This window comes from Argiope bruennichi, chromosome 4 (assembly GCF_947563725.1).
Source record: "Argiope bruennichi chromosome 4, qqArgBrue1.1, whole genome shotgun sequence".
Taxonomy (NCBI): Eukaryota; Metazoa; Arthropoda; class Arachnida; order Araneae; family Araneidae; genus Argiope; species Argiope bruennichi.
In genome coordinates this window covers 109,260,315-109,321,262 of record NC_079154.1, presented here as the reverse complement: position 1 = coordinate 109,321,262, position 60,948 = coordinate 109,260,315, and the positions used below count along the sequence as shown (strand labels likewise).

General features: G+C 29.5%; 1 protein-coding gene across 3 annotated transcripts; it reads left to right on the top strand.

Annotated features, from left to right (window-relative positions):
* Nucleotides 1-21,865: 21,865 nt before the first annotated feature.
* On the top strand, nt 21,866-38,477 carry LOC129966500 (zinc finger protein 114-like). Of its 3 annotated transcripts, none has more exons than XM_056080931.1 (2): nt 21,866-21,993; nt 37,435-38,477. In XM_056080931.1, the coding sequence occupies exon 2, from the start codon at nt 37,461-37,463 to the stop codon at nt 38,304-38,306; it is 846 nt and encodes a 281-aa protein (XP_055936906.1). In that variant the 5' UTR covers nt 21,866-21,993; nt 37,435-37,460; the 3' UTR covers nt 38,307-38,477. The 3 variants fall into 3 exon arrangements, with proteins under 3 accessions (XP_055936906.1, XP_055936904.1, XP_055936905.1); XM_056080929.1 differs by lacking the exon at nt 37,435-38,477 and adding an exon at nt 25,859-26,973 and having other exon boundaries at nt 21,884-21,993; XM_056080930.1 differs by lacking the exon at nt 21,866-21,993 and adding an exon at nt 33,210-33,312.
* The last annotated feature ends 22,471 nt before the right edge of the window (nt 38,478-60,948 follow it).

Here is a 60,948-nt window from a genome sequence, read left to right as displayed (position 1 = left end):
CAGCAACACTGGCTGGAACTGTGGTTGAGTCCTAAGGGCCATCACCGGCCACGGTACAACCCTCCCCGAAGGAAGTACGTCCCGTCATCGATGGGAGGAGTCATATCCCTCACCTATTTGTGTACCCTCCAGGGTACAGAGTGGCGAGATCCAACCACCATGCCGGAAGCCTCTCATCCTCATTTCGAGTTGCCCCCGGGGGGTTATGACTTGGTGGGGTAGGATAACATATTTCCTGAAAGCATGAAATTTCGTGAATAAATGCAACTTAGAGTACAAGTGTAATATCGATTTTATTTTCCTTTTCAATGTAATAGAATTCTTTTACCAAACTTTATAAAGCAGAATTAGTGACATTAAATCTATTATTCTCAAATATCTTTTGTTAATGAGAAGAGTTTTAAGCATAGTTTATATAAGCCCAAATTGGACACTTGCAATTGCATCAGAATGACTGAAGCTACAGCAGCTCTACCGAATAGGGATATAAAGGGCGGTAGAAGGTGTGTAGTGCATACGGGGTTCAACAGTGAAAACTGTTCATATTAAAGAGAACTGGTTGAAAGTAAAGTCGTGTTGTATATGAATGCTTCCAGATCGGAACGGCGCGGGGTAGCACGGTTTTTGATTCATCGATTGCCGTAGATCACTCTTGTCTGATTTCCTGCCCCAAGGAAACAATATAAATTCAACACAATAATGCTATTCTCTGACGAAATTATTGAAAGTAATCAAAAGCAGACAGGCCAGGACTTCTCACACAAGTGATCCTACTCAATGGCAATGTCCATCCACAGGTCCACCGTGTAACCAAGACATCCTTAAAAAAATGCCGGGAAGTGTTGGAACACCCGACGTACAGTCCAAACTTGCCACCCTGTGATTTCCACATCTTTGGGCCACTTAAGAGAGTATGACAGAGGACACGTTTCTATTCGGACTCCGAAATGAAGGAAGTTGTGCAAGACTTCCTCAAGAATCAATCACCATCTTTCTACATCAAAGGCATAGACTTATTACCCAAACGATGGGACCTATGTTAGAAAACCCATGGCAATTTCTTTTGATTTCCAATAAAAATATTCTTTTCATTCAACTTGTCCACTTTTCATTTAGGCAACCCTTATAGATTTAAAGCATTGACTTTTAGTGCTAACAAAATTTTTCAAAATTGCAGCGGAAATATTTAGCTGTTCATTATTGGATTCGGAGATCCTCTGTTCTTTTGCGCATTCGTCGGGAGGCGTTCATTTCTTCAGAAAAGGGGTGAAAGGAAAGATGAAACGAGGAGATGTTTACATTTGGCAATAGGGTGAATTCAGATTATTCTCTGAATTAGGATACATAGTAACATCTACATAGGATGCATAGTAACAGTTCTATTAGGATACATAGGATATTAGGATAGGATTAGGATATTAGGATAGGATTAGGATATTAGGGATAGGATTAGGATATTAGGGATGGGATTAGGATATTAGGGATGGGATTAGGATATTAGGATAGGATTAGGATATTAGGATACATAGTAACAGTTCATCTTTCTGCGTATCATTCCTATAAAGAAGTAGAATCGTCGAAAAGCGGTAGTCTCGGGATCCTTAAAGGAACAGTAGCTTCTGTAAAATACAGTAGTGTTCAGTGGCTTTGTATCAACAGATTTTTTTTTATACAAGAGGTTGAAACAATATCAAAAAAGCTGACAACCCACTTATGTGTTTTAATATAAATAAATAAATTTAACTACTTTTAAACAGTATTATTTGCTTGATTCAAACTTATTATGGCATATTAATCAAAAATATTTAGGACATATTTTTTGTGACCGCTACTGAATCAAAAAACATGAAAGACTTTCTACAAAAATATTCTAAAATTAAATTTGCTTTATTTTCATTTCTACTCATTCAGATTTTTTACTGGAGGAAATAAGAACACTGAATTTCATTGACAGAAATTGAAGTCTTCTTCTGTCAGTGTGTTCAGCGACTTTCCCTTAAAAGAATCCGGATCTGCGCACTTTCCGAAAAATACCTTAGACGATTCTTTCCCCGATGTTGTAATCCATTTTATGTCGCAATTGCAGTAAATAGGATTGTCTGAAAAAGAAATTCACAGACATATAGTAATGAAATAAATAAAATTTATGTGTTGAATTCTAAAACAGGATTTCAATTTATCTATTAAAGAGCTGTTTACTTGGCTACGGAGATGTGTTGTAGAATCCCGGTTTCGAAATCGGGAAATTCGAGACAAGTTTAGATAGGTGACATTGTCACATTTTCATGTTGATGTGACTTATGACACTTTACAATCCCGCTGACAGTTATTTGTCAGCAATTTAAGCCGTGAGCGTCTCTTGTTATTTCAGAGGCGCCAATTAGGGCCAAGAGTACGACTTAGCTACTTCATGCGTCAACCAACCCTTTTTTACCAGGGGGTACATTCACACACTTCACAGATAAAACACAGAAGAAGAACAACCATGCCCGAAAAGGGACGTCCAGATCACGGGAAAGACGCGCTATCCCTATGAAAGGACGCCGGCAGATTTTTTATACTTTCATGGTAACATAAACAACATTCTAGAAGTGTTATTTTAACCTGGCTTAGAGAAGAATATTTTCATTTATTTGTCGAGAAAATTCTGTGATAAAAAACAACAACGCATGCATATTGCATTTTTTGTGTTCGCCTCACCAGAACGTTCTTTTATCATTGCTGGTTGAGATTCTCTTGTAGAATCCTGATTTAAAAGAAAGATTAAATATGTAATATATATATTATATGTATTAAGTAGATCTGTTGTATATAATATGTTTTCTGTTTTGATTTTTTGTGTTTTCATTTGATGGAGATGCGCTGAAGAATTTGTCTAATGTTCTGTTTTGATTACAACAATAAGCGAACCAAAAGTGTGCAGAAATAAAACTTTATGTTAGTTAAACGCATTTCTATTTGAATAATATTGTTACGAACCTATAATATTGCTACCCGGCACGAATAGAGTCATCGCAAGAAAGACCGTTGTACGATCGGTCCTGTACGTGCTGAGATCAATGAACTTAGAGCTTGGCAACAGACTTGGCGAGCATTTGGCGGCTTGGCGATAAATTTGGCGAGTTTGGCGACTAAAGGGATAATACCGGAAAGTTCGAGAACTTTCACGATCCATCTAGTAAGACCCGAGGTACAGCCAGATGCGCCCTGATTGGTCAGAAGATTCTAGCCCCGCCTCCCGCAACTATAAAAGACCTGCAATCTGAAGCTGCGAGGAAGTTGTTGTGTGGATCGTCCGAGTTGTCGTGTATATCGTCAGAAGAAGTGTGTGTATCGGCGGAAGTTGTGTGGGAGAGAGCCGGAGTCGCCGACACGTAGAGGTCTTGGAGGATTAGACAGCAAGAAAGCTGCTGAACTAATGATTAATTAATGGTGCTGCGTCATTACGATTGATCGACGATATTTTGCTGTGTAGAAAAATTTTGTAACAATATTCTTGTTAACAAAGATAATCCACAGAGCGATTATTATACATAAATAAACTTTTTCAGTTTCCCTAAATAATATTTTAAATTTTTCTTCATATTGTTGTTAATAAGGAAATTATAGCCTACTCCCATGGCTTATGACTTACTTCGTAATGTTATAGAATAATAAAAAGGATAATGAGCGAATTTGTGGAAATAAACTTCTTTCCTTTCAGTGATTTAGCCCAACTCTTAAGACATCTTTATACTTTTTTTGTTTGATTGATTTGTTTGATTAATATAATTTCAAGGAAATTATTGAGTTTTTGATCCATCATTTTTACGTGCATATTGACAAAAATAAATATTAAAAAATTCTCGAATTTAAAAAAGTATTAAATTTTCGAAATTTGTTAAAATTTCGATGACAAAATTCTTTTATGCATGCTTCGTAGGGAGATGGTAAAAATAATTTGAAAGAAATTTGAATGCACGAAGAATCGAAATATCTAAATGAAGATTAGACTCGGAGAAAACAAGACAATCTTACCATGTAAGAAGTAGCTTGCTCCACTCTTTGTAAAAATATCCACATCAATTGTCGTTAAATGATTTTTCATTATAGAAAACATGGTAAGTTCCGGAAGATCTTCAAAAAGATCTTTTGGTAATGAAGTGAATTTCTGTCGGCTGCAAATAAAAATAAATGAACGAAAAGATATATTAATAATCTATAGAAAACTTTCATCATATTTTCCATTCACAAACGGCTATCGTAAGAAATGTTTTACACCTAACAGTAAATGAACGAATTCTTAAATCAGCTAGAAAAGTATGATGAATGGCTTGGATATATAAATAAAGAACAGAATTATGTAAAGATAAAACTTTGGCATAGCTCATTGTCAGTGGCAATTTTAGTCTACCAATTTGGAATGAAGGAAGAATTTTGAGTTCATATTCCTGTTATTTATGTTTATTCAAGATTTTTAAGAAATTCTATCCCTTAGTGAGACATTTTTACTGCAGTGAATTTAATTCATAGTTTACCAGCGACGGACAAAACAACTAACACTTAATGTATACTAGTTTTCAGAATTCAACATTTTCTGTTCTTTGTCCTTTGGGACTTTTTTAAAGCGTGCCTCGGCGGAAAATATGAAACAGCACTATTTTTCGGGGTTGTTGTTGTTGGTGGTGGTGGATAATGTGAAAAAACGAGTTTAAGTCAAGCAGTTTCGATTATAAATCGAAATAATTGAATATAAGAAATTAGAGCAAATGATGAATTATTTATCAGTAGATCCAGTTGGATTAAACGAAATAGGAGTATAAAGCGTTTTTGTGAACAACGTTTGAACGTTGGGAGATTATGACAGAGTTCCATTCTTTTTGCGTGGCATCTTTTGGGGGAAAAGAAGTAAATTCCATTTTTAAACACACACACACACACACACACACACACACACACACACACACACACACACACACACACACACACACACACACACACACACGCACGCACGCACACACACACACACACACACACACACACACACACACACACACACACACCTGATGTCAGAAACTTTCATTTTTAGAAACTGACGATTTAGATTACAGCAATTAAAGAAAAATTCAAAATTTTAGTCAATTTATATAGTTTGAAAGCAAGCGAGCGGAACGATATGTGATCAGAAGTGACCCAAAAGAATCACAACTTTATTTTTGGATGTTGGTGAGTGGAGTGAGAAGGGGTGTAATCGCCCCCCCCCTAGTATTACTGAACGTAAAAAAAAAAATCAAAATTCTTTATAAAGTGTATTTTATTGTACCCTTAAACTACAGAATCTTGCCAATTTTTAGGGTTTTTATGGAATTTTCGGATTATAGGGTTGAGTTTTGGAACAAAAAAAAATCTGAACATTTTTACATATCCTTTCATACATTGAACAAATCGCATCTTTGAAATGTTTATTTATGTTTTTCAGAATACGTTTCTATTTAGAAGCATATAAATAATTATTTTTTCGCAATTTTTTTCAATTTTTTTAAAAATATCATTATAAATAGTATGTTTGCTTTATTTATTTTTAAATTCTTTTATTTATGTTGATTTTTTATGATTCATTTCTCACTTACTGATATCTTAGAGAATTAAAATTTTATATTCACCAAAAACTGATTTTAAAAAAATCTATTTCATAAATTTTTAATTAGATAATGCAAAGTTTCATTTATTAGAATAGTTTATTTTTATTTAAAAATTTATGAAATATATGCGAAAAGTAAAGATATTATGGCATGCTTTATTAAATATAATATTCATGATATTGCTATCTTCTCTCAGGGATTTTAAATTCGAGTAAATTCTTATTGAATTAAATGTTTAAAATGTGTACCAGTTTTTTAAAATTCAAAACACTCTGGATTTTTATATCTACGTAGAGAAAGGGATAGAAATGATAAGATCTATACAAAAGCTCCCGTACACACGAAACAATGAAATTGTGATTTTATATTTAATGAAATTGTTAAATATTAATAAATCTAAAAAAAGATGAGAGAGATAAAAGAATTTATAATATTAAGAGAGATGATAATTTATGTAAACAAAATGATTATGAAAATAATTAGAAGATAATTTTTCTTTTTTTGAAATCAAACAAAAAAGAATTATTTTTACTGTATTCTGCAGGCAAAAAAATGTCTAATCAGTTGTAGGTAAATGAGGTATATACCTTAATAGTATAAAAACATTTATAATACTAAGATATATGGTAATTTATGTAAACAAAATGATTGGAAAAATAATTAGAAGTTAGTTTTTTGAAATCAAACAGAAATAATTATTTTTACTGTATTCTTCAGTCAGACAAAAAAAATTGTCTAATCTGTAGTAGATATGTGAGTAATCGTTAGATATTAATAAATCTAAATAAAGATGAAAGGGATAAAAACACTAATAATATAAAGTGAGATGATAATTTATGTAAACAAAATTATTGAAAAATGATTACAAGCTAGTTTTTTTAAAAAATTAAACAGAAACAATTATTTTTACAATATTCTGTAGTCAAGCAAAAAATGTCATACCTGTAGTAAGTATATGAGTGTCATGGAGTAGTATACGGTAATATAAAAAAATTTACTTGTAAAGTATAAACAAGAAAGAAATTCGAGATATTTTTCTTAAGTCCTTTTTGTTAAATCAGACTCACAGAGACAATCTTTCAGATCAAAACTATTTTTATTATTTTTTCTTTCAAGGATTTAGTAAGTCATGTCTATGTACATATATGAAACGCACAATAAAAATGAGAATCTTTTACCTCAAGTTCAAGAACTTTATATTCCAGGGCCTAGGAAACATATCTCGGGAGATGTGCTTCAACGAACCTCCAGTAAGAGTCAATATTTCCAAATTAATCATTCGTTGAAACGCTTGGTGGGTGATACGAACCGTTTTTGAGTCCTCAAACCACAAGTGCTTCACTACTTCTGGCATATATTCCTTGAAATCTTTCCCGAAGTGTCTGATGTCAACATTAAAAGTGCCGAGTCCCGATATAGAAGAATTCGCGAGAAGCTCCCATTCAATACCTCTTGAAAACTTCACGTCATATAGGTAAATAGTAATTTTAGGAGTTTTAGTTGGAGGTTCATCAAACAGAGAAGACAAAGTGCTGGACGAAACGTTTAATTTCTCGATATTACCATAGTTTACAATGGCTGATGGTATGTAATCCAGGATACACCGATCGAAATGAACGGCATGAATGTTCCAATTTGAATGCTTCGAGAACACATTGATTATGGCACTTTCATCATGAATTCCTGTACAAAGTGCACTTACCTCCCCTGAATCAGAACATGTACAAGGTTTCACTTCTTCTGGTGGCGGGCAATGTGCTTTATCACTTGAGTTCGAAAAACCTATGGAGGTTGTTATAATTGTAGAAAAGGATAAAAGAATTAAAGAAAACCACATGGTGGCTGTCGTTTCAGTTCAAGTGAAATGCCTTTCTTTTGGATTAGTAGCCAGTCTGAGATGTTTCTCTTACAGGAGCTTATTATCAAATTTCTCGCTGCTGTTCGCGGTTTTTAATATATAATATCAAGCGATATTTAAGCAGATAATCAAAATTCTGACTCGCTGTCTATACTAGACGCTTTGTCATCAGAAAGCCTTTGACTATCTTGATTTTAAGAAATATCTCGGTTTTAAGATAATTCTTTGTATAAATAAGTATGCCATCGGAATTGTCTGGGATGCAATTTTTGAAAATAATTAATGTATACGAAGTGAATTAGATTTAAAACTTGCATGAAGATTAGTAAATAAATGAAAATTTAAGATATGTGAAAAAAAATTCTTTATTACTAATATCGCCGGAAAGTTCATTTTAAGAAAAATAAATGACATCGTGATCCATGGAATATTCTTATAATTTTCAATTTAAAATAAAAAATGCTGCAATATTGTGAGTTATTGCTTTTTTGTTTTCCCTTATATATGATAGTACACATTTTTATTTAACAAATACAATATTTTTATTTTAATTTTTATAATGTATTTTTGATAATTTTTTAATAAAATATGTCTTTGTTTTCAAGAACTGAAAGTTCTTCAGTTAAAGCTCTTAATTTTTGTTTGTAACATATAAATAAAAAAAAGTAACCTTAAAAATCCATTATTACTTTGGAGAATTATTTAACAGCCTAATTGGAATATTGATTATTGCGACTACTAGAATGTAAATGGTAGACAAATAGGTAAGGATAGGCAGATTTTTTTTTCACGGGTGCCGAGCCTGTAATCCCAAAGCCTGGCCACAAACTTGGTGACGAATTTGTCGATTTTGGCAACAAAATAGATAATGCTGGAAACATTGAGAATTTTAACGATTCATCCAATAGGAACTGAGATACGCCTGATTGGGCTAGAAGGTTCTCAGCCCGCCTCCCGAGAACTATAAAAGGCCGGCAGTCTCAAGCTGCAAGGAATCGCAGTTGGAGTCGTTGTCAAGTATTGAGCCGTCGAGAGAGTAGCGAAGCAATGGTAGAGTACCAGCGTTGTGTGGAGCCCAAGCTATTTCTGAACTGACCTGTGTGCCGAGTCCTATTGTTTATTGTGGAAGTAGCATCGAGTTCTGTGAGGAGTAGCCAGTCGTATAGTAGTGAGTCGGCAGTTGGATATAGCTAAAGCGAGAAGACAATGGGGAATTTCAGCAGTTTGGAGAGACCGTAGAGCGAAGTTTCGGGGATCCCCTCTCCTGCTGAATTCTGTCTGGCCGCTTTGTTTGCTGTGGTCGTTGTTATGACTGAATTAATACTTGTGAGCTACTGTCTGTTGTAGTGTGCTGCTGTGTTCGTCTCGGCTGTCATATTTGTCATCTTTGTATTCGTCGTCTGTGTCTTTGTGTATAATAAAAGTCGTCGTTCGTTATTGAGGCCTGCTGACTATTTTCACACCGTACACCCACTAGAAACGAACCCGGCAATATTAAGGACTAGTAGTAGTGGAATCGGTTACAATATTGAAGCATTAAGATTAAAAAATAATAAATACGAAATTTTTTCATAATAAACTAATTTTAATAATAATTGTGAAAGATCGTGACAAAAATAGCAAAAATAAAGACGATGTAAACTATAGTAGAAGGATATAATAAAACCTGTAAAAAGTTCTAAAGCTACTATAGTAAGGAAAGTTGGAAAGATTGTTGGCGGATTGACAGATTTGACGGTTTTGGAGGTATTTTCCCTCTTTGGGTGAAAATTACATCTAAAATATTTCTGATGAAGTTTCAGAACGAACTTAAATATAACGAGTTGGTGTTTATTTTTCATATGTACACATTGGATGACTGGGATAAAAGGATAAGAGAAATCTGTTATAAGAACTTTCAAACAGCTTATTTACGTAAAGCTATAATGATTCTGTTTCTTCAGTTACAAAACCAATCAAATATGAACCGAAAATAATCAACTATTCAGACTATCTTTATATTGAAAATCTAGATAAAATGAAAATTGAATCTTCAGAGTTTTTCTTTACTTCAAATATTATATTTTATCATGGACGAAAAATTACTCAATATTCAAATTATAATCAGAGTATTAGCAGAAGCTGTGTGGATATCTGATCTCCATCTTCTCTTTCCCCTACAATAAGCCTGGTGCCAAATGTAAAGCTAATAAGCTAGATTCATGTGATGATGAGAAAGGGTGTATATATTGCTTGTTACAAGAGCAGGCTACCTGAATATCCTACGAGAGCAGAGTTAAGTGGAAACCCTGTTTATTATTATTTATTAGGCAAAAATTTACTGTAGATGTCAGAGACTCGGGCTTCAGATTAAAACTTGAACTTTTGTTAATAAAACTAAATTTTACATGTTTAAAAATAGAAAAGATATTATGCATTTCCCTAGTCTTTTATTTAAAGGTCATAAAATTTCATACTCAAAACATTTAAAATATTTATTCATCGCTTTTGATCCTAACACATAATTTATTCTTCATTTAAATAATATTAAATATAAAATTAATAAAACAAGTGCTTAGGATTTCAAAAGCAACTCGTGGATTTGGTTCGAAAGTTTTCAAATTTTTATCGAGAAATAACTGCTTTTTGAGAAAGAGTTTGGATAAGGACGTGATAAAAATTTATAACAAATTATTACATATACAAAGGCTGCTTATATTAACAATAAAGAAATTATACAACATAGTTTTAAACGAAGATATACAGATAATGGATGCATTCCAATAGACGAAAAGATTGAGGGGGAAATGCAAATAACAAAATTAATATAGAAAAACCAAAGATAGCAGGTTTCTAATGATTTAACAAATTTTGATTATGAGGAATATATCAAACCATGGAATATATAAATAATTAAATGGAATTTTCTTAAATTAAAATATTTAAAACATTATTAATACAGATGGTACTAAAAATAATAGAGTTGGACTTTTACCAAAACAACTGATCATAAAATATGTAGATAAGGTGATTATTGCAGTGTCTTCCAAACGGAAACAGTTGCAATCAGAAAGGCTGCTGAATACATTATAAATAATCAGAAAAAAGATATTAAAAGTTTTCCAGAACCTGCATTAGTTGTAATGTCAATCACTTGCTTCTCCTTTTAATGTATATTAATGATGCCAAATTAATGACTGAAAGACCTCTTCATAAAATTATACTTTTCTGGATAAAAGCACTTATAGGGTTTGATGCAAATGAAAAGGTAAGTCCTCTAACAAAAGATAATACAAGAAAGAATTGAATTGACATTAATTTTAAAAAATGCATATTCAAATTAAAACTCAAGGCACATTGAAAGTGAATTCAGGTCAAATATATGGCAGTAATCCACAAAAGACATATAAAACACTTTTTTAATAACCTAAGCTGGTCACGGATACGGGGGTATGAGACGGCGTTCTGTTTTTAGTTAATATGCCAATTTGGTATTTTCCTATCCCTGTTTCATGGCAGCCCATCTTTTCCCCTTGGCTTCGGCTTGCATGGGCTCCGGTTTTGTATTATCCAATTAGATAACTCGCTCTGTATTATAGTTGAAATAAGAAAGGTTGATCATTTAATTATTTAAATGATCCGGATATTAAGTATAAGTCGTGATAGCGAATATGCTATCCAACAAATGCTATCAATAAAGCGTTATAAGTGTTTAAATGGCTTTTGTGTAATAAAGCTGCTTTAAAGATCAATCAAACTCTTATTTTTTTTTATTGTGTGAATCGACAGATTACAGCTAACTTGTTAGTTTCCGTGTAACCTAAGGTAGGCCAATATCTATTACTTAAACAGTTGTTTAACAGATTTATTGTAAGATGGCTTAATAGCAACTGAGCGATTATCAAAGAAATAAGCTTTCACATATACCTGATATTTGGACTTTCTGCTTCCCCATCTATTTTTTTTTGGAATGGAATAATAATTTTGCAGATTTATTTGTTGGAGTTCTTCTGAAAGTAAACTGACTACCTATTCTTGTATGAACTCTTTTAATATTTCAAGGATATCTCTGTGTACCTACACTATTTTTCTCCGGGTGTAATTCAGATCTGGAAATCTGAAGCTTCTAATGCGATGGTTACAAAATGTTGGGTCCTGGTGGATACAAAAATATTGTGGGATCGACTATTCCTTATCGAGGACAGGACGTTGCTCCTATAGGAGGGGGTTATACTTCTGCCGCTGATGGTCCCTTAGGATTCAACCATTCGCTTGTGCTGTCGAGGATTTCTGACTATTCAGATTTATCGTGTGCCTTCTAGCGAGGCCGTGCGCGAAAAAGACAAGAGCGCTACCTAGAGGAGGCCATTAACATGAGAAATTTAGCTGCTGTGACGTCACAGCGTAAAGCCTTCGTTTGAGTGCTTGCGATTGGAATACGCGCGTGATTTAAAGAAATACATATCGAAATTCCGGTGTATTCTTGGATTAACTCATTCTAAAGTAAGTTTTTTAAATTTATGTTAGTTCCATACAAAAATATAATCTAGTTATATTTTAGAGTTAACTTTGATTGCAATATTTTTAGATATAAAGTTGTTCTAGTATTTACTCACGTGGTGACAAGTCTAATTTGATGCTTTAATTGTTGATTATATTACCTCTACATTATCGTTTATTTAATTATGTAATTTAAGCATTTCTTAGGTTTTTCTAAAGCTTAGAAATTTCAATAGTTTCTTTTAAATGTAAGCATTTCATAATGGTTAGAAATTAATGTTACTCTCCGAGATCGGCTAAGCCTAAAGTACGGAAAAAATCAACTCGCTTGTGCAGGCCGAGCAAAACGAAATTGTTCGGCTGAAAATTAACGGACTTTTTCTCTTTATGTAAAGTATACATAATTTTTTGAATTCAATTGTGGACAAAAGAAAATAATAGGTTTTTGGAGGAAATCGCTAGAAAATTATTCAGAAACGCAGTTATTTTTTAAACATACAGAATGACGAATTTTAATTTGAAATAGTTTAATGAAATATTTCCTATATAATTTTTATTACAGGTAATAATTTAAATTTGTCGAGATCCTTGAACTCAATGCTAATTTAGTTTTTTTAATTTTAGTTAGCTTAAATCTTACATTTTTTGTAGAACCTGTGCCCCATTATTAAGAATGACCAGCTTAGAGCTAAAAATTTGAAAAGAAAACTGTCAACTTTTTCTTAGTAGGATAAACTTTAGGATATTAATCTTTTAGCAAACGAAGGAAATAGACCTACTGGGGAACCCACCTTCGCTTAATATTTCTGAAAAGGGGCAGTGCATCTAGAAACAGTACCCCCAGGGTGATGTGGAAAGCTGTTTCTAACAATTTAATTAGAAATTTATGTAAATAAAATTAAATAATTTATCGTTTTGTATATTTTTTCTCAAAACACTGGATTATCCAACATCAGAATTTCCTGCTTTGAATTAATCTTTTTAAAATTGATTTTTTAATGAAATATCAGTTTTTTGCATATGCTATTTTATGAATATGAAAAAAAATGCTTTTTGGTTTCTGGTACTTTTTCTCTAAACAATGGGTGATCCTCTATCAAAATTCATTTCTTGCAATTGAAATTTGTGTCAAAGCCTCTTTAAAAGTTTTTTATTTTACTTGTACTATTTTTTTCAAATATTTATTTTAATTAATCGTCGATGTTAAAAATTCATTCAGTAATAAGTAAATGCCAAAAACTTTGTACTTCTGTTGTGTTTCTGTAAATGCGATTTGATTTGAAAGGAAACTTATGGATTTAAAAATACAAATCCCCTATTCATTTCAAAGGTCTTAATCCGCAAGAAAATAAATGTTTAATTAAAGAGGTTTTATGAATTCTTAGTTTGTATTTGCTATTCATTCCGAGGTTAGTTTGAATCCGTAAAAAAAGATAGAAAAATTACTATCGAAAGACGAAATAGTTAGTTTCTGCATAGGAATAGCGTTTCCTACATCACCAACAGAGCTAAGCAGAGGCTTTCGACTGTGACGTCACGAATTCAACCTTTCGGCCTCCTGCATAGCTACTTCTGTTTATCTTTTTCGCGCACGGCCTCGCTTCTAGAGGGTTGGAGTAGCCAATTTTGGTTGATTACCTACACTTTTTGAACGATTTTTTCAATTTGAGATGTCTTTATGTGAAAGGTTTGATCGTGGACTGTCATTCACTTTCTGAGCATTCATATTACATTAACGCGAGAACTTATGAATTACATTTTTATTTAAATTCACCAAATCTACATAAGCAGCAAACCTACAAAATTGACTGTATCAGAATCCGATAGCCTTTATTTATTAAATCATTTCGAAAATAAAAGCAAATATATTAATGTATAACAGGTGTATAATACTGTAGAGCTATACTACTTTTACTTCGCATGAAACTTTCAGTTTAGTATTTGTTTAGTCTGAATAACTTCCTGGATGGAATTTACACCAAGTCTGTTTCGGAGTGAAACCCTGTGAGTATTTGTTTAAAGGAATCAACATACGCAATAATAAGTTTTGTTATAAAAATAAATTTAACTCTTTGCATTTGGAAAAGTAATGCGATGCATAACTATTCACATAATATAAGGATTTGTTTATGGCTCCAAAAATAACTATATATAATTATTTTAAGTTGAATTTCCTGGAAAAATTAATGTGCATCTTTTTACTACTCTGTTGGTATTTTTAACAATCAAAATTAAAACAAACAAATAAAACGTCAGAATGGTGCTAGCGAGAAGTCATCTGAATTCAAAAGATTAATATATTAAATATTTCAATTCAAACCCATTCTTAAACGTAACTAATATGTCAAATTTTGGAAAATAGGCTAGTTTGTTTCAAAAAAAGAAATCACGCTCAAATTTTACTTGAAATTTTCTTTGTACTTTCTTGTTAGAAAATAAAAATATCCAAGTTCAGACCATAAGATCAAGATTCAGATAATTTTACTTTTTTGCTTCTATCTACATTTAACCCGTTTAAGACGGCGCATTTTTTGAAGCCATCCCTCAAAGCCGAAATTCAATAACATGGTAAACATGGTGCTATATGCCTTTTTGTCTCAGAAATTCTTTGTACAGACGGTATGCCATCCATCTCGAAAAGCAAAGTGAGCTGTCATATATTAAAACATAGAAATTATAAGGCTGAAAAGTTTTAAAGTAAAAGGAGAAATATTTTCCAATGACTTGAAATGCCTGATTTTTTTCATACAAAATCATATTATTGTTATTTCAATTTGTGATTAAATCAAATTAATAATTAATTTGATGGAAACAATTATTTGAACAAATATTTGCACTCAGATATCATTTACATTCTTAAAATTATTGAAAAATTTCTATACTCACAAAATAGCATGAATCTTCTAATCACTAAATTAAATAAATACATTATGTCAAGAGCTGGATTTTATTTTTAAATGTTAAAATCTAGTGGTGTTTTAAGAATATATAAGGTTTTTTTTATTGGATTTAGCCATTTGGTGCATTTAACAAAGAATGTTTTACATTATGCAGTTTGGATCTAATTATACATAAGTTAATTTATGAGAAAGGAAAGATAGTTTTAGTCATAATAAAATGTTTAAAGAAAAGGTCGAAGTTTTGAAAGAGGAGGTATCATTACAGAGCATGTGCATAAGCTTTGAAATATTTCATCATTTATTTGACATTTGTAATATAATTACTGCCAGTATCAGTAGGGCTAAATTGCACTCAAACCTCAAGTTGAAACTTCTTCATCATTACATGGCAATGTAACTTCCTTAAATGTCTAAATAATATGTGTGTTGTAAAACTATAGTGAAAAAGGTTCGAACTCAGAAAATCCTCTGAGTGTTTAATCTTTTAAACGCATTTGAAGTCAAGGTAAGCTGAACGTTCCAATTTTAATTAAACTTTTTATTAGAACGAGATTTAATCGGAGAAAACACATATTTATGATTTGGATTATCCCATATAAACAATTATTTGTAAGTGCAAAACTGTTTCTTGAGATTTAAAGTTTTGACCGTTTGTTTTGTTCTTCTGAGTTGAATTTTCAGAGCTGAAGCATTTTACAAACTGCAATAAAATTTGAATCAAATATTTGAGTCATCATGCTGATATTAAAAGAATCGCTTTTCTAAATAATTAGTGATAAGTAACGAGTTGGAGAGATGAGACATATAAACAGTTCTTCAGAGCAATAGAATGAATTCCATGGCATTGCCACGAGAAAAAATTGATTCATTGATTTTATAGACTTGAATATCAAGAAAGAAAAGCAATTCTGAAGACACTCTTCAATATTATTTTAAAATTGAAAAAGCTGAAACAGTAGAGAAGAAATAAGGTAATTAATTATCTGCATACATATAGATGTTTTTGTCAATTTGCTACTAAAAAATAAGAAAATATTATTAAATACCTAAATCCGTCGAAGACAGATTCTTTAAAAGAAAAATAGCCTTCAGTTGATAAACAAACTACTGCAATTGCTTTGAGAAGTTTTGTCAATCCGTTAACACTTTGAATCAAGCATTTTCCTGTAGGTTTTTTTCAAAACTTAAATCTTACTTTTAATAAGAGAAAGAATACCATGAGTAATATGAATAAACTAGATTTTAGAAGCGAAACTAAATCATAAATTACATAATCGCATCGTTATTCTTTAGAAAAATAGAAAGATTTTATATTGGAGAAACATAGGCTTATTGTTGGAAGCTTTTCATTATTCATGGATGAACAGTCAGGAGAAATAAGAAAGATCATGAACACTATTGAGCCTAAAAGGATATATGACCAAATGCAATCATATACAAAAATTCGTAAACCTCGACGCAGAATTCATTTAGGATACAAGGAACATCCTCCGACTACTTTAACCCGTTATAAGGCTTCATATTGCTCTTCAATTCGATTGCTTCAAGATCAGCGAAAAGCAACTTCACATCCATACTGCGAGGAGGATTCCAGTAAAGGTTACATGACTTTCGAATCTCCATCTTCTTTCACCACTTCTGTTTGCCTCTTTCCAGAAAAAGAGAAAATGACTCTGTATTCATTCAAAGATGAAAACGCCACTGAACCTTCAGCTTCTTTTACCACTTCTGTGTGTCTCTTTCCAGAAAAAGAGAAACTAACTTTACATTCAAATTGCGAAGAGAATGTTAAGAGGGGTTACATTACTTTTGAAACATTCCCTTTCACTACTTCTGTTTGTGTGTCTCCAGAAAAAGAGAAAATAACTCTATATTCATACAAGAATGAAAGTGCTTCTGAACCTTCAGCTTCATTCACCTCTTCTGTTTGCATGTATCCAGAAAATGAGAAAATAACTCTATATTCATACAAGAATGAAAGTGCTTCTGAACCTTCAGCTTCATTCACCTCTTCTGTTTGCATGTATCCAGAAAATGAGAAAATAACTCTATATTCATACAAGAATGAAAGTGCTTCTGAACCTTCAGCTTCATTCACCTCTTCTGTTTGCATGTATCCAGAAAATGAGAAAATAACTCTATATTCATACAAGAATGAAAGTGCTTCTGAACCTTCAGCTTCATTCACCTCTTCTGTTTGCGTGTCTCCAGAAAATGAGAAAATAACTCTATATTCATACAAGAATGAAAGTGCTTCTGAACCTTCAGCTTCATTCACCTCTTCTGTTTGCATGTATCCAGAAAATGAGAAAATAACTCTATATTCATACAACGATGAGTGCGATAATGAGCCTTCAGCTTCTTTCTCTACTTTTGTAAAGATGTTTCAAGATGAACAGGAAATATGCATTCAACCTGCGATGTGAATAGTAGTAGAGATATGATCCCAGAACCCTCACCATGCGCAGATGTAAGCATAAACCTTCATAGTGTAACACCACAAGAATCAAGCCAGGAAGGTATAATTAAAGAAATATAACGAGATATCTTCAATAGTATCTGTTAAACTATGTATACTGAATACCTTCATTTTATTTTACAAATGTGTAGTTTTCGCGGAGTGTTTTAAGAACATATTCTTTACATCTTCAGCGTCATGATCGATATTTTAAACTGTTTTAAAGAAATTCATGCGAAAAGCCTTAAAAGCGTTTTATTTTGAGATTTTAAGAAAAACCAGGCAGAATTTTTTAAAGATCTTAGTATTGATGATGGATTTTAAGAAATACGTAAATGAAAATTTTAGGCTGAGTTGATGAATGGTTTTTATTCAGTTCTTAGTTCATTTCGATTTGGACACGAATAATTGAACTATGTTTATCAAAAGATCTGTTGTTCCAAAACTTTTCCTATTTATTCATATCATTCATTTGAATTCAAATGTTTTACTTAAGAAACTCGTTGATACACTGTTTAAATGAAATAAATATGTGTTTTATCTCTTTTTATTAAAGAAATTTTTAAATGTTTAAATTATTTCTTTTAGGTATTTCATTAAATATCTTTTATGTACAGGATTTGTGTTATTTAATGAACTTGTGTATTAATATTAAATCAAAGTGTTATTACTTGAATGTATTTTAATAAAACTGATATGTGAATCTCGTAAATTGGGAAATATTTTTTTTTCTAAATGATTATTAAGTTGACTTTATTTTTCTACCCTTACCCGAGCTTAGTGCTAAAAGAATTACAGAAAATTTGAACACATTTTGAGTTTATGAGAAATTTGGTACACAATTAGTTTATAGGAAAATCTGATAACACTTAAAAAATTCTTCAAGTTTATTTTATGGTCATACTTCTAACACAGCCTGTATATTCTTAACCATTTTGAAATAAAGGAAGAAGTACTTTGAGATAATCTGATTCTACATTCCAAATTAAAAGTGTTTAGCTTCGAAATAAATATCTTCAAAATTTTGGGTTTTTTTTATATTCATCATCTGTAGGATGATAGATTATTCATCCGGATTTTTGTCGCTAATACATTTTTATATTTCCCATAAGCGGAATATCAGTTTTGTGATGAGACCTTCTCCGAGATGAATGGAAAAAAGTAAATGAGATTCGAAACATTATAGATGATAATATTTTAGAGGTAAATCCGTCTGACTTGATTGTATAAGCCATTACTTTCTGTATGGAACAATATTGACTACTAGCAATATTTGGAGAGAATGCAATCCCAAGAATTAATTACCCTTTTTCAACCATTGGTCTTTATCTTAATATTTATAAAGAGAATTATACATGATTTAAAATTATGCTTTGAGTATGAAACTCATAATCTACACGATGATAGATTATTCATCCTGATCTTTGTCGCTCAGTACATCTTTATATTTCCCATAAGCGAAATGAGTGGGGTAAAGTAAATGAGATTCGAACCATTAGTATGAAACATTATAGATGATAATATTTTAGATGTAAACCCTTCTGACTTGATTGTATAAGCCATTACTTTCTGTATGGAACAATATTGACTACTAGCAATATTTAGACAGACTGCAATCCCATGAATTAATTACTTTAAAATAAATCTATGGAATAAAATGTGTTCAATTGTTACAATGGGAATATTCACGTTATATGACATTCCGTTTTTTGTATGAATAACAATGTTTTACCTTTTGAGTGATAAATACTCATTCCTTTCATTTTTTGTAACATTCAGTTTATCGGTAAAAATTTACCTTCAGCTGCTTATTGTGGAATTAGCAGTTAGAAATTTGTCTCATGAAGCATCAATTTTTCAAAAGTATTAGTGAAATTTCATCGAAATTTTATATTGTTGGAACCAGAAAACTCTATATATCAAAAATATTTGAACATATAAGTAAATATTGCATTTAATAGTGATTCTGTAATATTGGTTCTATTGTTGATATTCTGTCATGGCTTGAAATAAGATAAGAAAGTGCTGTTTTGAAATTTTTCTTAAATTTCTAAATTCATTGATGAAAATCTTTTATAAAATCTTGAATTCTGAAATATTTCGTCTCGCATTTTATACTAGAACCTGAAACCCGTAGCATCAAAGTTTTGCTACGGATATTAGCGTTATTAAAAAGTCTCAAATTTCATCACAGAACATTATGCAGTCTAAAATAAAAAGCTTTTAGGCTACACGCAAGGGTAATACATTTTTTTAGACTACTTTCGTGTTCTAGGCTTAACTCAACTTAAAATATTCATTTATCCGACAGTAGACGTAGCGGATATTTAGTATTCTAAAAACATAAAGGACTTAATTTTATATAGAGATAATATATCTTTTTTTAAGAATTTGAAAATTTATTAAATCGCACTGATTTTTATGACTCCATAAATAATATATTTATTCAGCTGTTGTTTTCCTGAATGGTTTGAAAAGAGATGCTAAAATTGTTTGTTTGATATTTTGTAAAATTTCTACATTCATCGAAATAAATTTTTTTCACTAAAATGCTCTGAAACTTTTTCTCTCTTCATTTTAGAACCTGAAGCACTGGGCATCCAATTGTTACTGTGGATGTAGTATGCATTATTAAACGTCTCAAAGTTCATCAGAAACAACATTATGCAATTTAAAATAAACACTCCCCTGCTACAAGATGCGATTAAACATGGTTTGATTGCATCTTTTTTCTGAGTCTATCTTCTTAACCGTCGTGCCCAAAAGGTAATAGTGATAATGAATACAACTGCCAAGACTAAAATGAATTTAAACATTCGGAAGTGACGTAATTTAATACAGAAGTTACACATAAAGGTTACGAGGCTATTAATTTAATTAAGAGGTCGCACTTTCCCGAAACGAAATGATTCATCTAATTAGATTGCAAAAAAGCGACGAATAGGAGTTTAAAGGGTTAGCTTCTCATTAATTAAAGTAGAAATGAGTGATTTCTTGATGTTGCACATTTATATTTCCGAAAGCCCAGAATTATCAATTTTTGCGCTACTCTACATTTTTCATTCAGATTGTTTAAAACGTTCAAGCTTTCACACTATTAAAAATTAAATTAAAATTTCGTGGAATCAATTCGATTTTTAAGTAATTAAACTTTGAAATCGCACATCTGCCTTATTTACTGATTTGTCATCATTTTCAAGCAAGATTATTTCATTAATGAGCAGAATTAATAGTTACGGGTCTTGTAAGCTCTTCTGGTTCAGTACCCGAAAACCCTTTTCGAATAGTATAGTTGCTGTAATTTTAAGACAGCATTCAGTTTTAGAATAATATTTGAAAACCTATGGCGTTTTAATTATGCTTGTTGTCACTGTTAACAGACGCAGTTTGGTTCACTTGTATATTATCCACCAATTCTGACGCCATATAAAAATTTTGGGAGGAATGTATGTTTGATATCTTATTAGATAATGAATGTCACACATCACTTGATATAAATGTTTAAACATTCTTAAATTATACCAATTGCAAAACATCTGATCTTTTGTGAGATAATTATAAAGTTCTAGGATCACATATCTGGCAGACCATTGATGGAATTGCATTGAAATTAAAGTTTCTGGTCACAAAATTTCCATGATTATGTTTAATTGGTATTAAAGAAATGCATAGTAATTAAATACAAATAAATAATATTTCGGTTTTAAAGAAATGCATAAGAACTAAACAGTTGCCCACCTCAAGTTGTGGGATAGAATTAACTCTTTGCTCTCAGATGGTGCTTCTCACTCACCATTCAAGACGCTGCATCATTTTGACGTTTTATTTATTTATTTTTCAATTATGATTGTTTAAAATGTCTACAGAATGGCAAAAAGATGTAGATTAATTTTTCAAAGAAATTTGATTTAAAACAATTGCGTATATTTATTTTTTAGAGCAATGAATGAATCTTTGAATTATTTGAATAATTATGCATCGAATTACTTTTCTGAGTGCAAAGGGTTAAAGGTCTATGGACACTTGCTTGAAACCACTATTCTCCTGTTAGTAAAATTATTTACATTCCCGGAACATCATCTTTTGCGAATATACATATCATTCGTTATGCAATACAAACATCATCCGTCTTTCTCTGAAAAAATCAATTAAAATATTTTTTGAAGCATGTATTTGAAAATCATTGAATTTACGAACAAAAGAGATGATAATGGGTCATCTGTACCCGAAGTCTTAATTTTTACTATAGAACTAGAAAGTGTCATAAATTCTGAGAGAATTGAAGAGTATTTTATGTTAAGTTCATAAACATTTGCCGAAACTCTTCTCCACATGTTTTCTGAATACTACACGTTCCAAAAGTATTCTTTCCATAATTCTTTATACAATTTACCTTTTCTCTGAAAAGAACACAATAATCTTATTAGAAGTGTCTAATTCGGTGCCTCTAAGAAAGGAAATTGGAAAATAATTTGATTTTCGAAACAAGGATATTAATATTTTCTGAAATCAGCTTGAAAAAACATAACCGGACAACCGTAACTGACATTTTTAAATTGTGTACTTAATTAGTTGGTAATATTGCATTGGCGAAACTGTTGGGGGCAAGTTTTATTGAGTACGACTGATTGCAAATGCTTTCTGAAGATTTGATACTTCCTTAAAGTTGGAATTCAGGTAAACTAAAAATTAAATATTTTATTTAATTTTATATTAAGAACAAAATAATATTTATTATACAGTATCTAAATTATCTCTTCTTTAAAATATTTTTCAGCATCAACGAAGCAAGAGTTTAGCAAAACAACTTAATATTAAAAGTGCATAATTTTACAAACCTCCTAAGTTACGAATGAAAAGCATATTCTTAAAAAATGTTTTTACAACTTATAGAAAGATGATACAAAAATTTAATTTCTATTTTCAATGTTTGATCCACGATTAAATTTAAAGTTACATTTTTAGATTATCGATTACGTTTTTTTAAGTAATATCTTTAAGTTAACTTTGAAATATTTAGAATGAGTGAAGAATTGTATATTTTATTATGTATAAATTAGATGATATTATTCTGAAGTTGTTGATTTTCAATGTAAGTGTATAGCTGAAATGGTACTTTGAATTATTAGGCTGAAATAATCGGAACTTTGTATTTTCATAAATTATTATGATGAATAAATGATTTAATTATGATGAATGATGATTTAATTCATCATGAATTCAGATAATTTATGATGAATTAAATGCTTTTAATTCATCATAAATTAGCTGTAGTTCCGTTTTAGTAGATGCTTTTTATATTTATGGCGAAATACATTTTAATTTCTGGTCGCGTTATTTATCTTCATAATTTCCATTTTGAGATTATTAATGAATGACTTAGAGGAAATTGGATTCAAATTTTTGAAAATGTTTGTATCTAAATTCTTAATATATAATTTATTTCATTCTCATGAATGGAAAAAAGATTCAATGAATTCAAAACAGTCAGAAGTTTAATTCAATAAATTATTACAATCGTTAAGGACATTTCTATTAAATCAGTTGCAATTTAATATGTATAGAAAATAAAATTTACGCAACCTCCTATTTTTATTTATAAAAAACAAACGAAAATTATTTACTTATAATTTTGAAATGAAACCTATAATTATTACATTTGGATTTAAAAATCCCATTTGGAATTATTGGAAACATCATTATAGTAATTATGAAAATTAACAAGCTATCATAAAATATTTTACATTTTTTAAATTTCAGCTTTCAAGAAAACAAATTTATTTCAGCATTCAACAAGAAGTAACGATTGATAGGTAATTGGATCTATAATTGTAGATATACCATGATTAATGAAAGATTTATAATTAATTCAAGTTATTATTAAGGTACCTTTAATGTAGAGACATAATTGGACACTTTTGTTTAAAATTATGACAATATTTTTAATCGTAAACTATTAATCATATTTATTAAATAAAGCTAAATGTAAAGTACAATAGAGATATAGAGAGCTATTTAAAATAATTTCATCAACGATGCATGATCTCAGAGTATTTATAAGAAAAATACATCTTTTTAAACTGAAAGAAAAATGCTCCTACGAAATGTAGCACTAAAATATTTATTTCAGAAATTACAGGTCAGAATGTTCTGTATGACAAATATAAATTATAATCATAATTATCCATTTAACATTATACATCACAGTAAGAAAAGCCATAATTACTATCATTATTTGACCATAAAACCATAATTACTCTTGATACGCAAGATTCATTTGGCAATTGAATGGCATTTAATTCGTAATGCTCAGTATCATATTGTAAAAATTCACTTTCTGTTGCTGATCATGCAATCAAAAAGTGTTGCATATGACACCTAATGCACCTTTTTCTTATGGTAAATAATGAAAATATTTGTGGATTGTAGAGGAAAATTTATCTAACATTGGAATTTTGCACAAAATAAAATTTTTTCACTTTCTAATTTGCGAGTGAATATTGTATCTAATAGTGATTATAAAGACATCGGCAGCAGCATGGCAATGAAATTTCTCACTGATATTCGAGAACAATTTCATATTTAAAAGTCTGTCTTCGACTTCTCTAAGTAAAATATGCATCACACATGAAATGGTATGAAACGCATTTTCTTTTTTGTGAAGTTTAAGCTTGAATTTGTATATTAAAGAAACAGAAGGCCTATAAAGATTTATAATTATTTTTGCAATATGCTATGATATGCGTTTGCTTTGAATAAAAATCCAGATATATATTCCTTTTGATTTGAGAAATAATATGATAAATCATTTATCATAATAGATCTCTTAGAAAATAAATGTTCTACAAATTAAACAAAATAATGAAAAAAAGTGGACATTACCTTGCATAATTTGCAGTAATAGTCTTACCCTTCTTTTGAAGCTTGGATCTCCTAAAACCTCGAATGCCTTGCACGCTTGATAAAATAATTAATTAGTTACAGCATTAATTACGAAATTTTAATTTTTGAGGAGAATCTAACATTTTAAACATCTATACTGCGAATACTATTAATTTGGGGCTGATTTTTCATTCAAAATTTGACGCAAAACAACAGATATAGTCACAAGATCATATACTGAATATCATTGATTTATTTTTGCAGTTGCTTTTGTGAGTTTTCCGTTAATATTATTTTGAGTTGAACCGACAAGAGACGGAGAGACTGTCAATTCTTCGACAGATTTGATTAAAAATTTGATAAGAAACCTACATTTTATATGTTAGCCTGCATACCAAATACAATTTATACAGATCTTTTCGTGTTGGAGTTATCAAGTGGACTTACATTTGTACAGAAAGATAGATATGATTCCTTTGAATATATTGCCGCATTGAAAAGAGTCAGTCGACTCTCCATGGCCGAATGGTCATAGCACTGATCTCATAATCAAGGGATTGCGAGTTCGAATCCTGCGATTCACAGTTTGTGTAAATATTTAATTAAATGATTTTATGTTCCTCTTTATTTCATGTTCCCGACGATTCTGGACATTTCTTTAGTTTACCAGACAAGTGTTCTGGACTTTTCTTACTGTCTCCAGAAAAGTATTCTGGAACTTTCCCTGCTAATATAAAAGCAGAAGATTTGTCAGTCACTGTATTCTGAGTTCCGCGTTGAGTAAATAAACTGGTTTATTCTATTTCTTGTGTGTGCTATTGAGTTCCATATTAAAGTACCTACGTGACAATATTTCCTTCAAAGTTTGACAGAAACCTAAAAATTTGGTCGAAATTCCATGTATCAAATGATATCAATCTACGCTTAATATATGAGTTCTCGAGATTATAAAAATATTGGATTCCCCCTCCCCCCCGAAAAAAACACCTTTTTGAATTCAAGGCGGCCTGTAATAGGATATTCGTGAGAATTTTGAGTTAAAATTTTTTGACTGTTAGAAGAGTTTTTCGCATAATTCTTATACGAGAAAGTAACAATGTCCAAAAATCTTCCGTAATTGTATTAGTTTGTTAAACAAAATAAAACAACAAAAAATACGCAAAATGAAAAAAAAAAGTTGAAAATGCTTTAATTAATATGAAAGTAACTGAAAAAAACTAGAACAAGCCCGAAATTTAATTACTTTAATTTAATTTGTATTCGAAAATTAGAATTTAGTTGTAAAATATAAAAAAAACAATGACACTTCTGAATTTAAATGTAACATTTAATTCATTAAACTTAAAAGTGGTCTTAACATTCGGAATTGCTACATTTCCCTCAAAACCAGCAAAATTTATGACGTTAGAATAAAAACTAAAAAAAAGAAAAAAAAAAAAAGAAAATGTTGAGGTAAATATGATATTTTAGACTGTCAGACTGTTGGATAAATTTCGTAAGATCCGAGACTTGCTTTGAGATTAAATGCTCAAGGATATGTTCCAGAAACTATTTCATTCATAAGGAATTCGAGTTAATCAATATTAATTTATAATTAATAACTTTATAATTATTATTCATTAATATCTTACAATGCACTGAATTCCCCTTTTCTTCACAGATGAAAAAAATTTAAAAAAAGGCATGGATGACCAACCTCTAGATCTCAGTAAAAAACGCTTATCTTCTGCAGAAGAATTGCGAATATTTTCCTCAGAAAAACAGCAAGAGTCTGCAAAAGAAAATGGAAATCTATATTCAGTTGAAATTGTCAGATCTCAAGCAGATTCATTTTTAAAACCTGAAAAAAATACAGTGAGAACTTTTGAGGATGTACGTATGAGATCTGTCCATCCACATCAAAGGAACAAAGAAAAGGGAATTCTTAAACTTCAAGATTTGATTGCAAGAAATCCTTGCAACAAGACAAAAGCTAACGAAAATCATCCGAACGAATTTGGAGGAAAGAGAAAAAAACTATTTGACTCTTTCTCTAATAGATTGATAAAAATGTCTACAAAGACATCTGTTGATCAGGACTGCAAATGGAGAGATGTCAGAGACAATTCATCTCCGGAAGGATTAGTGAGCACAGCTGGAAATAATAATCATGATTATGATTCTGTAGGATATCTAGGCGATTCAAACATTTTCAAGGAAAATTCAACTATCATTTGTAAATACTGTAATAAAGTTTTGTACAAATCCAGCTATAATAAGCACATTCGGACCCATACTGGCGAAAAGCCTTACAAATGTGATTATTGTGATAAATGCTTCTCACAGAGTAATGATCGTAAAGTGCATATGAGAATATACACGGAAGAAAGGCCTTACCGGTGTCAGTTCTGTAATAAGACATTTAAATGCTCAAGCCATCTTTCAGCTCATACTAGAACACACACCGGAGAAAAGCCTTTCATATGCCCAACTTGTGGTAAGGCTTATAAACGGAATTTTAGTATGAAAACACATGAAAAGATGCACAAAGAAAAAAAGGGAAGAAAAATAAATGGTTGAATTGATTTTTATTCTTTATTTGAAATTTGTTTAATCTATATTTTAGGGATATTTTATCTTTGATGAAGTATTTTTATTTAACAGACGAATAACTGAAATAAAAAGCTGATAAGAATGAAAATATTCTGTATTTGACTATTAATAGAATTTAACGACAAAAAAAAAAAGTTTTATTCTGTGACTAACAGCGGTTGTCTGCATATCTGTATAGATGAAGTATTAAACTGTGTTTATTGGATTTGTCTATTTCTTCTCCCTGTATTTTTTTGAAATAAACTGGGTGCACAATTTAAGTTTCGCTTTCTCTTTATTGATAATTTACTTCTTAATTTGAAAGTAAATTTATGTATTAAAAATTACATAGTATGAGACATATGAAATTAAGTTTCTTTTTTAAAATGCAATTTAAATGAAATGTAAATTTGTCTTTCAAATATTTTTGTTATATATGAGTAAAAGGAGATATAAAGTTGTTGAAAATCATGAAAATTTAGAGTCATAGATATGCAATTTTAAATGAGCAAATGAATGAAATATTTTAATGAAATATCCAGTGTTCCTCTAGATTGTTAGAAAAGAATTTCATATACTGAGTTGAATTTTAAATTTAAATTAATTATTTAATGAGATAAAATTCACTGTGTTCACAAGAAATTTGAATCCAACTTTTTCAATTCGTTTATACCTTTATTTTATTTATTTTAGTTAATTTCATATATACAAATATTAGCTGTTAGCAACTCGGAGTTTCATTTCTTGAGAAAAAAAATAAAAATGATGTAATAAATATTTAAAACTTACATTAAAAATAATTTATCTTGTTCAGAAAAATTTACATTCCTTTTTCTATGTATTACATCTTCAGAGAAGTCCAAAAATGATTCCGTATTTTAAAAAAAATGAAAATTATTTTGAAATTAAACCTTAGAATATATCGAATTCATCCGCTTTAAATCTTAGAAGGAAAAATGTGAACCAACAAGAATGACATCATGAAATTTTCTCGTACATACGTACACACGTACAATAAATGTACATGTGTAACATTAAACACATCATTGGCGAACAACAGTTACGGAAGAACTCATTAGCATGTGATCTTTCACGATTAATCATTGGTATAAGATTCAGACACAATTACAAAGAAAAGAAATAACACGATTTTGTTTTGGGCTCCTTTTTCTTCATTGAAAAGAACGAAAATTTTACGCATAACTATAATTAAAGTGTTAGAAAATCACATACTAAATATCATGTAGTTTAGCTGTTACATATTTTAGTCATCTCGTTTATATGCTTTTGGTGAACCATGTTGACAGACGGTAGACCTTATGAGGTATTTGTTTCCAGTTTTGAAAGAGATCTAAGCTTTAGATATCAAATGTTTGTAGCAAATATTATTTAATTATCTTCGGTTTGTAGCTTTGTTAATTCATTATGACAGTCGGATGGACAAAATTTTATCTAAATATAATTATCCAAAAACTTCTAAGTCTACAAATTTTGGTGTGAAGACCATACATCAAATTCCATCTATATACAATTCAAGTCGTTTTTGTGTAACCATTTTCACAGACAGAAAGATAAGAAAAATGTCAAAAAAGCGTTTTTCGGACTTAAGGAATTCTGAAACATTGGTGATTTGTTGAAATTTCGAGTTTTGAACGTTTTGACTTTTAAAATATTTTCTCTTTTTTCTCTCTCCTTATTTTCAGTTTAGCAAATATTATTTAATTATCTTCGGTTTGTAGCTTTGTTAATTCATTATGACACTCGGATGGACAAAATTTTATCTAAATAGAATTATCCAAAAACTTCTAAGTCTACAAATTTTGGTGTGAAGACCATACATCAAATTCCATCTATATACAATTCAAGTCGTTTTTGTGTAACCATTTTCACAGACAGAAAGATAAGCAAAATGTCAAAAAAGCGTTTTTCGGACTTAAGGAATTCTGAAACATTGGTGATTTGTTGAAATTTCGAGTTTTGAACGTTTTGACTTTTAAAATATTTTCTCTTTTTTCTCTCTCCTTATTTTCAGTTATAACTGATGTTTAATAATTGATGAAAATATAAAATTGATGATTTATATTTTTATTTATTTGTTTTTGTCTCTTCAGGTTTTTTTTTACAAAACACTTTTTGAACTTATATGCCAGAATATCAGGATTCCCCTTTTTTTCAAATTTATTTGTTCATGCAGGAATGTTTTATAGAATGTTTTATTTAATGGTTAATAGAATTTAATTTAACTTTTATAGAATGTTTTATTTAATGGTTAATAGAATTTAATTTAACTTTTATAGAATGTTTTATTTAATGGTTAAATAGAATTTAATTTAACTTTTATAAAATGTTTTATTTAATGGTTAATAGAATTTAATTTAACTTTTATAAAATGTTTTATTTAATGGTTAATAGAATTTAATTTAACTTTTATAAAATGTTTTATTTAATGGTTAATAGAATTTAACTTTTATAAAATGTTTTATTTAATGGTTAATAGAATTTAACTTTTATAGAATGTTTTATTTGTTATATATTGAAAAGTTTTCTGTTTAATTATAGATTTTAGATGCAGTTTGTAAATTTTAACATTTCTGTTTATTGATATTTTGGGAAAATTTCGTACATTTTTCTTTTCGATGTAAAATTATGAATTTAATTGAATCAATCACTTACAAATTATTGTGGGTACAAACAAAAAACACATGTACTGCGGAAATAAAATTGAAGTGAAAATCCAGTTTTGGATTCCAATTCTATTTGCATACAAAGAAAGCAACTACTTTCTTACCTTCATTTTTCATCTGGTTACTACTTTTTATCAAGCTGAGCATCTTTTTCAAATTTTATAGTTTTTAGTTTAGAAGTATATTTCATAATAGGCAATCTAAAGCTAAATTAACTCAAATTTAAAAAAAAGGAACTCTGAAAATAAATAGAGGATAATAGAAAGAATATAAGAATCATTGTCGCACCACAATGCGTTTAGTGTCTTTTAGCAATCAATTAGCAACATTCTGATAATTTTTGTTGAAATGAAAATTGAAGCAGTTTTTTTTCTTAGTTAATCGCTATAACTTCTTACAAATGAGCTATGTGCCTGTTTCTTGAATTCAGATCTTACGAAATATTTTTACACTAAATTTTTTCTGATATATATATATATTGTATATTTAATCGACAGAAAGATGCATTTCTGATATAGAAAATACAAGATTCTGTCAGCTTCTGTTTTATATATTATATATATATATATATATAGATGATATCCTTATGGTCCAAAATAAGATCCGTTAACATTAATTACATATTTGGATTTTAGAAGTAGAAGAGCTTTTCTTCCTATAATAGATACAAAGACATTTGATGATAGATAAATGCGAAAATAGAGAAAATAAAAATCTTTTTAAAGGGGCTAAAGCAGTATTGCTTCCAACACACGTGAAACAGAACAATAAAGTTTGAATAAATAAAAAGTAAACGAAAATAAACAAGTATTTATAATATAGGCAAACTAAAACGGAAAATAAATAAATAAGAAGTAAAAGAATAACTAGAAATATTCATACACTTATATGTGTTATAAAGAGATTTCCATTATAATGTTGTGGGAGCAAATCTAATCGACGCTCGTCACATTCTCTGGATTCCTATACGTCAACATTCTCTGGATTCCTATACGTCAACATTCTCTGGATTTCATTTATCAGTTTTTTTAACCTATATCTGTAAAGGAAGATATGCCCATTTTTACGTTGCTTCTTAAGTGTACCAGATGTAGATAAAAGTCTATGCCGCTATTGACACTTTCACCACATCGGCAGTAACAGAATTTAACTGTCAAATGGTACAAATATTTGGGACATTTTGATTGTAAATTCTTGGCAATGAATGCAAGAATTCATTAAGTATGCATCTGGAAATTATAAATTCTTCAAATATTTAATTTGTTTTTATATATATATTAAATGTTATTACTTTTTCAATTCATTGTCTTATATTAATTTCAATTGTTTAATCTAGATCCTATTCATATGATAAAATTCACATTATAAATTATTATAGAATGTATTGAAGAAAAATTTTGACAAAAGTATTTATAATTCAGAAACAAAATTAATTAAAGCATACAGAAAAATTACAATTTTATATTATATGTGATAGTGAAAATAATCAGTTAAACATGGAATTTGACGATTGGCAATAAAAATACTTATGTTCTCTATCTCAGAAGTTTATTATATTATAAAGATATTTTTTTTGATGTTACTAAGATTATTGGGTCTATATTTTAAGTAGTCAGGACTGAAATCCATAAAATGATATACAATTTCTTTAAAGCAAATACGGAGCAAGAAATTAGTTTTTTTACATGTGTTTTAAAACTCTATAACCATTGCATCATAAATGCTTGCATTTTGTTTTTAATGCAGGAAGTGAGTATTCGTGACATGGAAATAAATGTGTTCAAGACCATAAAGTAAAATAAATATACTATTTTCCCAAACTAAATAAAAATTCTTCACTTTAATTTCTTGGTTGAGTAGCCTTTTAGCCGTTGAAGATCCACGGAACTGCCACGTTGCTCAGGGAACAACACGTGAAGGCGTGCTATTGTCGTTTCCCGCCCGCCGACCCTCCCTTCATCGCTACATCAGATTTGTCTTTGACAGCATCCAATAACTGACGACAGTTTTTGAAAGAGCATTTGACAATCGATGCAACTTTTTGAAACAGCACCAAGAAGCAGAAGGCTATTGATGCAACATCTTGCAACTGAAGACAGTTTTATATATTATTGGGTAGCTGAAAACAGTTTTGATGTTACATTGGATTCTACCATTGTCGGTACTTATATGGCAAATTCAGACCACAAAATTGGTAGACCGCACAGGACTCCACAACTTTGATTCTTGTAGCAGCCAGACGTGCCGACAGATCCAAGGCACAGCACATTTTGTAAATCATGAAAGATTTTATAATTGGAGCATCAACTTTCGGAACGTTAATAGGCACCAGTTCAACAGGTAGTTCCAAAGCCTGGCATATCTTAAAAAACTGCATACGAGCGCCCAACAGCGACTCGCGGAACGGGTGGATGATATATCCGTATCATGATCCAATTCTAGACCTAAATCCACATCCACAAGAGATGGTGAATCGGGGAAAAGGAAATATTCTAGTATTTTCCAAATCGTCATTAGAACGAGAAATACAACAGTGGAGCAGCATCATTGAAATTCTCGACAATCGCACTAAGTATTATTTATCATTAAAATAAAAGTCGCTCAACGTTCGGTTGCAAAATAGTAAATGAATTTTAGCAGAAAGCAACAGAGCAGGGATTCATTGTTTGTTCAGTTCGAATGTTTGCATTTGTTACTTTGTTGAGGATTTAAACAGCATGCTGCTGTGTACAATTACAGCTGGCGCCTGTTGAAATAATTAGAATTTAAAATAATTGAAATATGGCGAATAATTATTACCTTCTTAACAATTGAATGCCAGTAACTATAATTTGGAAGTTGATTGTAGGCGAATAAGTAGAAATTAATATCTGAATGATTTTATATATAAATATAAAAAATGAATTAAAAGTGATTAGTAAATTGTATTTTCAAAGCCAGTTAAAATTCATCCATTTGATTTGAAATTGCATTCTGGGAACCACTATCATCTGTCTGAACAATTATATATATTCCAAAAGATCCTTCTAATGCCACAATATGCAACATCGGTCATTCAAAACCATTTCTTCTAAAAGAACAAAAAAAAAAAAAATCTTAAAAACATGTATTTTAAAATCTTTTTTGAGATCATACATGTAATAATGGGCCAAAGGATATGAAGTCTTAACCAGCATTATAGTACTAAAAAAAATTATGTAAGCTTATAATCACGTGCCTTGACACAAGTAATGATACATTTCTTGGCAACGCAAGTTTTTTATATCTTAAAGATTAAATAATCCATAACTATTTACATATTACAATTATATTCTGATTTAAATTTGAACCCATTTCTCGAAATTCCCATTGAAGCTCCTACCAACACACTCTCTTACCGGTGTCAGCCACACTTTCTTGCGCAACTGTTTTTCTCTCTCTCTTCACTTCATCTCACTTCAGCCGTGGGGCCGGAACAGCTGCATGGAGGCTAGAGGCATGACACTTATGATAGAACTGAAGGATATCGTATGTGAAATCTGTAAACACTTGTGGAAAGTCTTCTCCATATATTTTCAGAACACTATTCATAATAGAATTTTTTTCTGCGAAAATATCATAATAATCTTATTACAAGTGTCTAATTCGGTATCTTTTTCTAGAAAACAATTCTGAAAATATCATTTTTTAAAAGAAGGAGGTGTTTATTTTCTGACAGCTGATTTAGAAAACAGATAGCAAAACCGTAACTGATATTTTTAAATCATATACTTAATTTTATGATAATGATAAATTTGGCAGAATTGCTGGTGCAAGTTTTATTAAACGCAACTGAAAGTGATCTCCAAAGATTTATTAATTCTTTAAAGCTGGAAATGAAGTAAGTTTTATATTAAGCTAGTTTTTATTCTTATTCATTCCTATCTTTTCGTTAAAATGATCTTCAGCGATAAAGATATAAGAACGTAGCTATACTATTTTATATTAAAATCATATAAATTTTTTACGAACTTTCCAAATTTTGAATGAAAAAGGAATTTTTTTAAACACATTTTTACGATTTATCAAAGGATGATGCAAAATTTAACTTCCATTATTAAATTTTTGATCCAAAATTCAATTTAAAATTATGTTATTAGATTATCAATTCTGGCTCCCTAAAGTAGTATCTTTAAGTTAATTTTGAAATAGTTGGAAAATAGTAATGTTTTTAAGGTAAGGTATTTTATCATGTTTATATTAGAAGTTTTGATTCTATTATTCTCAAATTTTTCATTTTGGTTGCTAGGAAATATCTGAGAAGATATTTTGAACTTTCAGCTTGAGGTAATCGTAATTTCGCAGTTAAATTATTTTCATTCAATGTAAATTAACTATATTTTATTTTTCAGCAGATATTTTTTTTTGTATTTATGTGGAAGTATGTTTTGATTTCTGAAGAAATAATCCTTTATCAATTTCTTTTTTTTAAATTACAAATACATGAACAAACATAAATTAGATTCAATTTAAAAAAATGAATTCTTAATATATAAAATATTTCATTATTAAAAATGGAATTTTTTTCATTGAGTTCCAAAGGTTTATTAATTAATCGAATTAATGATATCGTTCAGAATATTTATTTTAATTCAGTTGTAGTTACAATTCATTAAGTATAGAAATGATTAAGTATAGAAATTATGTATAAGACTCACTTACGCTTTCTATTTATAATAAACAAGGGTATATATTTATTCTTAATTTCAAAATAAAACCTGTAATTCATACATTTATATGTAAATGTCAGATTTCGAGTGTTTGAAAATGTCACTTTAAGATTTAGAAAATTAACAAGTTCTAGAATATATTATTCTTCATTTTATTAAATTTGAAATTGCATATAAAATCATAACTTTATTAAATATGCAGTTACAGATAATTAAAACTATATTTATGTAAATACCATGATTATTGAAAAAAACTGTTTATAGTTAATTCAGATAATTAGAAATTTATGCCGTTATTTGACATTTTCGTTTCAAATTATAAAAATATTTGTAGTTTATAAAGTGTGTCTTTATGTTTACTAAATAAAGCTAAATCTAAAGCACGATAGAGATATCTCCACGTTTTTAAAAATAATTTCATTAGCGATGATTGTTGTACTCGGTTGAGAAAACTATATTTTTCGGAATAGTCCTGGGAAGTTTAACTTAGAAATATTTTTGCTTCAGAAGGTACTATAATACTATATATTATAACCTATATAAATTAAATCTTCTAATTTATCACAGAAAGGTGATTTCTTATTGCTTTATTTGAGCTGTTAAAATTATCTGAGACATATAGAGAACTGTATTCTTCGTTCGTATATTTTGTAATCCAAATCGAAATATTTTTCAAGTAAAAGCTGCAAAAGAATCATTTTTATAAATCAGAATTAAGTTCCTTAGCTGTGCAATAGATATATAACAGGCAATTCATAAAAATTAAAAAAGACAGGTTTAAATAGATGCTGGTGCAACTAAATAGAACTAATCAAAACCTAAAGAGAAAATGTAAAATGTTAGTTGCATCATCTAAGAATATTATTTCATCTAATGCTCTTAATACAATCCTAGAAAAATAAAACTCTTATAGCATTCACTATATGTCATAATTAGTAAATTTGATAATGCTTGGAAAAAGCTTGATTAAAAGAGGCATTCGCTGAGAATGTTCATTGAATATTGAAAAAGATTTCGTATGATACTTTCTTGCAACTATTATTATTACTTGACTGAACATCGTTTACTGAAATTAATAATCTGTATGAAAGGACATGACTCTTTGTTTCCAAACAGCCATTCTTACATGTTAGGTGAAATACATATTTTTCGAACGCTAAAACTCTTGAACATATTTTGCATTATTTGTTATTTCTAACTGGAAAGAAATTTACTAACGAATATATGCTGATTTCAATTTGTATAATGAGAATTGTCCCATATGTATGGTGTTCCACAGTCTCATGAAAAACTATGGATCACCAATAATAGAAATCTACTATCATTGCTTGTAAAATTATTTGTGAGTCATAACATTTTAATGTATTGATAAAAATAACTTCATCGTGTTATTAAAACGTCTTAGGTATGTCATCTGATGATCCGAATTCTTAAGATAAAATAGAATAAATTATATTATATGGAAAGAATTTTTTTCTAATATTGGGGAGTTATAAAAAATAATAACACTCCGATATTACAAATATTGGAGTGTTGCAAATATAACATTTTCAACTTTAATAGAATTTCTGATATAGGAGTGAATATTATATCCAATAGTGATTATGGAAACATCGGCAGTGGGGTGGTAATGAAAGGACTCAATCATATACAGATACAATTTAACGATCTGTGATTTGTCTCTGGCTTCTCTTTATAAAATATGCATTTCACATGGAATGACATTAAATATATTTTCTTTTGTGAAGTTTAGACTTGAATTTGGATTGTACATAAGCAAAAAATCAAAGCATTTATAATAATATTTTTGATTAATATGTCATAATAGGTGTTTGGCGTTTAATGAAAATCTAAAAGCATGTTTCTTTGATTTGAGAAATGATATACTAAATAAAATTATTGGCATAATACTGTTATGCCAATAAATATTGTATATATTAAATAGTATAATTAAACTCAGCGGGAATTGCCTACCCGAGCATTCACTCATATTCTCTAGTAAATGTCTCATTCTTCTTTCACAGCTTGGGCTCAGATAATGCCGCGAATGTCTTGCATGGTTAATTAAATTAGTTATTTACAACCGTAACTAAGAAATATAAATTTTGTCGGAAATCTAACATATTCACTATATCTATACGGCGAATATGTATTGTAAACATGTTTTTGTCTCATCGAGTTTAATCCAAATTTGACTGGAATTACAGTTGTAGTCACAAGATCAAATCCCGAATACCATTGATGTATATTTATGAATTATTGAGTCAAAATGCATGCGAAAGAGTAGACTGAAAGAGAGTCAAACCTTTGATAGATTTGATTAGAAATATGAAAAGAATATTCGTTTTAGATGCTAAATTGTATATCAAATTATAGATCTTATTATTGTATATAAAATTATATAATTCATATAGATCTTTGTATTTTGAAATTATCACGCTCATTTGTAAATGAACAACCATTTAGACAGGATGGAAGACCAGTCAGACAAATTTGAAAGAAATCTAAAAATGTGGTCGAAATTATGTACAAAATATGTCTTTCGTCTACGGTAAGGCGAAGTTCAAAAATAGATTGGAATCCAAATAAGTATTTTTCGAATTAAGAGGGGGCTGAAACGTGAGGTTCGTTAAAATTACGAGTCCAAATGTTTTGACTATTAGAACACTTTGTCGCATATTTATTATATGAAAAAGTAGTGAATCTTTCAGAATTTGAGCTTGAAATAAATTTTGAATGTAAATTGTAAAACAAAATACGACAACAACAAGATACGCGAAAGAGAAAAAAAGTAGTTGAAAATACTTTAATTAATATCAAAATAAGTAAGAAAATTTAGAATATGCCCTAAATTTTATTTAATTTTATCCAAAAATTATGATATTGTTTTAAAAAATTAAAAAACGACGAATCTGAATTTTAACAGAACATTTAATTTATTAAAAGGAAAAGTAATCTGAATATTTATAATTGCTACATTTTACGTAAAACCAGCAAAAATATGAAGTTAGAAAAAAAAAAAAAAAAAAAAAACTAGAAAAAAAATATGAAGTTAGAAAAAAAAAAAAAAACCTAGAAAAAAATATAAAGTTAGGAGAAAAAAAAAACCTAGAAAAAAATTGTTTCGCGGAAATATTATGTTTTAGACTGTTGAAGAAACTTCGTAAGATCGAAGACTTATTTTGAGACTAAACGCTCCACGTTATGTTTCAGAAATTATTTCTTTCATAAGAAATTCCAATTAATCAATATTCGTTAAATTTACAATGCATCGAATTCTCCTTTTTTCACAGATGAAAAAATAATTTTTCAAAAAGATATGGATGACCAGCCTCTGGATCTCAGCAAAAGAAATTCATCTTCAATAGGAGAGTCTCAAATTCTTTCCCTAGAGAAACCACAACAGTTTACAAAAGAAGATAGAAATCTGCCTCCAGTTGAAAGTATCAGATCTCAAGTAAGTTCTTTTTTAAAACCTGCACAAAATACAGCGAGATCATTTGAGGATGAACGTATATCATCTACTTCTTCTCATAAAAGAAATAAAAGGGAAGAAATTCCTATACATCGAGATTTGATTGAGAGAAATCCTTGTAACAAGAGAAAAGCGAACGATGATAATCTGAACGAATCCGGAAGAAAAAGAAAAAATTCTTTTGACTCTTCTTCTAATAAGTCAATAAAAGCACATTCGAAAAAGTCTGTTCAACTTGAGTACAGTTGTACAGACACAATAGAGAGCTCATCTCCGAGACCATCGACAAGTGCAGCTAGAAAATGTGATTATGCCTCTACAGTTCATCAACGTTATTCAATTATTATTAAAAAAGACTACCCAAAATATTGTGAATACTGTAATAAAGAGTTTCACAACAAATCCAGCTACCAAATACACGTTCGAATTCACACTAGTGAAAAGCCTTACAAGTGCTATTATTGCGATAAAAGCTTCACGCAGAGTGGTGCACGTCAGCAGCATCTCAGAACACACACGGGAGAAAGGCCTTTCATATGCCAAAGTTGTGATAGGGCTTTCACAACGAGTTCAAATTTGAAAAGGCATGAAAAGACACACTCACAAAAAATGATAAAAGATTATATATTTGAATTTAATCGGCTAATTTTCCAGGAATCTAAAATGATAGTTAATTCTCCCTGGACATAAAGTTTGATATTTACTGTTCATCCGAATTCTGTTTTACCTGCATTTTAGTGATATTTTATATTTGAATATTTTTATTTAGCAGAGAAATATCTGAAATAAAAACTTGAAGTCAGTATTCTAGACAAACCGATCCTAGCAATAGAATTTAACGACAATAGCCAAATTTTTTTATTATACTGTATTACTGTATTATACTTATTTTATTATTATCTGTATAGATAATGTTTTTACACTAAGTTTATTTGATTTGTTTACGTATTTTTAGAAATAAACAGAATTCACAATTGAAATTGCGACTTGTCTTTATTGATAATTTACTTCTTAACTTGAGAGTTAATTTATATATTAAAAATTGTATAATATGTAGTAATTTGAATTTATTTTTTTCCTTGTCTAAAATGCATTTTAATTGAATCCTAAATGAGTTTTCAAGATTTCTTCATATGTGATTAAAATGTAATATCAAATTGTAGGAAATCATGAAAATATAGTTACAGATAGAAGTTGTTCAAAATAATGTGAAAACCTTACAAAAAGAAGTGTTTTGCACCTCATAGAATGTGGAAATATCTTTGGCAATGAAAACCGCTTGAATCCGCCTCGAAATGGATATATGTAAGTTCGGTATGATGGTAAGTGGTATGTTGTACCGATCCTCATGCTCTTCAGAAGTTGCTCTGAATACAGACACTGCTCTCAGAAGGAGGATAACAGGAGCTCATTCTTTATTCCAAAACAGACCACAAGCGCTCTATGATGTTCAAGCCCGATTTTGACAGGCCATGGAAGGTGTATAACTGAGTCCTCATGTTCCCGAAATCATATTAAACAGTTCGATTGCGGTGAAATGGGGAATTGTCATCTTGATAAGTGAAATATCCAGACGGAATCAGTATCTGCCTTTAAATTGCAGTTGGAAGGCAAAAATTGTGACATGGTCATTCCTAATGACCTGTCCATGTAAGATGGCAAGGGGACCTCTTAAAAACTACGAAATGAGACCTCAAAACCATATTATGGATGCATTATGCATTTTCTTATTTTTTGATTGAAAACAACTATGCATTTTTAATTTTTAGTTATTAAAGAAGATGGAGGGACGAGAAATTATTTTTTTCAAATGTACTAACCGTAGTAATTTTTTCGAATAGTTTATACCATAAGTTTTAAATTTCATTTTTGTCGTATCCTTATTTTTCATCTAGAATAAAGGTGTATCACTATTTAAAATTTTAGCTTTCGTTTAGAAAAATGTTCACAATAAGAAATCGAAAACTAAATTGATTCAAATCAGGAAAGGAATTAAACTATACAAAGAAAGGGCCTAGTAAAAAGACAAAAAGAATAACATATGTCACGGTGCCAAGTGTTTAATGCAATTTTGAAATTGATTTACAATATTCAGAGAATTATTGTTGCTTTAATAACTAAAATAATATATTTTTAATTTCATTTATATAACTTTTTATATACGAATTATGTGTATATTTTTTGAAAGCAGAAATGATACATGATCGCATTTATGTTAAGATTTCTGCGTGATACATTGAATATTGTGATTTATATTAAACTAAAATATAATAATAATACAACGTTCCAGAAAGATTCTCTATTTTTTTAGTATGTATAATATATAGATTATAACTTCATAGAACTTATATAATTGATTATATAGTGTATGCAAACAGCTGTGTTACACGAGAATGAGCTTGTTTAATAAAAAAAAAATGCAGATTTAGTATTTCAAGATAAAAAAAATTCTGACTTAAAAATTAGTTAGACAGGTACATATCTGATGGATAAGAAGATAGAGAAAATAAAATTTTTAAGATGGAAATTGCACAAATATATGGGACAGGGACCATGATTTGTAACTGCTTGGTTAAAGAATCTATTAACTCTGCATGTACCAGGGAAAATTTTAAATTCTTTAAATATTTCTTCAGAAAATCAACATCTTTGTCATTCAGTTCTTATTAAATTTAGTCTTAAAAGTCCTTCCTTAAATTTTTAAATAAGTGCAAATGTATATGCAAATGGAATTTAATGTTATTTTTTTTTCAAAACAATATCTTAAAGTGAAAATTTTGTGATTTAGAACTTGTTCTGATTATAAAATTTTGTGAAATGGGCTGACAGCAGAATAAGTTTTGTTCAAAATCATTTAGCATTTAAAACAAGACTAATTAAATCATAAAGAAAAATGCCTAACTGTATATGACTTTTGATAATGTAGATATTCTGTACAAACTGGTGTTGTTGATTACCAATAAAATTATTTATTTAACTGAAAGTTTAATAATAATTTTTAACGTTTACTTTTTGAAATTAGTAATAGCATTGTCTTAGATTCAAGTAATGAGGATTGAAAACCATAAATCAACACATATTTTCTACTAAGAATAGTCGAATTTTTCAAAGCAAATGCAATGCTAGATATTAACTATATATGCTTTGAATGGTTAATGGAGGTAATGAATTTTTGTTTGTTTTAAATATATATCTTCAAGCCAAATAAATAAATAAGTAAATAATAATGGATTATTTTACCAGATTAAATCAAAATTCTTTATTTAAATTTCTTGTCTGAGTAGCCTCTTAGCCGTTGCAGTTCCAGGAAATTAGCCCCGTTGTCTAGGGAACACCACGTGGAGGTGTGCTACTCTCGTTCCCCGACCGCCGACCCTCCCTTCATCGCTGCGTCAGATTTCTGATAGACCGCATCCAATAACTGACCAAAGTATTTGAAAGAGCATTTGACAATCGATGTAACTTTTTGGAACAGCATCTAGAAGCAGATGATGGTTATTGATGCAACATCTTGCAACTGAAGACAGTTTCGATGTTACACTGCATTCTGCCGTTTATGGTACTCAGCTGGCAGATGCAGGGCTACACAAAATTGGTAGACCGCATAAGACTCCACAATTGGGGGTCTCGTAGGAGCCATACCGGTAAATCCAAGGCGCAGCACATTTTGTAAATTGCATAGGATTTTACATTTGGAGCCTCAAATTTCTGAACCTGAGTAGCTGCCAGCTCAGCAAGTAGCTCCAAAGCATGGCAAATCTTAAAAACTGCATGCGAGCGTACTACAGCAACTCGTGAAACAGGCGAATGAGACAATACATCCGTATCAAGGTTCAAAACAGGATCTGAAACAACATCCCCAACAGATGGTACAACGGGGAAAAGGAACTATTCTAGTATTTCCCAAATCGTCATTAAGATGAGGAATACAGCGATGGCCGAAGCCTCGCTCAGCAAAAAAAGTGGCACAACGTTCGGTTGCAAAACAATACAGTAAGGTTCTCATTATTTGTTCTATTATATTGTTTGCATTTGTAACTTTGTTGAGACTTAAACAATTATATAGCTGTTGATAACAATAACAACTGAAATATTTAGAGTTCAGGAACATTATAAATATAGTTATTACGACTGAAATGCAAATAATCATGTATTGGAAGTCAGGTGGGGGCAAAAAAAGGGAAATTAACATCTAATAAAAAGGCATAAGTATTTACTGTAAGGATGATTAGTAATTAGAATTTCTGTGGGTAGTTAAAGTTCATTCCTCCTGATTGAAAATGTATTCAAATTAGGAATACATTTTTTTTCACTTTATAAGTAGGGAAATAAACATCTTTTTCTATGTCAAGTATAGAAAAATAGGAATAAGATTACGAAGGGAATTGAAAACCATAAATAGGGGAAATTATTGCTAAATCGAATCATTACATATTTCATATTTTTATTATAGAAAATTGTAAAATATATAGGAATTTTATTATAGGAGTTTGCAGTCTATTTTCTTTTGAAGAGAAATAAAAGCTTAGTATAACTGTATGAAAATGCATATTATCTGAAAATAACTTAATTTTTTTTCGAAATGAAGAAGTAATTAATTCTATAGTTTGTTAGAATACGAATACATCAGCGCACTAAATTAATATCTTTCTTTCAAATAGTTATTCTACTTAACTACTTTTTCTGATTAATATCTTGCCTCGAAAGCCTGTTATAGATGTATGCTTACCTTTTCTGATTTTCGATTTCCGTTTTCATCGTGTCGTAGTAATGTTATTCCTGTTACTAAATATTAGCAATATTTATTCTTCATGGTGACAGAAATTGAGATAAAAAGATACAGAATAGGTTTGTAACGTGCTTTTGTTAATTTCAACGATTTGAGACACTTTTTTTCAATATGTTTAATGAATGCTTGTCCAAATCCCATGTTTTTGAAATATTTTTATATCCGGGAAATTAAGACATGTTTAGGTAATGAACAATTCAATAAATGAAAACGAAAAATATACTACGCCATTGTGATTTGAATTATATTTTTCTATGCTGTATACAGTTTATTTAAATTCACTCGTAATATTATGTCAGATACGATAATTGTTTTCTACATTAGACTAATTTTGAAAAATTAAAAGGAGCTGATTTCATTATTCTTTTGATATTCTCAATTCTGAACTCGCATTGAAATTTATATTTCCTGTAACATTCTCTAAAACATTATGCACTAACACAAGAATAATAGGAAATATATGCAACTAGTTTCATTTTTAAATTTCTTCAATAAGAGATACTTTATAGCTTTTTTTGATGGATAATTGTGAGAGTTTAAATGCTATACAGTACTATTGAGTTTTTTAAAATCCTAGTTGTAAAGTGCAAATTACTTATTAATGTGAGTAGGAAAAAGTATTGTAGTTCAATGATGTAGATTTACATTAGAATTATCTCTGCTTTACTTGGTATTTTTGTTCGAGTTGTCTGAAAAGTTCATGACTCAAAAATTGAATGAGAATAAAAGAACCATTATTCTATTCTCTGTTGAAAATAAATGTATTATTCAGATTTCAGGTAGCCTCTGATCGTATGATTAGGGCTTAAATTCTGTTTGTTATACTTTATGCTTCACTTTGATTGTCTTGGTTTGATAATATTTTTAAACAAGATTGTATATTGAGCTGAATTAATACTTAGGAAGAGGATTATTAAGAGATTGAAGAGTTGCAGACAATTGTCCTAAACTCTTACGCTTGACCATATTCTGATCATATAGCCTCTAAGGTTCAATATTCGAGAGATAGTTGAGATTGGTGTAGTTTCAAGTAGTCTTACAATGATGTTTAATTTTAGCGAAATTCTTAAGAAAACCATTTTTTTAATCCGTTGATTGCTATGGGCGAATAAACGCGTCTAGCAAAATCCCTCAATTCAGTCCCCAGCAATCACTACTGCTATTACGCGAAGCGTTTCAACTTAATTGTCCTAAACTTTCACCCTTAACCATGATCTGACCATGTAGACTCTTCAGGTTCAATACCCGAGAGAAATTTCAGAAAGAGTAATTGCGGGCAATCCTACAATGGTGTTTATTTTCAACGCGATACTTAAAAAAAAAATCTATTGCGGCTTAACTCTCTTACTGATGAAGGTACTCATATGCGTTAAGCGAAAGCTATCATTTACACCCCTATAGATCACTAATACTAGCCACACGCCTGACCGCGATGACAAGGTCTCGGCTTCGGAACCGGAGAGTTTCAGGTTCGAGAGCCGATTCCACCTAAGAATCGTCGTGCAAGCGGGCCTGGTGCACGTTAAATCAGTCGGGCCCAACGTCGTTTACGCTGGTGATGTGTGAAAATTTGGAGAGGGGCGCTGCCAGATCAAGTGTCGTCCTCGTCATTTGACAACGGTTTAAAATTACGAGGTCCGTCTCTAAATAGTTCTAGTGTTGCTTTAAAACGAGATGTTAATATAACAGAACTAAACTAAAAGCCAGCTGCACACCGCTCACACGAAGAGCTTTAACACAGAGCAGTTAGTAGTCAGGGGTTCATAGTTTTCTTCTTTTAACCCTTTGCACTCAGTGCCTCACAGTCACTATTCAAGATGGTGCATCATTTTGACGCTTTACTTATTTATTTTTCAATTTTGATTGTTAAAAATGCCACCAGAATTGTAAAAATATATAAATTAATTTTTCGGTTACATACAACTTGAAACAATTATATATATTCATTTTTCGGAGCAATGAAAAAGATTTTTGCACTAGGTGAATAATTTTGCATCTAATTACTTTCACGAGTGCAGAGGGAGTGCAGACATCTTTAATTAACAAATTTTGAATAATTACACTAAATAAATTGGTGGAGCACATATCAAATTATTAGGATATGTATATTATATATGTGCTCAGATTTTTAAATCAATTATTTAATTAAATATTATAAAATTATTTTAGTTTTTACTTAGAAATCCTTCAAAGAAATTATGCTTTCAGTAGTCGTTTAAATTATTTGGAGTGAAGCTAACATAAGGTTCAATAAAAAGACATAACATAATAAACGTGCTAAATGAAGCTTTAATGAAAGCGGGAGTGAGGGAATATGGATAATGCACATTTGCATGTATGTAAATTCAGATCTACATTGCGACTTTTGCTGTTCTTCTCTTCGACAAGATTTGTTTAAACGTTTTTGTTCCCCAAATTAATTTCTTATTCAAAGCTCATGGAACTCGAAGTTGATGAAAACTCTTTTTTGAAACCACATATTCTTTTTCTTTATGATTTCTCTCTACCTTGATTAGAGGCTGTTTTGAACGGATTCGCTTCATGGTCTCAATTTGCAGTTATGATGGAAGAAACAGCTTCTGAGATAAATTATCCAGAAATTTCTCCCTTACTACATCATTACATTGTGGTCGCTTAGTCTTTTCTGTTTTAATACCCCAGAACTATCTCTGAATGATCTAGTGGCATTTGATTTTACAATGGTTTTAATTTTGAGAGAAACCCTGAAAAACCTTTTTATTATAATCTCGCTTTTCATAACTTTTTATAGATTTAATGAAATGCAATTATTTAGTTTTCATTTAATTCTGTTGCCGCAAAAAAATTGTTTTGAGTCGAAACATGCAGTTGAAACCAGAGTCGAATGACCCGAATCATGCGGAAGATGAGCGTGATACTGTTTTTGGTATATCACTTTTGTTCGTGCACCATGAGATTCATCATGCACTGTGCCTTATATAACAGATTAAGAAGGAAATCAAGATTTGAACTTTGAAACTCTCGTTCTCAACCCATCAACTACTAGGTCATGGTGATCTTAAAAATGATTCAGAATTGTTTTGCACGTATCTTACATGTGAAACACTTTATAATACTTCAGGTGTTTATCTCGTATTGAATGGTATGTTGAAGCCATTTCTTCCTATTACCAGAATTAACGTAATGGCCTATAAAAGGTCCATTATATAGACTATTACATATCGTTCGTCATGCATTAAAACTGAATTTTTTAAAAGTATCTTATAAATATTCATTAAAAAATATATATAGAAATTTCTAGAATATTTGAAGGGTGGAAATGAAGATTTTGAATTACCATTTTATATAAAATTATTCTATGTCGCCAGTGGTATTTATTCATCATGCACAGTGTTATGTGTCGTAATTTTCAGCTCAAAGATGATCGTTTAAGATGCATTATTTAAAAACTAGAAAGGTTTCTTCAGCTTTTGTTCTTCTGAGAGAAGTAAGAGCTAAGGTAAGCAAATATTATTTTTTATTTACAGCTGGATAAAATAACGTTGAATGGACAAAATCTAAATCTTCAATAATTTGCATTTTCAGATGGTGAAAGTTTGGAATTTTTGATTTATTTTCAATACATATGTTTTTGTGTGACCTTGAATGCTGTGTGTCATTTTACGCATATTTTTTGCTCTGCATTAAATTATTAATTTTTCTTTAAATTAAATTATTCTTTTTTAATTGATGTGGCATTTGTGCTATTTTTACATTTTGTCAAATCGCTACTTTCATTTATGCAAATCTTTCCTGTGAACTGTCCTAAATTCTTCTCAAGGCAATGTTTGCGAATAAATGAATAATACGTAAAAATCTTTATCGGACAGTAATTAATGTTTTTCCGGAAAAGATGCCCTTTGGGGTACATTTTGTAACTACAATTTTTTTTTCGCAATTCCGTGAGCGCATCTCGTGTATAGTCTACATATCAAATTTCGCTTCAATCCGTTCATCTGTTTGCGTTGTAGGATGCTGTTTATAGGGAAGTTTAATTATAATGACCCTGTATAACCAACCGACAAATCGTACTGGAACCATACATAATTCCTATTTGATCCTCTCCTTTGAAGTTCCATTGTGAGAATTTTTCTATCATGTTTGCACAACAATTTAAATTTGTAGTAATGGTTGAATCAATATCTTCAGTGAAAAATTACTCTAAAATCTTGCTCCTGGGTCATTTGTTCACAGCAAAGTGATAGAGATATTTGAAGTTTGACGAATTCTCCACGTTTTAGAGAAAACAAATTTTTCGAGTTGTGTCTTCTTTATGTCAGTGAAGACGGTAATTTCGAAATCTTTCAAGTTTGCTGGATGAAATGTGGTATGCAGTCTATGCATCAAATTTATAGATTTCTTAATAGTTTTGAGCAAAATCTGTTCTCTGAAAATATGGATATCATATTTTCAAATATGTCAAAATATGATGATATGTCAAAATATGATGACAAAACCAATAACTACTAAACAAAATATTTTTGAAAAATAAAATTTATTATTTTAATATAGCATTTAACATGTGGATTCTGAACAAATTGTGAACTAAGTGCGTAAAGGAATTTACATCTTTGGATCTAACATACAACATTGTACAACTAAGTTAATGGAAATTTAATATACTCTTAAGATCTAAAGTATAGATCTCTAAGAAATTTTGAATAAAATCTTTCAAAAAATATTAGTCTGCACTTTTGTATGCATGTAAACGTGGAACATACGCATGAACTTAAATAAATGAAATTTTGTATGTGATCTTGTAACTATAATCATAAGTGTAAACTATTGCTTTCAATCTTTGGAAAGAAAAACGCTTCCAAAATAGATATTTAATTTCGTTTGCTGTACTATAAATCATAAATCTCTCATGTTCGGGAATCTGGCAATAAAATTCTTGATAGTGAAGGCACCGAGGAGTAGCTCAAGGTCTCCAATTTTATACGTTAAGTAGGGGGGGGAGGAGATGACACTTTTATAATAGAAAAAAAAGGGATAAATTTCCGGAAAGTTCATTCGTGGCGACTGTAATTGTAATCTTCTGTCAGCTGTTGCATTTTCTTTAATGTGCTCTTATTTGTTAAGAAAAAATGCTTTTAATAATACCTAAATATATAAAAAAAATTGTAAAATATATTCAGCCTTTTCCTCATCATTTCCAACACGAAATTGGGAAGAAATGTTTTTTTTTTCATTTTTCATGAAGAAATCATGTTTCAAGATTTTAAGATTCATTTGTTTGGATTTTCTCTTTTAAAATCTTGAGTTTAAATATAAACATCATTATTTAGATATTTATCAGGGTATCCATTCAGTATAACTAAAATTATTAACTCTAAATTTCATATCCTACGATTAACAAGTCTGAAATGAGTCTATATGCTTTAATTTCAAAGGATCAGTATGCTTCCCCTTTGAGTATAATAGAAATAAATTTTATTGTAATTGAAGTAACATTTTCCTACTTTTCATAAATTCTTGGACATGCATAGAAGGTTATGCTGAAAAGCGACTAAAAAATTATGATGGATGAATTGGGATGTTAAATAAGTTCTCGCTGAATTTCCGTGAAAACTAATGACATATTTTTAAAAAATCAGAAAGAAACATATAACAGAAAGTATTGTCCAATGCTAAACTCTTACCTTTTTCCATTTTTCTAGTAGCCATTGAAGTCGATATCAGAAAAAGGACATACATTTATGGTTATACAAGTTGTGACCTATTTATTAGCGTTATCATATGAATAGAAAAGTTATTCATTCAGGTCATTGACCAAAAAAGAATCCTAATTAGAAGAGATAGTCTAATGAAGAAGGTGGATGGGATAGGACTTCCCGTTTAAACATTTTCAAGCAGGTTTGCATCATTTTTGCAATATGCCATGCTTTAAAATCACTTTATTGTGTCTCCTCTATCGTAGCAACCTCATTCCTTCAATACCCGCTTTATACGAATTATATTTTTAGTCGACAGCTTTCTCCCGTCTTAATTTCGTTCAGTTTGAGGATATCATAATAAACTACATTCATTTGATCCTACTAAACGTATGTGAAAATGTAGATATTTCAGCTTTGTTAGAGGAAGCATTCCTGATGAGTTGAAACGTTTTAAAGCTGTTGTGTGACCAATCCGTAATGATTCTGTAAGTTCTGCTAGCAACTGACATGAATTTTCGTGATATAAGACTCAAAAACATTAATTTTGGAGCTACTATATTACTTAATGGAAACCATTTCCGACAGACCATGTCGGATAAAAAAAAGTGCCATAAAATCCCCCAAATACTTTTTTTTGGCACGAAATTTTAAATTTTAACACTCAATTTCTTTTATTCTGACATACGCTGGACTTAAGATTATCATTTACATTTAAGCAGACGCGTTATCTTAAATTCAGTCTGTTCTCGTGACGACATCTGTTGGGCAAAAACGATAGCAAGAATTTATTCATTCGACTTCTTATTATTATTCGACTTCTACTTGAAACAGTGGGAACTTGTTCAACGATCCAACATCATTGAAATCCATCACATAAACAGTTTTTAACGGTAATTTTTAGTTTATCTCTTTATTCATTTTGTAGAATTGCAGGACCTACGTAATTTATTTTTAGTTTTATTTGCTTAATGTATAAATGTTTTTAAAAATTGCTATATACAAACGTAAAGGATGTAAATTAAACTATCAAATATATCATGTTTTATTCGATGATTCTTAATACTATGTTAATAGACTGAACATACTATTGATCAACCATGTCGTCTGATATATGTGATGAATAATTAATTATGAATAACGGTTCGAAAAATCCCTGTTAGTTGGATTGGAGTTTTGAAATTTGAAACTTGCTAGTAACTGGTAATATATGTTGACTTGAGAATTGCTTCAAATTAAAAAAAAAATAATAAAAATTTTATCTTTATCTACAGAGTATATTACTGTAGAAAATATATTTTTAAGTAATTTAAAAAATTCTTTAAATAATATATTTTTCGTACACTGAGTTTTTTTCTTCATAATTTCTCACTCTAAATGTAATAAAACTGTGAAATAAATTTAACATTATTTTCAAATTATTGCATACTGGAACGGAGCTTTATTATGTTACGTAAAATATTTGTCTGCAAGTTATAAATTTAAGTAAGTTTTAAAAATAAAATAAAAATAAATGAATCAAGTCTGAAAATAGACGATGGACTACAATAGAGAATTGAATATCTTTCTTTTTTTAATGTTTGATCAGAATGACCCATCTATAGGTTTTTGTCCATAGATAAACTTCCAAAGGTTTTTGCTGTTTGAACTCAGAAAACACGTTGATCAAACAAAATTACTTTATTTAATGATATATAATGAATCAAATTTAATGATTATTGCATCAAAACTAAACTAAACAAAATAATAATTTATTCATCATTTTTTCAAAATTAAAGGATACTTTGTTCTGGATAAATATTTATCGAAATTTAGCGATAAAGATATTTATTTTAATTCTCATACTATTGAAGGGAATAAATCTTCCGAAATTTTGTGACACCTAAGGTATTTGATATTTATAGTGAGTATAAACATACACTGCATCCATTTATATGTTAAAAATAAGTTATTTTATATTTTCACATGCTTACCAATAAGTTAATCTTTGGCGGAATTCAATTTTTAAAATAGATCCTCGGGTTATTTAACATCAGACTTTAATGGCTCTTAATATATTATAAAATAGAGATAAAATTTTTAGGCGAGGAGTTTTTGCTGGTATATTCCGTTTTCTAATTCTGCCGAGTATTATGCAGTCATAAAAGTACTCTCCATTGACCTTAAGTATAATTAGTCTGAAATCTGAGTTTCATTTAAAAACAAAATTTGAAAATTGTTTCTTGGAATGATTTATTTGAGTGCATTTGTCACTGCCAAGTGTTTAAGGCACCTTTGCAATATATTTCTAATATTCAGGGAATTTTTGTTGCATTAATAACTAAAATAATTTTATTTATTTCATTTATATAACTTTTTATATACGAAATATGTATGTTTCTTGAATGTAAAGGTAATACATAATCGCATTTATGTTAAAGTTTCTGCGTGATATATAGAATTTGTATTCAACTCAAATAAAACAGTGTTTATATTGAATGTAAAAGATTCCAAAAAAATTGTCTTTCCATTTCTCTCGGTAAATATAATGCACAGTTTATATCTTCATTGAAATTTTATATTTTGTTGATTATTTAGTGTGTACAGCTACGCGACACGTGAATAAGCTGCTTAATAACAAATATACAAATTTAGAAATTCGAGGTAAAGACAAATTCCTACTTTAAAAGTCACATAGACAGGTGCTGATCTGATAGACAAGAAGATAAAGAAAAGAAAAAAAAAAAATTAAAAAAAACCGTTGCTTCATAAGCAGCATAGTTTCTACTAGATTTGAAACAAAATTATAGATTTTGATTACAATAAAATAAAAGTTATGAAAATAAAATAGAGATGCACAAAAATAGAAAAAAAAAGTTAAAACCAAGAATGATAATAATCCGGTGTAATATCTTGATCTAGACTGATCAAATAACGAAGCAGAATTCCCAGACAATTTTTTATTTTACAGCCCTATATATACAAAGAATAACTTGTTCTAATCTTGGTTAAATAAATTGTTATTAACACCTGTAGTAGGAGATACAACAGTCAAAGTCGAAGGTTTTTCTTGAAACTCAGTTCTCCATCACGTCAACACGACCACTCCAAGGGTAGTTTCTCAGACTCTGAACTCGTGGGTGTAGTCCAAAGGTCTCCTACAATTAGTTTCTTCTCTCCCCCTAAAACAAAAAAAATTCCGCACTTTATTTCGGTAACAGTCTCCGCCTCTTAATTTACATTGGTCATTTGAACTCTTTCGGCCAATCGAGGTTTAGCAATATGCTCTCTCAGCGGCGTCAGTGGGTCGTGGGAAGATCCTTTCACAAAGAGAAACATCTAGCATCCAGATGTTTGGACACCCCTTGCTCTTTGAAGGTATTATCAATACCTCTTGGACGAGGAATTCCACATGTGGTCTTTCATTGTAGTCCCTAATAAACAGATGCGAGACCACCCAGGTGAAAAGATCCACCATCTGTCTTTCTCGAGGCGTTTAGTAAGTAATAACGACGACACAGCTGGCTGTAAATGTCTTATCAGTACTTGGAAATGGGAATGATAATAATCCGGTATGTGCAGCAAAGCGTTCAATTCTGAATTCTGAATAAGTCTGATTGGCTATGCCAGACATAAGCTGAAATTTTTTGGATTTCGTCCAAAAGATATTTTTAAACAATAAGTTCCGATAAAGATGCCACCATATTTTTAATATTGCATCTGATGTGTTATGGCAATAGAATGTGTAATGGTTTCTGCCATCATTGATTGATATTTTCATTACCTACAAAATTGCAAATTTAAAGTTTGAAATGGCAAAAATATACAAGGCATCGACCTTGAGTTGCAACTGCTTGGGTAAAGAATCGATTAATCTATGCGTGTATGAAGGAAAATTTTAAATTCTTAAACTATTTCATTTCCAAATCTTTCCTTTCTTCAATAACGTAACATCTTTGACATTTAATTCTTACTAAATTTTTAAGTTCAGTCGTAAAAATTATCCCTGGTAATATGAAATTTTTAAATAAGTTTATATACATGTAAAATTGGAATTCAATGTTATTTATTTTTTAAATCAATGTTTTAACGTGTATCCAACTTTTTGGTTTAGAACTTGCTTATATTATAAAATATCATAAAATGAATCGATAGCAAAACAATAGTTTTGTGCAAAAGTATTTAGCCTTTAAAACAAGACTAATTAAATCATATGGGGAAATGTCAATATTAGTTCAAGAATATTCAATTAAATCACAGAAAATAATTTTGATTTTTGTCAGATTTTGACAGTATTTGTATTTTTGTAAGAGCGAAATCATGAGTAAAAATGTCGTTTTTTTTGTCATAATTTTTCCCTTAACTTACAGACATTGGACGGCGGTAAATTATGTAATTGCGGCATTTAGTTGCACATTTATGATTATCGAACTTACTATTATTGTGTGACCACATGAATATTTGGAGCAATGATGTTACAGAAATTTGATATTTTGAAAACTGTTCATCTTGTGAAAATCTTTAATGCAAGATCCAGACAGTATCAAACTTTAGCTCCTAGATAAAATTAGTTTCTTACAGTATACCTAAATTTGTTTTGAATTTGTCAGAACTTGAGTCTTTTAATTCTTGCCTACTAGGAATTATATTCATCATTTATATATTTTATTAACCAAATATTGAAATTAATTTTATTTAGTATATAATTAGAAGATTAAATACATAAATCCTATTAAAGTTGAATTGTTTGAATCTAAAAAATAATGCATTTCTTCGCTATATATTTATAAACATGTCGTCGATAATTCCTAAAAAATAAGGCAAGAATATGTTTCAGTGGACATGGTAGTAATCGAATAGAAAATATGAATTTTCAGTTTGGCATAATAGAATGTTTTCCATTCATTGACTTCGGAATTGCCATATTCCTAATTTTTCGTCACTAATCATTATTTGTAAATCCGGTGCACATAAAACAGAAGACTAAAAATATACATTAATTCAAAAAGACTTTAATAGAATAATAGAAGAATTGGAAGAATCATGCGCATTTGCTTTAAAAAATATCCGGAAAATACATTGGACTATTTGGCTGCATAATTTCATAACTTTGGGATTGTTGTATTGTATGCCAAATATAATATTTAATCATCTATTTTAAATATTTCTAGATATACGATTATTTTACGTATTTTCTATTGCATGCTAGAAATAAAGTGCAATGTTCGAAATTTCCTCATTTATGCCTTTGACGAATGATGCGCCTTTCAGCTTGTAAAATACTAATATTTCGATTAAAGGATCAAAATACGTTGCAACATTACATATTACATTTTAATAAATTATTGTGAACTTTATTGCAAATAATTATATACATGTTTTCACAAAAGTTTATAAATATATTAAGAAAATTCCTTCGTCAAGAGACAAATATAAAAAGTCAATTTAAGCTACTCTTCAGCAGTATCTTGAACTCTCTTATTTCAATTCACTTTGTTGTAATTGTAATAAATAATATTATAATTAATAAATTAATATTGAATTTAGTGTATAAATTCAAATCAAGGTGATATGTTTTATAAAATAATAAATCTCAATATTATGAGGAAATTTTGTATATCGCACAGCTTCTCTTTGATATGCTATGTTTCAAATATGATCCAGATCTTTGATTTGGGCGAAAAGATTACATATCAAATTTTTAAATAACGTATTGAGTTATGGAGATTTTTCCTTTATGAAGGAAATATGTAATGAAATGATCAGACTATTGATGATTACTTTATGAAGGAATGATGACTTTATGAAGGAATTATGTAAGGAAATGATCAGACTATTGATGATTTTATTTAAAATCAGATGTAGACATACAAAGTGATATTAAGATCCTTTAATGCGTGAATTTATTTATTTTTGAGATCAAGCGTTAATATGTACTTTTACAAATATTCAGACAGAAGCCATTTGAAGACTTCATCTCAAAATGTGACACACATTACTTGAATAAATTTCCAGTCAATTCTTTAAAGTATTTGATATAAATTTAACATAGATTTACAATTCTGGTGATGTAAGTATATGTTTAATTTCACACATCTTGCACCACCAAATTTTAGTTATTTCATTTACCTACATAAGCAGATAAATAGAAATGTATTTCTTCTAAATGAATTTGTCCAAAATTTCATAGAAAGGTATTATTTTGGTATAAAATGACTTAGAAAATTTGATTAATAAAGCTTGATGTATTTTTGAACTACCATGTTCAAGTACAAACTCATTTCGTTTTTTTTAAAAATCTTTACGATTCTTTTGATTCATATTTCTCATTCCAAGAAATTTGCGGTTTTATTATATAAACAGACAATTTCGTTATCTTTAATGTTACATAATAAATAAAGAACTCTCTTAACTCTTTGTCGTAGCGTACTTCAGTTTCGAATTACTTATATTAAAGCATTGATTTAAATTTTAACTGTAGTTTTATTAACTTTTAAACTACATAACCAAATAAGAATATTTTCAAAGCTTAAAAAATAGTTTCTTCATTAAGTGGCTTAAAAATTGAACCACTAAATATTAAACACTTTTAATGTAACTGGTTTAAAAAATAAAACATCTTAAAAGAATTAAAATAATAAATATAAATATATATCAACACATTTTATTTAAAAATGAGTTTAAAAATTATCTGTTCCTTATGCTTGTTTCAGCTCTGACCTCCGATGACCTTAAAATGCCATCAATTTTCAAATACTTCAGCGTTAAACCTTTCAACTTATAAAAGCATACAACTCGGGCTTTTCTGCCAGCACTTTCACCTGTCAAAACTCTAAATAAATATGTAAGAAGGATGCTTGGTATAAAAAAAAACCAGAGAGGAAGAAAAATGGATGTTCAGCAGATGTTTTTAAAGGCGATGCCTAGAGCTCTAAAGTTTTTCAAAACTCGTTGAAAGACTCGCTTAGAAAGATGAGACGACGAAGACATCGTGAATTTAATGTTGGAGTTCCTGCATCCAGTAGGAGAGATTCCTTAAGAAATAGTAGGAAATAAATTTGGTTTAAAGAAGTAGAGGATTGTAACAGCTGTTTTGCGAAAGGAATATCATGTTAAAACACTGAGTATTCGTTATTTTTAAAAAATTTAAACGTGACTCTATTTTGGAACATCTTTAGAAGTTGGAATATTGTTTCCTTTATTCAATTTTGAACCAATATTGAATTAGAATTAATAAATATTTCAATTGAATGCTGAAAAATAAGGTTACTTTATTCTTTTATGAATGATATATGTAATTTTGCTAGATAATGGAATAAAATTATACAATTACAGTACTCAGCATAAATTCTGACAGAAATCAAAATTTTTTAATTATAATATATTAAATTTAGTAAAGACAAAAAAGTGTTATTAATGTTAATATAAGGTGATGCAGAATTAAATATACAAATTATTAATGAAAGTATAAAGCTAAAACCACTTACTCAGGATGAATTTTCTGTTCAGTTATATTAACGTTCCATTTTAAAGCAACACAAGAACTATTTTGGGATTGGTTTGGTTTGGTCTGGTTTTTTGGCGCAAAAGCCATTTTTAGCCATGCTGCGCCAAACACAAAATTTATTCCAACATTTATTTTATTATAAAAAAACAATACACAAAAACGATGTCAAAATTTAAAACTCAAATTTGCTTTTCGATTCCAATATCTTGCAAGAATAAAAAAATATTTTGGCTGGGTTCCTCACCCAACAAGTCTTTTAAAGTTTCATTGTTGCTACCAAAATGGATCCATCTAAATTGATTTTGGGATTGACCTTGTAATTTTGAATTGCTGTTAGATATACAGGACGACACTTTAGCTGTCACCACTCTCCAAACTTCCACACCCCACCAGAGGGAGAACATTCTGCCGTGACTTTTTTAATGTGCACCAGATCCACTTACACGACGATTCTTCGGTTGATTTGGATCTCGAGCCTAAAACCCTCCGGTTTCGAAGACGAGATCTTGCCATCTCGACCCTACTCTATCTGAATCAGACAGTATTTATTTCTCAATGTTTTCGTGTGTAAGTTAGTCGAGCAGTTTTAATAAAGTAGGGGAGATAAAAGATGACGGGCCATTTTTTTTACTAAGCAAAATAATAAAAAATCACTCTAGAATTAAAACTTATTATTCAATCATAACAGAAACTAATTCAATATCGGGAAAGAATAGCTGTTAGGAAAATGAGCTTTACAAAGATATCCGGAAACTCGTTCTTTTTTTTCGCAATGGAGTGTTAAACAATGTTCAAATCACTCAAAAAATATAGACAGGTATTACTTAAATGGGCAGTGATTATAATGGAACTCGCTTTCTAAATTTTGTAGTTGAATCTATAACTGAGCTGACTTTCTGGATGAATTAGATGATATTCGAAGACAAGGAAGTAACAAGGTAATAATGAGAGCTAATACTTTTTTCTGTTGGTACTATAATTTTGAATAATAAGCAATTTCGATTTTTAATAATTTCCCTTTTAGTTCTTAATATTCATTTTTAAGAATAATTCATAACGGTGGTGCATGAATTCTATTATGTTTATACTTTTACTTTTTTCTGTACTTGGTTTTTTCTTACATTTTTTAACATTTGTGCTTTGAACTTTAAAATCTCTGCGTTCTCAGAAAGATAATTTTTTTAAAAGAATTATTTAAAGATTTTTTATTAATGAGAAATCTGAAAGTATTTTCCTCTTAAGCAAGGCTGGATTCATTTGCAAGTCAGAGCTAAATTAAAGAAAATACTGCACCAAAAAAATAAGGAATAAATTTACTGGAAATACGAAAATTATATATGGTGGCAAATAGACTCGGAGTTTTGTAGAAATACTTTAAAGCAAATTAGGATTTGAAGCAAATATATAAAGTATTTTAATAAATATTTAATTTTTTTCTCACGATTCATATTTTCATTGAATGAGAGCTTTAAAAATTTAGATTTCATTTTTCATATACTGATAATTATTAAATTTTTTTGCTTTATATTATCAGATAACAATTTTTAATTTTTCATCTTTATGCTACCAAATTTTCTTTTTTTAATAAAGTAATAAAAGTGTTCTTTTTAATGCTTCTTATGTATTTGACATTTTCCACAAATAATAATTATGAATGTTGTATATTCTTGCAAATTAATTTTTAGTTCCTAGCCAGTTAAAATCTCTATTATTAAATACATATTATATTAAAATAAATCGAATAAATCATACGTTATTTCTAGAAATAAAAATGTTATACTTTCATCGAGGACACAAAAATATTCAGAGCTCTAGCATATAAATAAATAAAAGAAAAATTGATTCTAAAAGGAAATTTTCAAATTTACAGCCATGAAATAAGTGCAGGTGAATTAAACAGTGTGAAAACCCAAAAATATAGAAGAAATACTCTTTTATAACAGAAATAATGTTATACATAAAAATATTTAAAATTTTATTTTGCTTTACAAAAATAGCTTTGTTAAAAGCTATTTTTAGTATAATTGTATAAGCTAATTTTTAAGCCCTTAACCTCATTTCAAATTTAAATTCTAAAGTTGCTTATTTGCAAAATTAAATTAAAGAATTTATAATTAAAGATTAAACTTATTCATTCCATTTCCTGAGAAATAATTCATTTCCGTTGCAATAGATTCTCACACACCATCTTCAAACTTTTAATATTTCAGGAAAAGAATGATTAAAAAATCTAACGAGTTTATTTGGGAATTAAATTCTTCTAGAGAACGGTAAGTTATAAAGATAATGAAGAAGAGCCTAAATTAGATTTGCGTACTCACTGCAGTTTTGATTAAATTTTTCCAATTTTTCTTATATGAGATCTAAACTTTTTCGAATTTTTTCGGAGAAAAAGTATGTTCTTAACTAAGACCTGAAAATAATTTCTCAAGATAATTCCTCCTCTTATCCTTCAAAAAATTTTCAGGAGAATGATCCAGTAAGTATTGACTTTAGGAGGCATAGAGGCGTCTGAAGAATGTCATTTTTTTGGAATAAATAAATCAAATGGGCAATCATTCGTTACGTATCTAAAATTTAAGAAGGTTCTTCTTTTTTTAAAAATTAAATGCTATGTTATGCGTGGATGCAATTGTTCGTGCCTCAAATTTAGTCGTTGTTAAATCAGTTCACATTTCTAATCCAAATACTGTACCTTTTAATTTCCTTTTTTATTGTTTAAAAAGTATTTATTATATTATCAATATTTCCTCTTAATTACTTAATCATTCCCAATACTTATCTTAGTCGCTCTCATCGCAAAAATCTTTAGTAAATTTACTGATATTAATTTTTCTGACTTTAGGAAATCAATCATATTTTAAGGAATATTCTTTATCGTATCGTATGAAATGCATTTTATGACAAATAGTTATAAGCTTAAAAAAATAAGAGGTTCAGTTCTTAGGAATGGCTGGTTTCGATGTTTAAATTTTATTAATTTTCATTCATCCTATATCTATAAGACAGATGAAAGGGCATGAAATCACTGTTATATTCCATAAAATATACTGCAAAGTTCTAAATACCGAAGTATATTTAATGATCAGATATATATTGTGATGAAACTTGTTTTAATTTGGCGCGGACTGAATGGCTCAGTGGTAGAATGCTATGAACGGAAAGCCACAATTCGCAACTTCGACCCGATTGCAGGAAAGTTGCATAAAAATTGTTTTATTATTTATTTACTTTCTCTTATTTCTCGTCTGTTCTAGAATGTTCTTGTAGTTTCTGTATCTTTCTAAATCTGGTAAATTTAAATCATTTCGTCTTGTGAATAAAAACAGATGTAAGGCTTAGTTACTTGAATAAAGTTTCGAGTTGAGATTAGCGAATGTTATTTTTGATTTTAGTTAACACACGGTTTATCTACGCTAATTTCATCTACTTGACAATATTGTGAAGATCTGAAATGTCAAGTAGAAGACTAAGGAATAAAGGTTTTTTTCTTGAGAATTTTAATTACAGAATCTATATGCAGATTAACAGGGATTAGACCAGATCATGATAATCGAATATTATGCAAATGAATTAATATTTGTCCAAAACCGAATATTCAAATGTGTGGATTAACTGGGACTAAATCAAATCTAAATAATGTTATACGGATTAACTAGAATAAAAAGGCCATGATAATCGAATACTATCTGTATTAACAGAGACTTAACCAAACTTAGATAATCGGATATTATGTGAATAGGGGTTAACGAAATTGAATGATTCAAGAAAAAAAAAAAAAGCTAATTTTTGAGGAAAAAGGAAATTTTTTTTTTCACTGATTCAATTAAATAACTATAAAATATTGCTTCTGTATTTTGTATCCTTACATGTTGAACTAAAATATCAACGTTTAACCATACTGATCTGTTCGCAATTGCTATAGAATTGAACCGTTCTGGTCAATATGACTTGAACATTCAATACTAATTTCAGAAAACTATGATCTCCCTGGTTTAAGAAAAATATTGCATATTGAGATTAATAGCAATACTTTTTATACAATAAATATTATTATTGAAAAATAATATAATAAATATGCAAGTATAAAATTTATGTATCTTAAACAAAAAGAAATGTATTAGAGCCCCCTTTATATTATCTATTCTGTATATGGTGCATGGATCTTCAAGATAATTTTTATTTTATAATTCTTTCACAATTTGTTTAATTTATTATTGTTTGATACGTTATACTCTGAAAGCTCATACTTATTACTTAATTACAAATTAATAATGAAAAGTGATGATGTCTTTTAACCCTTTAAAGGGCCCTTTTTTTCTAGTCATATTATGTTAAAATATTTTTAGGCTTGAAATTAGAATAAGAAAAGGGATTCATTTAGCTTATTAGATAAATTTAATTTAATTAATTTGGTTAATTAATAATTAAGTATCAAATCAAGACACATCATTTTGTGTAAAATAAAGAACTAAAGCATCTAAGTTTCTGTATTTCTAAAAAAAATTGTCAGAACTTATGCCAACCTACATAAATTCATACAAAGATTGATAAATTTGGTGGGAAGCATATTTCCCACGGCCCTAGAAAGGGCTAACAAATAATCTTTCAACTTTATTACGCAACTCTTCATTTTTCGAGAAATATTGTTCTGTCTAAATTTTTGTATTTTATCTATTTAGCCAAAAAACAGCCTTTTTTTGGTCAAATTGATTTCAATCCATTTGGTAATTATTTACACATATTTGCCAAAGAATAAACGTGTTGCAAACAAAACTATTAGAAGAAATATTATTGAATACAATCTAAACTTAGCAATTTGTTTTCCTTTTGTAAGAATTTTTATTCAAAATTTGATCAAAAGCATTCCTACCTCCTTTACTGATACTGCAATATAAATCCAATTCTTTCTATTATATGTTACAAATCGATTTATCAAGATACATGGCGTTCACAAGAATAATGTTTTGGGATTTTATTTTGGAATGCAGTACACAGCAGTTGCATCATTTATAAAGTAAAACTTGAGCTATGTATCGTCTTGTTTGTCAGTTGATCAGGAGTTTATTTTCTTGATAGTTCCCAGCATCATTCGGCAATAATCATTCTTTTTGTAAGAGATGGATATAGTTTGTAGGAAACAAAACAAGGATGGATATAGTTTGTAGGAAACAGAACAAAAATGGATATAGTTTGTAGGAAATAAAACAAATCCTTTTTAGAGAAATAACGTTTACTAACAAAGTCACTAAATATCTATAAAATAACTTCATACAATTTTTTCCGTCAGTAGTTCAAAGACGTTTAAGTTACAATAGATCCGAACAAAACAGCAGGTTAAAAATTCAACATCTTTTTACATTTTCGTGTGAAAATATTATTGAT

What these genes read in the sequence shown, in the direction of transcription:
- LOC129966500 (XM_056080929.1), top strand. Translation starts at nt 25,882, where the DNA reads ATGGATGACCAACCTCTAGATCTCAGTAAAAAACGCTTATCTTCTGCA.